The 69858-nt window shown below is 53.8% G+C and overlaps 2 protein-coding genes across 3 annotated transcripts; one reads left to right on the top strand and one right to left on the bottom strand.

Annotated features, from left to right (window-relative positions):
- Nucleotides 1–521: 521 nt before the first annotated feature.
- On the bottom strand, nucleotides 522–23906 carry PEDS1 (plasmanylethanolamine desaturase 1). 2 transcript variants are annotated; one of them, XM_037059886.1, is made up of 6 exons: nucleotides 23672–23906; nucleotides 15678–15797; nucleotides 6863–6954; nucleotides 5542–5686; nucleotides 4016–4168; nucleotides 522–1940 (listed from the first exon to the last, which is right to left on the bottom strand). In XM_037059886.1, the coding sequence occupies exons 1-6, from the start codon at nucleotides 23793–23795 to the stop codon at nucleotides 1819–1821; spliced, it is 756 nt and encodes a 251-aa protein (XP_036915781.1). In that variant the 5' UTR covers nucleotides 23796–23906; the 3' UTR covers nucleotides 522–1818. The 2 variants fall into 2 exon arrangements, with proteins under 2 accessions (XP_036915781.1, XP_036915780.1); XM_037059885.1 differs by having other exon boundaries at nucleotides 3956–4168; nucleotides 23672–23905.
- A 23189-nt stretch (nucleotides 23907–47095) lies between these two features.
- On the top strand, nucleotides 47096–49189 carry CEBPB (CCAAT enhancer binding protein beta). The gene has a single exon (XM_037059889.1). The coding sequence runs from the start codon at nucleotides 47290–47292 to the stop codon at nucleotides 48565–48567; it is 1278 nt and encodes a 425-aa protein (XP_036915784.1). The 5' UTR covers nucleotides 47096–47289; the 3' UTR covers nucleotides 48568–49189.
- Nucleotides 49190–69858: the final 20669 nt, after the last annotated feature.

Genomic DNA, 69858 nt, shown 5'->3' on the forward strand with positions numbered 1-69858 from the left:
TTGTCATCTCTGTCCTCAACAGGCTGCTTCTTCTAATAATTTAGACACTCTCCAGCCCGGACTAGATACTGATTTTGACACCTGTAGCATTCACCACTGAATCCCAGTGCCTGGCACAAAGGAGGTGCCTTCTGATGACTTGTTCAGTGAATAAATGAACAAGACACTCATTTGTCCGAAATGTCCAGTATCTCTCCACTTGCACCAGCCTGTGAGGTTCTATATAACAAGTCTCCACTTTTCCAACCCCACCTTCCCCTTGCTCACTTCAGTCCAATCACACTGTCACTTAAAAACCCCAAGCTTGTTCCTGCCTCAGGTCCTTCACACTTGCTGTCCCCCAGGAGTCCTCTTTCCCCAGTTCTCACCCCAGCTGGCTCCTTCTCCACCTCCAGCTCTCAGCTCAAATGTCACCTCCTCAGGCTCTCCCAGGCCACACTGCCAAAGAGCCCCACTCTGCTTTTCCAGTGTGGTTCCATGCTGCTTGACTTTCTTTACAAATCAACATCTGAATGCCCGTATACATGTATTTATGTTTATTGTCCCTTTCCCCAGGGGTCGTCTCCACTAGGGTAAATCCTTGTTTAGTTTGTTCACTGCTGTGCCCCAGGGTCCAGGTCAGAGCCTGGTACACACTAGTTGCCAATACACATTTGCTGAAGGAATTCACTAATAGGGATCAACCTTCATTACTCAGTCATCATGATCTCTTGCAAAAGGATCATTCCTTACCAAATCACGAGTCCCTCCAAGTGTTTGGAGCAGATATCACCATTCATTAACTGTCTTGGGTGACAAGGCCTCCATCCTGAGCCCGGGGTTGCCCGGGAAGCTGGGAACAGGCTAGGGTGGCACCTCACCCTTCAGACTCCTTCCCCCGCCTTCCCCAGCCAACCAGGAAACACGAGGCTGCGGAGGTGAAGTAGATTCTCGCTGCTTTGTTATAAATATATTATGTACATCCAAAACATGACATTAAAATATTACTCCGTGTTACAGAAAAGATATTAAGGCTTTCTATTATTTACATTAAACAAGCAAGCACCTTTAAAAAAAAACAAACCAAAACGATAAAAGCCCCACTCTTCCTCCTCTGACACGCCCCCGGCCGGAGTGAGCACTGTGTCCCATTACAAGTGATTAAGACCCACCGCAGGGCTGTACCCCGCGAAGTCATCCTTCATTCACTTAGAAACACCCGCTCTGGCTGGAACCATGTGGGCTGGTGGGGGAGGAGGGGTCCAGACTTGGGTAGGGGACTCTGGCCTCTTTTGGCCACCTGCCCTCAGACCCTTGCTGCACTTTGCCATCTGTGAATGGACAGGCCAGGCCGGGGCCGTCCGCCAAGGCCTTTGGGGTCAGAGCTATGGCAGGGCAATGCTCCAGGGACACTTAGTGCCTGGGGGCTCCTAGACCACGGCAGGCAGACAAAGAGGGACAAATAAGACAACTTAGTTACCCCAATGCCAGCCATGCTGAAGGGCTACCCAGTGGGGCTAGGGGAGGGTGCAGTGTAGGGAGTGGGGGTGAGCTTCCCCTCTACCCAAGGGGCTCCTTTTTCTGCAGAGTCAGGCTTGGCAGAGCAGCTCAGGTAGCTAGGGAGGGGCCAAAGAAAGAAAACGGAAAAAAAAAAGGAAATTAAAAATCAGTGGCTCAAGTATTCTGTGTCACAAAGGGTGGGCTGGGGGTGCCCAGGCCCAGCCCAGGAGGCATCCTCTCCACCTGGAGGGGCCAGCACGAGGAAGGCTGGAATTTGGCAGATGGCTTCGGTTTGGGGAGGCTGGGGAAGGTTGGCAACAAGGCGGCAGGCTGGAGGAGTTATTTGATCTTCTGGGCCCATTTCATGTCATCTGCCCGAGGCTTCTCACCCGTCAGGCCCTGGATGAGGTCCTCTAGGCGTCGCCAGAAGCCCATCTTCTCCAGAGGGTAGTTGAGCCAGCCTGCAGTGGAAACAGGGTACCAGGGGGTTGAATGGGGGAGCAGTAGTTGAGGGAATATAGGGAGAGAGCTGCTCCTACCTGGGGCAGAAACTACATGGAGTGGGTCTGCAGAGGGGAGGGGACAAGGAGTGATCAAAGAATCTGGGAGGGGGGCCACCCACCAAGGGGCTCACGGGCTGCTCAGACAAGCCTTCATACCCTCACTCGTTTACTTTCTTACTGAGCATTTACTATGTGCTAGGTATGGTGGCTCTTTCTTATCATTTGGCTCAAATACCACCTCTCCCAGGAAGCCTTCCCTGACTACCACTTGAACTGTACTCCATGCCTGTCATGCCCCCATCTTTTATTTCTTTATAGCCTTTATGATAATGTAACCATTGTCATTAATTCAGCACTTTCCTGTTTTTTTTTATTGGTTTTTCTCCCCAACCCCCAACTAGAATGTCAGCCACGAACAGCAGAACCTCATGTTCTTTCACTGTTGATGCCCAAGTGCCTTGCATGGTGCCTAGCACATAGTAGGTGCTCAGTACACATTGCTCACAATCTTATTTCATATCTGTAGTAGTTTCCCATCCAAACCAGGTAGATACTATCACCAGCTCCCTTTCCACATGAGAAGACTGAGACCTAAAAGGGAGTTTCCCAGTGAGTAGGTGGCCAAACCCAGATGGGCCCCGGACGTGGCCGAGTGGTTAACTGAACTCCTACAGCCTAAAGTCTAGCGCCCACACCCGCCCTCAGAGACCATGACTTTAGGATATGCAAAAAAAAAAAATTTTGTGGCTCTCAGTTCTGCCTTCAGAAAAAAACAAAATGATCCCCCCCAAACAAAACCCCAGTAGCTTATTGAGTACCTACTGTGTGCTAAGCACTTTGACCCTGCCCTGTGCCGTTCACACCCTGCGAAGGTGGAATGTGCAGGAAGTGGCTACAGCCCCACTTTGCGGACGAGAAACGTGAGACCTGGGGGGGCCAGAGTCTTCTACAGGCACACGTGGAGGAGATGACAGCTGAACCTGAGTTGCCCTGACTTGAGAGCAGTTTATGTACTTAACCTTGAAAGACACCCGGCTGGTCCTGGCAAACCTGTGCACCTGACCTCTCCGGCACTGGCCCAGTACCAATGGCATATGTGCCTCCTTACTGTTCCTCAGTCAGACTCCGGGCATCTCTCTGCCTCAGAACATTTGTACCTGGTCTTCCTTTTGCTTGGCTGGATCCTTCCCCACTTATCTGCAAGGTCCCTCCTACACTCACTCCAGCTTTCTGACCTCTGTATGTGAGCAGCCACTCTCTGCCCTTCACTCGGGACTTTATCATCTTCCTTATCGCTCTGCCCCTCAAGCCCTCCACTCCAGCCGCACTGGCCTCCTTGCTGCCCTTCACACAAATGCACACGCCCCTGCCCCAGGGCCTCTGCGCCCACTCACTGTTCCCGCTACCTGCAATGCTCTTCGTTCAGATCTGCGTGACTTTCTCCCTCAGCTCGAATGTCACCTGCTCGGTGAGACCTTCCCGTGACCGCCCCATTGAAAAGGGGAAGCTCCCTATTCCCTTCTCCTACCCCCTGCTTTCTTTTCCTCCATAGCAGTTAGCACTCTCAGATGTAGTACCTACTCATTGTCTGGAATGCTCCCATTAGAATGTAAATGCCTTGAAGGCAGGACTTTTGCTGTTTTGTTCAGTGCTGTGTCCTATGTCCAGAGCAGTGCCTGGCACACAGTAGGTGCTTAATAAATATTTCCTAGGTAGATGGGTGGTTGGAATTATAACTACATGAGGTGGGGAGGGTGGTTTCTGTCTTGTTTACAACTGTGTCCTTAGCACCTAGAAGAGTGCCTGGCACATAGTGGGTCCTCAATTACTATGTTCTGGGAGAACATCCCCACAGGGCAAGGACGGTATGCCCTCCCACTACAGCCTGTGCCCTCCTGACCCAGAGGATGGAGTGACCCCATCCTCACCCTGAGGGGTGGGGTGGCCTATTCCATGCCGCCCTCCAGCCGCACCTGTGGTGATGCAGAAGTAGGTCTCGTGGGGAGAGACGTGGTGGATGCGGTGGTGCTTACGTGGCAGGATGACATGCCAGTCCTGCAGGAGGGTGACCCAGCGTGGCAGCCCAAAGTACGTGTGTGACCACTTGTGGATCTGGTTAGTGAAGGTGCAGAAGATGATCAGGCAGAAGACGAAGCATTCCCAGGGGTACAGCCGCTCCAGGGCTTCTGCAGGGTGGGGAGAGGGCGGGTACCCATAGGGCCCACATACTTGTCACATGGGGTGGGGACTGACCCCCAACTTGGCCTTCACTGCCTGCCTGGGGTAGCTCCCATCCCAGGCTGGTACCCAAGTGCCAGCCTCCCACGTGGCCTCGGGCAGGCTCAGACTCCGCTGATCAGTGGGCAGGTACTTCTGCTCAGAAAGCATAAGCACTGGTTAAGAACACGGGCTCTGGCGTTGCAGCGCTGGGTTCAGATTCCTGCCCTGATGTTTCTTGGCTGTATGAGTTTGGGTCAGCAACAGCATCCTGACATCTTAGCTTCCTCATCAATAAAATGAGAGTAAGTCTTTGTCTAGGTTCCCTAGAAGCACAGCCTGAGACAAGGATTCGGGTGCATGTGGTTTACGGGGGAGTGGGGGAGTGAGGGGAATCCTCTTCTGGAAGACCATGTGAGGGAGTGAGGGAAGCAGGACAGGGGCAGCGCTAAGTAAAGATGGGGTCGGGGAGTCTTGCCTTAGCCCGATCCTGGCGGAGGCGGGGGATGGACTTCAGGAGCGTTAATGACTCCCGAGTGGGTCCCACTCAGAAGTGAGGGGCCTGGTCTTTTGTAAGTGTTTCCTGTAACTGGCTTCGGGCTTATCTCCAGGGGAGAGATGGGACCTGCCCTAGTAGTTCTCAGAAGGGGCAGCTGGGAGCCACCACACCCAGTGGCCAGGGGAGGGCTCCACTTTTTGGGCAGCGGATGTGGGTGGGACACCATGGCTCCTACTACAGCACAGGCACCCATCACAACTACCCACTGGGGGTTGCTCTAAGGACCACTGAGGTGTCCAGTTGTCAGAACAAGACCAGGAAAAGGAAGGCCTCATTCCCCCACTTGACAGATGAGGCGCAGAGAGGCGCAGTGACATGCTTTGGGACACGCTTCCTCTCTAAAATAGGGAGGGCAGACAGCTGAACCCTCAGGGCTGCATGAGCTCTCAGCTTACGCTCTGTCCACTAAACTGGTGCAGCAAAACCAGGGCCGGGCAGGTGGCACAAATGAGCAAGGGGGCTGGGTGCAGGACAGCAGGGAGCGTGGGGACTGGGGAGTGCGCGTCCCGTCTAGAGGCAGCAGCCTCGGCTCCGCTGCAGCCCAGTGAAGAAGCCAAGTGCGAACAAGAACCCAGATGACCAGGTCAAATTGTTTAAGAGAAGCTGGAAACACAGAGCTTTATGTCAAATACCCCAATTTCACATGAAGGTTGCTAAAAATATTTTCATAACCTTGTGAGGGGTGAAACACATACATAAGCCATGGGAGGCTCACAGGGGCCAGGAAGAATGTTTGTCCCCAGTGGCCCCCGGGGGCCCGCCGCCAGCTGGCACGCCGCTCACCGGGGCTCTGGGTGCGGAATGTGTAGGCCATGTTCAACAGTGGCAGCAGTGTCACCAGGCAGTTATCTCCGTTGGTCTCGATGAAGTCATGGCGTGTAATGGCCGTCGGGTCGATGTGGTGCTCCCGGAACGGTCGGATGAAAGCCTGGGTAGGACGGGGGTGATAGGGCACATGGCTCTGGTCACTCAGCCCACGGTGGTCAGCCCCTCCCCACAACAGCCTGCACACACTTAATCCGAGCTCACCTCCTTGGCTTTGAGGTGCTGGAACATTCCATTATGCCACTGATACAGATCCCACCCAGCCTTCAGTGTCTAGGTCAAGCAGCTCTAGCAGAAGATGGGTCGAAATGACCTGGCAGGGACCTTGGGCTGGTCCTGCCCCCCTTTGGGCCTCAGTCTCCCCACCTAGGCTGTGAGGAGTCTTGAAGACAATCTCTGCCCTTCTTTTCCATCCTAAGACAGCTGAGGAGGCCCTCACAGTGACAGGCAGGACCCTTTGCTTCTTCCCAGCATCTAAGTCCTTCCTTCTGGTAACTCCCTCCCCTTTTATTCTGATGGGCTTAACCCCACCATTTCCTAGTTAAGAGTGAGCATGTGACCCCAGCTTGGCCAATCAGAACATTCCTTCCCTCTGGCTACAGTGACTGGCTGAGGAATGGGCATGTGACCCACGCTGGGCCAATGGGAGTGAGCCATAGGATTTTGGCTATAACTCTGGGAAAGGAAGTGCTCCCCCCTTGGGGGTGGCTGCTGAGACAGGAGAATGAAATTCTAGGAAGCTGGAAGCCAGCATGGCTACCTTACCAGGGGAAAAACCTACATGAGAATGAAGCCAAGGGAGAGGAAGACAGAGACAGACACTGAGAGAGACCGAGAAGAACATGGGTTGTCTGTCTGTCCTGCAGGACCCAGCCATGCCTTGATTTTCAGGCTCTATTCCTGAAATTTTCAGTACATGAATCAGGACCTTTGCTTGGTTAAGCCAGTTTGTATTAGACTTTCTATAACTTATAACGAAAAAGGTCTGACTGGTACAAGATCAAGTTCAATGAAAACAACCAAGTGAGCCATAGCACGGCAGGCAAAGGAGAACAAGAAGTGGCCCTAAAGTCAAAGGGTTCTGGTGAGGGAGGGGGACACATATCAAAGCTCTCCAGGAAATCCCAGGGGAGTCCTGTTCTAGTCCTGGAGGAGGGGCACGTTGGGCAGGCTGGAGGGGGGGTTCCCACCTTTCAGATGGGGAAACGGGTTCGGGCATCAGAGAGCCCCACCTCCTTCCAGAGGACACTGGCTGGGCGGGGTCAAGATACGCACGCACCTTCCCCACGATGGGTAGCTCCACGGAACCCCACGTGTCGGCTCCCCAGTGCACCAGGCCGGACAAGAAGTCAGCAAGGAGGGCCCCTGCAACTGTGCACGAGAACAGGGTGAGTGGTAGGCAGGGCAGCGGGGACAAAGAGGAGCATCTCCCCACCTGCCCACCCCAAACCGGGGAGTCACGCGTTCGCTCAGTGGCTTGCTTGCTCACTCACTCATTTGTCACGGGGAAGGCTGTCCCTTCTCTACTTGGGATGCTTTCTTTTCTGTGAATGGAGCCCCAGGCATAATACTCCTGGCCTCCATCTGGATCCGTCCCTTGACTTGCTCTGCCCCAGGGGAGGTACAGGGACTGAAGAGACTAAACTGGGCATGCTCAGATCAGCTCAACATTTCCCTGTTAAGAACTGACTATCCCCTGCTCTGACCCCCAAAAGTCCTTTGTAGGGAAGTCCACTCTGCTACAGCCTTGCCCGTGACAAGGCGGAATTGTCCTTCTGGGGTTTGGTGTTAAGAAAGTACCTTAACTGCAGATAGACACCATGTTCCCCAATCCTACCAAGCTTTGATCAACCATCAATGTGATTATTTGGCATCTAGCAGCCTTTTCCTTGTCTTTGTTCCCCACTGGTTCAGAACTGGAGTGGGGTCCCTTTACCATGTGCTCGAGGGTTCAGTGTGACACAGAGGTTAAGAGCCGGTAGATCTGGACTTAAATTCCAGCTGTCGTTCACCAGCTGTGTGACGCTGGGTATGTTACTTAACCTCTCTGGGCCCAAGATGCCTCTAGATGGATGGGGATGATGATGATTAAAAACACGGCAGCTACCATTTACTGAGCACTTTTAGTGTCAGACGCAAGTGCTTTACATGCCTGAGTTCAATAAGTTCTCATAACCGGTTAGAAGTTGGTCCCCTTTTCATTCTCACTTTACAGAGAAGGACACAGGTTCGGAGAGTAGAAGTCACTAGACGGAGGTGCGCAGATGGCATGCAGACCTGCCTTGGGGTCCAAATTTAACACAGTGGGAGGCCCCATCCCCTTGCACACGTGGGGCAACTGAGACAGAGAGGCGACCACCTTCCAAAGTAACAGCCCGGTGCCATCCCCCTCACACCGCCCTCTCGCCGCACCTCAGCCTCCTGGGTGTGTTCCCTTGCATGTCTCCGGGTCTTCGCATTTGCTTTTCCCTCTGCCTGGAACATTCTAGCCCAAGATGTAACCCAGCTCACTCCTCCACTTCCTTCAGGTCTTTACTCAAAGGCACACCTGATCTAAAACTGGGCGTGCTGTCACCTTCCAGCACTTCCTGTCACCTTGGACTTCAGGGGCTCGGTAAATACTCATTGAACCAGTCGATGTAAACACTAAGTCCAGTGCTTGGTGCACAGTGAGTCCTTAATACTCACTGTAATTGTAACTCAGTCATTCAGTCTGTGGTTCGGAGCCTGTGCTGTGGGCCATGCTCTGGAGCCAGACACACACCAGACGCCGAACTCCCTGTCTCCAGGGCAAAGAGATGTGAGGCGGGAAAAGCTATAAAATGTGGCAGGGAACGAGCACAGATTTCAGGGACAGTAAGTATAGTCCACGGGGTCATGGGACTTCAGGCAAGCTCTTTCCCTACCCCTCCTCAGACTCAGTCTCTCTGTGTGCGCTTGTTGTTCAAGGCCCACCTAGGCCATTTAAAGGTTCCCTGAGTTCTGCTAAGGTCCTCAGCCCCAGGACTGAGCCTCAGCCCTGGGACACTGTGAAGGCTGCAGAAAAGTCCCCAGGGGCCTCCCTGGAGAATGGGGTCATGAGCGAGGGGGCAAGAGAGGACATGCAGGTCACTGTGGACAGGCAGTTCCGATACTTGAGCCCAAGTTAAGGGGCAGCTGAGAATGAAGACCTCCCAGAGGCCCTGGAGCCTCCACCCAGTGGACACCAAACAGGGAACAGGTGGCGGAGGCAGGGGAGATGCCCACCAAGAACCTCTGTGCAGGAGGTTCTTGGTGACAATGACAGGTGGGCAGGTGAGGACAAGCACCACCTCCTGGAATGCGGAAGCTGAAGGATAAGCCCTAGCCTCTGGGCCTGTGTGCCCAGGGCCCCACCCGGGCTGGGCAGCCTTTTCCCCAGTGCCAACGCTGGGAGGGTGGACTCCGGTAAGAGTGCGGAAGGCCAGGCAGCTGGGAGCCAGGGCTGTTGCACTTGCTGTTCCCCCAGTTGGCTCCCCACCCCTCCCTAAGGTTCTCTGAGTGGCTGGCCCCTCCTCAGCCTTCTAGTTCAGGGCCAACATCACCCAACCCCCTGGTGAAAGCCAGCCTCTCCCCTCAGTCAGGTGCTCCTGGTCACATCTCTGTGCTTAATTTCTCTCATGGCACTTGTCACCGCCTGAGATGGTGCCATTTCTCATCTCTACTTCTTGGGTGAGGAAAGGGGCTCTGAGAAGTTGACCCCCCGCCCTGCACCATCCTGTGGAGTAAAAGTGGCAGCGTAGGATGGGCAAAGGCAGGTTTACCCGCCCCTAACACCACACCCTTTCATGCCCTTAAACTGGGCCTCAGCAGGTCCAGGGGCAGAGCTCCTGCGGCACAGTATGGGGTGCTCTATACACCGAACCTCGTGTCTACCGGGAGGGCCGAGAGGAGAGGCGCCGAGAGTTAAGGGGACTCTAGGTCAAGAATCAGGGGCCTCCTCTCTTGCTACCACATGGCTCTGTGACCCTCTGGGCCTCAGCATCTTCACTTGCAGAGAGGCCGGCATGGAGCCTCCAGAAGCCACTCAGCCGCCCCGTCACCGAGGGAGGCCCCACCCCAGCCTCTCCAGCAATGCCTCTAAATGCTCCCTGCACGCAAAGGCGGCCCCCCAGGGGGTGACCTGGTGCCCCTTAACTTTCCTTTTACCCCTGTTCCCTGCAACCGCTGACCTGCTTCTTATCCTAGATTGGCTTTGCCTATTCTAGAACGTCACATAAATGGATTCATGCAGTATGTGCTCTTTTGGGTCTGGCTTCTTTCATTGGCATAATGCCTCTGGAGTCATCCATGTAGCTGATGTAGCAGCTACATCGTTTTTATTGCTGAGCTGTATTCTGAAGTCTGGAGGTACCACGGCAGGTTCATCCATTTTGCTGTCGGGCATCTGGGCTGTTTTCCGGCGGGGCTGTTCTGGCTCACCTTCCGTGAAAGCGCTCATATACTTGCCTGTATGCAGACAGATGCCCTCGTTTCCTTTGTGTAAAGATGTCAGCTTTTTATCTATTTAGTCTTTTCTTAAAGATTTTATTTACTTATTTTTAGAAAGAGGGAATGGGAGAATGAAAGAGAGGGAGAGAAACATTGATGGGTGACAGACACACCGCCTGGCTGCCTCTCACACGCCCCCACCTGGGGACCTGGCCTGCAACCCCAGGCACGTGCCCTGACTAAGAATGGTACAGGTGATTTCTGGGTTCGCAGGCCAGTGCTCAGTCCACTGAGCCACACCTGCCAGGGCTATTTAGGTTTTTTCCTTGACATTTACTGGACACTTCAGGTACCAGGCCCTGTGTCAGCACCTTAAATGTTTTATCTCTTTTAATCCCTGCACTGCACTGAGGCCAGTCCTAAGCCGGTTACACATCTTATCTCCATAACCGCCCTGAGCATTTAATCCTTACAGATGACAGAAACAGCAACAGAAACGACGCAGAGGGTCCCCGACTTACAATGGTTCGACCTATGACTTTTCAACTTTACGATGGCACGGAAGCAACGCACATAATAAGAGTATTTTGTTGGTTTGTTTTTTATATAGTTGACACAAAAATATATTAGTTTCAGTGGTACAACATAGTGACTAGACATTTACATTCCTCATGATGTGATCGCCACAGTAGGTCTAGTAACCATCTATCACCATGCAAATTTTATTACAATGATTTTGACTATTTTCCCTACGCTGTACATCATTACATCCCCATGACTTTTTTCTTTAAATTGGAGGTTTGTACCTCTTACTCCCCTTCACCCTTCTTACCCATTCACCCATCCCTCTCCCCACTGGCAACCATTAATTTGTTCTCTGTATCTAAGAGTGAGTTTCTGTTTTATTTATTTGTTTTTTAGATTTGACACATAAGGAAAATCATGTAGTATTTGGAGAAGATGTAGAGAAAAGGGAGCCCTGTACAACACTGGTGGAGTTGTAAATTGGGCAGGAACTAAGCAAAACTTTTTGGAGGTTCCTCAAAAGATAAAAAATACAACTACAATACAACCCAGAAATTCTACATCTGAGTATCTATCTGAAGAAAATAAAAACAGTAAGTTAAAAGTATATAGTATAAAGTACGCGATGTTTCACAGTGTATTGTAAAATGAGCTCTGTGCATGGGTGTTGCCCAACTGTGGGCTAATGGATCTGTTCTGAGCTCGTTTCAGGACGGCCAGGCTATGCTATGGTGTTCAGCAGGTTAGGCGTATTAAGTGCATTTTTGGCTTCCAATATTTTACCAGGATGAAACCCCATCCTAAATCAAGGAGCACCTGTATTAGAAGAAACGACATTTGTGGTATTGGTTAACACTGGAGCACTTCCTGCCCGCTGGATCCTATGCAGAAGGTGTTAAAAAGTGCACCATTGGGAGTCACAGCTCTCCGCACCTTACATGTGGGCTGTGCGCTCAGTGCCTTCCAGAGAGAGTGCAGGATGGAAGGGGGCGGGGGGGCAACTTTGCAGTGGAGAAAGCTGGCAAACACACTTGAGCCAGGGGGGTCTCACCGGCAGTGTGTGCCCTTGCTAGGATGCGGTGAAAATGACCCTCCCCCTCTCGGCTCTTCCTCTGCAGAATGCGTATCCCAATCTGAGGAGTGCGCCGCACTCCTGCACAGGGGCGTGCAGCGAAATGCCCGTCCTCCTCAGAACTGCCAAGGTCACCGAAAACAAGGAAAACATGAAAACTGTCTCAGCTAAGAGGAGCCTACAGAGGCACGACAACCAAGTGTGGTGGGGAGTCCTGAGTGGGATCCTGGAACGGGAAGAGGACATCGGGTAAAACCACGGGACACACCGCGGACTCCAGTCCATAATAACACATCCATACCGGAACACTAATTGTAGCCGATGCGCGATACTGGTGCAGGACTTAAGATGCTAATAATAGGTGAGCCTGGGGGCAGGGGCGTACGGGAACTGTCTGTACTATCTCCTCATTTTCTGTAAGTCTAACTGTTCCAAAAATAATGTCTGAAAAACCGTATATTACCTCACTTCATGTCTACTGGGATGGGCCCCACCACACCCCGACGGAAGAGGAAATGAGACGCAGGGGGTAAGGACTGGCCAGGGCCACACAGCCGCTGGACAGTCAGGGCTCCGGGCACGTGGCCAGAGACCATCACAAAGTGTTCAGGATGACACCGAACCTTCATGTCTGGGAAATGCAGATTTTAATAGTACTCACTTCATGTGACTAAAATCAAGTTCATAAGGTGGGCTAGCGCGGTCCCCGGGACACAGTGAGTGCTCCCCAAGTGCAGCTGCAGCAAGCAGTTTCAAAGCTACTCCTCTCAGAGCCCCCTCGGCCTCGTCGCCTGGTAGAGGGCCAGCACCCGGCCCTTTCAGGCTGCCCAGCAGGGAGAGGTGTCCCCTTGGGCAGAGGTCAGGAACTACTCTGGGAGAGAACGAGCTCTCCCCTCCTTCGGGGAGGAAAGGGCCCTGGGACCCCCAGGCCCCAGGCTGTTTTCAGACAGACAGCAGGCCTGCTGCCTGAGGCTGCTTTAACAGGGACAGAGGTGGCAGAGGCGGGCACACAGAAGCTTCTTTGTCCTAGCCGGTGGCAGTGGTGGTGGTGGCTGGCAGATAGCTCACCCTGGGGACTGCTTCGGCCGGATTGCCTCCAGGTCTGCAGGACACTGGGGCGGGGTAGGGAATGGGGGGTGACTCACTCCGGGCAGCCCTGACTCACCCGGTGACCCTGAAACAACCCCTGGGCCTCTGGGATGGGGGGCCCCACTTCCTCACAAGTCACCCAGTGGAGACTTCTTCGTCCCTGCCCAACTCTTGGCCTGGGGTGGACACTGAGACAGAGTTGACACTGCTGAGGGCTGGTCTACGGGCTCCTGAGCCAAACCTTGGCTTTCTGCTCAGACCACACAGAGACACCCCACCCGACTAGTCACCAAAACTCCTACTCTCTCTTTCAGGGACCAACTCACACACCCCACACCACCTTTGGAATAAAAACCCTGGCCCGCTCTCTATTCCCTGAAGCACTGGGCACACACCAGCCTCAGGGCCTTTGCACCTGCTGTTCCTGTTGCCTGGACTACCTCTCTCAGAAACGTCTGCCAGGCGCCCTCCCCCACCTCCACACAACTGTCACTTGTACAGAGAAAGCTCCCCTGACCTCTCCCATCTTCCCTGCCTACGCCCTTATCTTGATCACGTGGCACTGTGCCACCTGTCTGAATTTATTAACTGCGGGCCTTTTCACGATTCTGCCTCCCGTGATTCCAGAGGCATTCCAGAGGCGCCGGGACCTCTGGGGAGATAATGCTGGCGGGCAGTGGGGTGGGTGCACAGGCTGGCACTGTGCCCTTGCCTCCCACGGGTTAACACACAAATCGGCGCAGCTACTTAGACTGATTAGGGACTGTGTCAACACTGCTATCAGGGGACTGTCTGCTCTTATCAGCCTGGAGGCAAAGGTACGAGATTCGGAAACTGGCATCAGATGCGCTGGCCTGTCAGGTCTCCTGGGCCCAGGGCTGGAAGCTGCCTGGTCCCAGCCACAGAAGGGACTGGTGACCTGCCTGGGATGTTCGCTGTCCTGGTTCACACAATACATACTTAGGCCCAGAGGCTGCTGACCCTCTGCCCCAGCTGGGCCTGCTGCCTGCTGTTTCCCCCCAGTGATAACTTTGAGAGCTGGGCATGTCTGAAAGAAAATTCGACCCCGGGCTCTGCTGCTGCCTGGGCGGGGGGAGTGGGTGGGGTGGGCCAAGGGGCAAGTGTCGCCTGGCCATTCAGAGGACAGTGATCAGAACGTTTTCACTAGGTGGCCATCAAGAGTTCAAAGTGCCCAGCCTGGGGCCTGGCACACAGTAGGTGCTCCGGAAATACCCACTGACCACCGAGGCAGAAGGCCCTGGCCCTGGTGAGTGGTATGCTGGACCATGACCCCTCGCTACCTCTCTTCGGTCACTGGTCCTCTCAGCAGTTATGCATGTCTGCATTCTGCCCTTGAGCCCTAGGAGGCAGGGACTGTGAGCAGTTTCACTTAAAGATGTGGAAAATGAGGCTCAGAGATGCAATGACACTTGCCCAAGGCCACACAGCCAAGACATGCTGGAGCCGGGACTGAACCCAAATCTGCAGGGGCCTAGGTGTGTGTGCTGTGTGAACCACCCCAGATGAGGCTGTAGGCTCACACTGTCTGCATCACTGCCATTGAATGAGAGGCTGGCAGTGCAGGCCCCTCTCCCCTCTCTCCCCTCTGGGCAGAGGGGGCGCGTCTGGCTCCTACAGGCGGGGCCCAGGCTCCCCAGCACTGGATGGGCTCACCCCCTTCCCCTCCAGCTGGCCTGGCTGGCCCCCTAGCACATGCCCACCCCCACCCCAGATGGCTTATTTGCTGGCCTGAGCACCACTGGCTTAAGCAGCCAGAATGATTTTAATGAGAGTGTAGGAGCTGAATGCTGGAGTGGAGACAGTGAATTAAGAAGTATGTTGTGCTTCTGGCTTGAGACGTGACTCTGAGCCAGGCCCTTCTCCAGGCCTCAGTTCCCTCATCTGAAAAATAATGAGGTAACTGTGGCATCTGCCTCCCAGGTTGTGGATTGGTGAGGACTGACCAGGGAAACTACTCAGAAGGCACTGATAAGTGTGTTTCTTCATTCATTCATTCATTCACTGAATATTTATCATGTACCTACTGTGTGTGAGGCCTTGTGCTTGGGGCTGGGGATGTAGCAGTTAACAGGCAAAAGTCTCTACTCTTAGGAAGCTGACCTTTGATAGAGGAAACACAGAATACACATAAAGAAATATATTGTATAAAAATAGGGTGGGGGATAGTATATGTCAGGGCTGCCATTTTTAGGGATAATTGGGGGCGGGGCAGCTCCCAGGGGAGGTGACCTCTGAGCAGAGAGCTGCGTGAGGTAGTGAGCTACGCAGGTATCTACAGGAAGTGTTCCAGGCACAGGGGAAAGCACGTGCAAAGGCCCTGGGTTAGTGGGTCTGCACAGGCACAGTGAGGAGGCCAGTGGGGCGGGAGCTGGGTGAGCCAGAGAGGAGTGGAGGGAGATGAGGTCCCAGGAGGAGTGGGGACGGAGCTGGGCTGAGGGGTTGGTTCATTCTAAGTGTACAGAGGGGATGGGGGGAGAGGCATGACCTGACTGAGGTTCTAACGGGGTCCCTCTGGCTGTGTATGGAGAATGGAGGTGAAGGTGGAAGTGGGGAGGCCAGGGAGGAGGCTCCTCCGAGAGTCCATCGGGGAGGGATGGTGGCTGGATCGGGGTGGGGCAGTGGAGGGAAAGAGCAACAGCTGGATTCTGGATGCAGTTTGAAAGTGGAGCGGAGAACGTCAGCTGATGCTTTGGATGTGGAACGTGGAAGAGAGCAGCTGAGGATGACACCCAGGTTTCTGGCCCAAGGGACAGGAAGGACACGGATGCCACTGACTGAGAGGCGGCGTTCCCACAGCATGTACTGCACTGGTGCACACACGAGCACGCATATCCACACACGTATACATGCATACAAGTCACCATCAGAGGGGCATGGACTCTAGGTGTGTCCCTGGCCCCTGGGGAAACAGGCAGGGGGCAGAGCCATGGGCACTCACCAACACCCAGCATCACAAGGGGCGTGTGCTCCCAGCGGGCCAGCAGCAGGAGGTGGACCAAGTTGTAGGCCAGGAGGCTGAAGCACAGCACCACGCAGCACCACTCCTGGAAGCGCTTGCCTGTGGGGAGGGAGGGGACAGGTGAGGGTGCAGGGCAGCTTCTAATTCTCAAACGCAGCCAGAAATCAGGGCGTGGGAGTGAAACCTTCTCTTTAAATGTTGCCACGTATTTTTAATAGGCACACGAGCCTGGACAAGCTGAGACTCAGCGCAGCTTTGTTTGAGGTGTCAAACCACTGAAATAACTTGTGCCCCTGGCCTGGGGGACCAGCCAAATGAATGTGGTCCACAGTATCTCTGGAGCTAGCAAAAAGCCAGTGTGTGTATGTGTTAGAATATCCAGGACGTATTGGTAAGTGCAAACGGCAGCCATTTATACCAAAAACAAACAAAAAACCCCACGTGGGTGACACAGAATGTGTGGCAAAGCCCCTAAAAAAACTGTTTGCCCAGGCAGCTGGTCCCAAGGGCATCAAAGACCCTTAATGAAAATAATTTTCTTATCGTCAGTGTTTACATCTACTGAGCAGTTACTGTGTGCCAGGGACCAGCTGGGGTGATGCTATTTTGCAGATGAGAAGTGTGAGGTCGGAGTGGTGCCAGGGAGTAACCCAAGGCCACCCGGCTGGTCAGCTACAGGACAGGACTCTGTGGCCAGAGGGTCTGGCTCCTGAGACCCTGCTCTTACCGGTCCTGCTGTCCTTGGTCCCTCCCTATCACCCTATGGCCTTGGCTACATTCTGGGACAGGAGCACCTTAAACAATAAGGCCAGGCAGGCCCCAGTGAGTGATTAACCACCGAAGGGGCCAGGGCACGTAAAGATGTTACCTCCACCAAAAAAAGAAAGAAAAGAAAGATTTCTCCTGCATCTGTCCTCTCCTCTGTTTAGTGCTTTGTATATGCTGTTTCCTTCACCCCTCTGCACCAGGCTGACTTTGGCACTGTCCCTGAAAAGCTCAACCTGGAACCTCTGCCTCCAGGAAGCCACCCATGATTCCTCTTCTGACCCCCGGGCTCCCCCAACATGGGATCCCTCATGTGGGACTGTCACTGTCTGCATAACGTTCGTCTTCTCCTACCCAAATGCGAATTCAGGAGGCCTAGGACTGTGTCTGGTTTGCTCACCAGGCCCCTAGCACACAGTAAGTGCTCAATAAATGCTTGTGGACTAAAATTCTCAATGATGATCCTAAGGGACAGACTGCCAGGCTTAGTCTCTGGGAGCCACACCCCCAAACACTTGAGAAGGAAACATATTGTTCCTGGTAGGGAAAGAGGCTCAGAGAGGGGGAAGGGGCCTCTCCCCGTCACACAACAGCAAGCTGCGCCCTGAGCCAGGCTCAGAATAGCTGCCTTCTCCTGGCCCCGAGAAAAGACCGAGACTCAAAGTGGGGAAGGGCCAGGACTCTGTGCCTCGGGTCACATTCCCTTGGCCCCTTCTCATATGGATGAGGACACTGAGGCCCAGAAGTAGCAAGGACCTCGACAGGGGTCACAGCAGCAGAAAAGGGCCTAGAACCCCTTGCTTCCTGCTTCTCAGTTGTTTCCTGTGGGCTGTGCACACCCCCACAGCCCCCAGCTGATGTCACCATGATCTGGCTCTGCAGGGCCTCCCCTGACTGGTTCCTCTTTGTGGCCCAGGCCTGGGGCTCAGAAGTAGGAAGCCTGGGGAGGGCAGTCAGCGGGGGTAAGAGACAGGTGATTCCGCAATGCCAGTAACAATGGATGACACCCACTGAGGCCTACCACAGCTGGGGTGCCGGGGTTATCCCACATTGGAGATGCCACAGACCCACAACCTCTGGCATATTTTGCTCTCAGGTGAAAAAAAAATTAACTACACACACACACAGTCACATAAAATTCTGTTCCTTGCTTCCCTTGAGAACATAGGACTCTGGCCACCCTGGGGCCTGAGCAGCGCCGGCTGCTCTCATCAGAAGGGAGCGAGCAAGGGCTCCCAGGTCACCTTAGTTCCCTCCACTACTGGTGGCCTCATATTGGGTGGCTCCTTTGGTGGCAGTCCTGGCCAGGTCCCCACAGTCATCTGAGTTTTTGAGCCTGAAGCACAGTCTCATTCAATTCTCAGTCCTTCCAGGTAGGAACTGTGTGACCCCATTTCCCAGATGAGGAAACTGAGGCTCAGTGAGTAAAAATGAAGAGCTGAGTTAAAAAAAAAATCCTGAACTCACAAACTGCCCCCTGCCATGGAGAATGGAGAGTGTCCCTGAAATCTGAATATACAGGGTCTGCCCAGAAGGTCTCCAGCCATGTAATATGAAAGATAGAGACATTTACTGAACACGATACAAGAAACATTATATGTAGCACAGTGATGCCTCAGTCCCCTTCAAAGCAGGCACCTAGAGACCTCACACAGTTCTCTCAATTGCCATCAGCTGCCCTGTTGTATTTTCCTGAATCTCATTGAAGGTCTGAAATCCCTTCCCTTTCAAAGGTGACTTTAGTTTTGGGAAAAGCCAGAAGTTGCAGGGCACCAAATCTGGGTTATAGGGGGGCTGAGTCACTGGGTGATTTGATGTTTCACAAAAAACTCTGCACAAGATGTGATACATGAGTGGATGTGTTGTCGTGATGAAGCTGCCAATCACCAGTTGCCCACAGCTGCAGACTTCTGAGTCATCCAAATATTTTCCGCAGAGGAATGTTCAAGCTCAATGCAAAATCTGATGCAAATTCTTTGCTCTGCTCGCTATCATTTTGAATGTGACTGCCACACAGTACACGTGCTCACTCAATGGCATCTACCACCCCCACTGACTAGTACAGTGAAGTCGTCATTGTTCACAGATGCACATTCCAGTTCGCTCTCCTTGGCTCCCAGGCTACATCAATGTCATGCAAACCATTCTTGTTATATTAACAATGGCTGGACTTTCTCCAGATGGACCTTGTATTCCCATCTAAACTTTCTTTGGCCCTGGAATCTGGATTCTTTTGCAGACCAAAGGCCTCAACTTTGACCCATAAAATATCTACAATAATGGCCTTCATGAAGTACTTCCTACATGCCAGGTACAATGCCAGGAATAACCTCAGCTGACCTTCACCATGCACCATGGACCTTGGTCCCTTCCTTCAGAGGAAGAAAGACTAGGCCTGGAAAGATGAAGTGATTTGTCCAAAGTCCGAGGAGAGTCACCTAAGTCACATCAGGGACAGTTAGCCCGACAGGGCCTGCATGGTCATGTGATCTAGAAGCTGTCACTTTACAGATTGGTAGACTGGAGCCGGGGAGAAGGGCTTTGCTGGGACACAAGAGCTCGGGCTGCCTCTGGCAGAGAGCTGGGGCCTTGCTTTTCTGAGCCACCCCTGGCCTGGCCAGGGCCCATCATCTGGGCTGATTACAGCAGTGACTACCAGCCTGGGGAGGGGGCCGGATTGTGTGCGGTGGTTGTGGAGGGCTGTGAGGTGCAGGGGAGGTCAGGAGCCAGGCCTCAGCCCTCTCTGCTGTCCTGGGGACAGGCTGCAGCCAGGGGCTTGGCACCAGGCCCAAATCTTCTAATGCGGTCAGACAAGCTCCGGACAACCTGTACTTCTGATGGCCTCTGGCCACTCAGAGACCCTTGGCCTCGGGAGAGTGTGGATAGGATGTAAGGAGAAGGCAAGGAACAGGCAAGGAATCGGGAGACAGAGGTGAGGAACAGAGGCAGAAGAGAGAAGCGGACAGAGGGAGAGGGTAGAGGAAGATTAGTAAAAGAGAAACAGCATGGCCAGAGGGGAGGAGAGAGAAAGAAGTGGAAAAAGAACAGACTGAGGGAGGTGGAGAGAAAGCTGAGCCCAGAGTGTGGCAGGGACCAGGCCTGGCTAGGGAAGGGGCCCACGCCTCTGTCCTCTGGATTTCGTCAGGCCCTTTTGGGGGACTGAACCCAGGTTCAGCTCTGAGGCTCCAGGCCAGGACTTCTGCTCCATGCCCCGATCCCTTCTACCTATCTGCTAACCTGATACTAAGAGCCCCTATGTTCTCCAGGGCAGGGGGCATCGGTACTTAGCCAGGGGTCAGGTGAACAGCTGACTAGAGACCCCTCAGGATCCACCGCTGCTGCTTCCCAGGGCACCTGACTAGCCGACCCATAGGCAGGCCTCAGCAGACACCTGCCTCTCCTGCTGGCTTGCCCAGGAGGTCAGGAGAGGCCTGCCGAGACTGCCAGGCCCGTCGCAAATCCTGGCACCTGGCACAGGGAGACTGTTGCTATGAAACCCAAATCCAGAGTGGGGCAGACAATGGGACCCTCTGGCTCCTGGCACCAGCAGGACTCTTTGTCCGTCCAGACACTTGGGGCCCATGGGATTGGGCTGAGGCTCCCTCCACCCCAGGCCTCACTGATCAGGTGACTCACAGCTCCCAGCAGACACAAAGTCCACTCTCTCTGCTCCGCTGACCTGGAACATTTGACCCCTGCCTGCACGCCCACCTTGGGCTGGCTCACTCCCACAGTGAAGACTGAGAACACGGAACCAAGAGTGCCCTCCACCAGAGTTCTGGTTCTGGCACTGCTAACTGGCTGTGTGATTGTGGGCAGGTCGCTATTCTTTGCTAAGCCTCAGGAAGTGTTGCCAAGGTGGGTGGGGTACTTGTGAAGCGCTGGCCCTTGAGGAAAACCAAATGGATGCAATACCTGGCCTAGCCAACGTCCCCCTGGTAAGGAGAGGTCCAAGCCCAAACCAGGTGGTACAAGTGTAGGAAGAAGATGTTCTTCTCCATGAGCAGGCTACATGGGGTGGGGGGTGGCGGGAGGTCCCAGCTTCCTTTCCTATAAATGGAGTCAAGGCCAAGGTGCTCCTCAGACAACTGTAGTGAGGATGACATGAGAGCATGTGAAGAAAATGCCCAGAACATGACAGGGCTCAATACATTTTCTTCACCTTGTTATTGCTGCCAGCTGTCACAGTGTCAACCCCCCACTGGCCCCAGGAATCTCAAGAATCTAGTCCTGCCCAGACTGGTATGGTTCAGTGGGTTGGGCATTGTCTCACGGAACAAAAGGTCACTGGTTCGATTCCCAGCCAGGGAATCGAACCTTACATGCCAAGGTTGCAGGCCAGATCCTCAGTTAGGGGTGTGCAAGAGGCAACCAATAGATACTTCTCTTGCACACCAGTATTTCTCTTCTTTTTCTCCCTCACTTCCCATCTCTCTAAAATAAATAAACAAAATTTTAAAAGAAAAAGAATCTACTCCTGTAAGTCAGAATCCGTTCCTGTTCTCCCTTCACTCACTCTGCTCCAGCCCTCAAGTTTCCTTGCTATTCTGCAGATACTCCAGGTTCGCCCCTACCTCAGGGCCTTTGCACTTGCTGTATCCCTGGTCTGGACTAATTCTCAAATATCTTCATGCCTCCCTCTCTTCAGGTCTCTGTTCAAATGTCACCTGCTTAGAGAGGCCTTAACTGTCTCTTCTAAAATGTTACCATCCCCAATATTTCATTTCCCCCTTTTCTGTCTATATATTTGTCCTACTGGGCAAGAGGGGTATTTCACCTCCGTATTGGGCTTACTAAAATGCCAGCCCCATTTTTTTCTTGTCTTGTTCACCACTGTGCCACCAGGTCTAGAACAGGGATTAGGACAAAGTTGCTTAATATGTAGTGAGCCTGGCTGCTCATTTTATAGGTCAGGCCCAGAGAGGTCAAGGTATTTCCTCAAGGACACACAGGAAAGGGACAGAGGGAAGTCTATGAAATTTGGAAAAGCTAGTGTGGCCAGTTTCCCTCCCTCCACTCCACACACCTCAGCTCCATGTCGGGAGGTGTTATACCTTGACTGCAGGTTTGGGAGACCAGGAGGCTGTCTGCAGCCTCGGATCCCAGCATGGCTATTCTTCAGAGAGTGAAGGGCCCTTGGGAAGACCAGAACTAGACAAAGACACCATTATGGTGAAATGGGGAGATGGGGTCCCTAGGGGAGGCTCAAAATGCTCAGGTATGATTTGGCTGAAAGTGGGTAGGGCTTACTCGAATGGACAGGGCTGTGCACCAAAGGAGGAGGCCTTTGAATCCTTACCCTCAATTCTCAAGTGCTGAGTCTGGGGACCAGAGAAGTGAGGCAGCTCACTCCAAGATTCACAGGAAACGTCAGACTTTTGGGTTAGCAATAGGGAGCACCTACTGTATGCCAGGCACTGTGTCAAAGTGGATGGTCTCATTTCCTATTCCTAATGACACTAAAGAACAAATAAGATTTACCCTGTACCCATTTTACAGGTGAGGAAACTGAGGCTTAAGAGAGGGGAAATGGCACCCTGGCTGGTGTGGCTCAGTGGATTGAGTGCCAGCCTGGGAACTGAAAGTTTCCTGGTTTGATTCCCAGTCAGGGCACGTGGCTGGGTTGTGGGCTAGGTCTCCAATTGGGCGGGTGAAAGAGGCAACCAATCGATGTTTCCCTTCTCTCTAAAAAATAAATAAAATAAAAGAGAGAGAGAGAGAGAGAGAGTGAGCAAAGGAGAAGGAAAATGGCTTGTTCCAGGTCACACACCTAGGCAGCAGAGTCAGGACGCCAAGCCCAGAAGTTAGTCCATAGGCTGAGTGTTTTGGGAAAAGGCGGAAGAAACCATGACAGCATGGGCCAGGTGCCTAAGTGAGGTCAGAAAAAAATAAGACCCAGAGCATGGAATTACAGGCCCAGAAAGGTCCCCGGTGATTGTCCATGAGAATGCAAATGGCCCCTGTTATGGCAGAGATGATGTTTGCAAAGTCAGGCCGGTCAAGCCAGAGGTGGTGGTGGAGCCACGCCCACCCCAGGCTAAGGCTGCAAACCTTAAGATGTCAGAATGTCCTGACAAGCAAAGCTTGGGGTGATGACCATGGTCAGCAGAGCAGCCTCTGACAACTTCCAGTCACCTGACTCTGGAGTCCTCAAAGGCACTTCCTTAAGGCCTGGGGACACTTGGCCTTCTTGGGGCCAGGCAACGAGATTCCTGGGGCTCAGGAGGAAGTCCGAGAAGGGGTTGGGGGTTGGTGTTTGCTGGAGCATAAATGGTAGGCACAGTGGTAAGAAGCCAGAGGCCTTGGCCTGAGGGCAGAATGGGAGCAAGGGTCTCCAAGTTGTGGTCTGGTCTGGGGAATATGGAGACTTGTACATCCAAGTCCCAATGGAGGGGCTAATATATCCACACGGGTAAGGGGCAAAGGATAGAGTTATGGCTTGTGTTGGGAGGAGTTTAAACTGGAGGATTTGCAATGCCCTCCCACTGGTAATTCCGGAATACTAGGTGAGGGGCTGAGCGGTCCTCACTGCAGGGAGTTGTTGTTGGGTGGGGGTGGGGCGCAGATGAGGAGAGGGATGGAGGGGAGGGATGGAATGGTGGTCTGTAGTTTCAGCCACCGAAACTGTAACTAGGATAGGGGTTTGGGGGAAGGGCATCTGGGACTCTGGGTAGCTGGAGGCCCCTGAATTTGGGTGCTACATTTAGGGGTTGAGGTCACTGTTTCCAGCCCAGGGACCTATGGCGTGTATTCCAAAACTAGGGAACCTGGGACCAGGTGTGACTTTTAGGGGGCCTGGGCGGTGCATGTAGCCGAGGAACTCCCTCCAGCTTGTACTGGGCTCTGGGGTTGGGGGGGTTCCTAAGTCCAAGGGCACTCTTTGCAACCGCGGGTGCCCTGAGGCCAGGATCCAAATCTGGGAGTGTGATGGGAGCTTTTTTGTAGTCCCCGGAACTGATATTGCAGTTCCTCGATGCGGGGAGTCTTGGCATCCAGAAATCCTGGAGGCTAGATATCTGCTCGGGCTTGGAGGGGCGCTGGGATGGGGTCCCCAAACTTGGGGGCACTATTTGCAAACAGAAGCCGAGGCTAGAACTCTATATCGGGGCCTGGGGCTGGGGTTCCAATCTGGGAACCCGGGGTCGCTGTCCGCAGCCCCGGCTGGTGACTGCAGGCCCTGGGGAAGATGGGGGTGGCGAAGGTCCTACCTGGCGAATAAAGCGCGGCCAGCTCGCGGGCCCCGGCGTGCTGCGCGCCCCAGCGCCGGCAATACGTTGCTTCGTCCTCGTCCAGCTCCGGCTGCTGGCCTGGCCAGTCCTCGGTGCCCGCCATGGCCACTGGCCCGGCCCGGCCCGGCAGGTGCGCTCTGCTGGCTGCGGCGGCAGCAGCGGCTGCAGGGCCGCGGGACCGCGGCGCTATCACGCCGCCCAATGACCGCCCGGCGCCGGGGGTGGCGGCGGCGCCGCCGGGGGCCTCGCCCGGTCGCGCGTCACAGCCAATCAGAGCCCGCGCTGGGACAGCGTCGACCAGTCAGCGGCCGTCGAGCCGCAGCCAACCGGGGCGCGCCGGGGGTAGGGCCGCAGCTGGGCGCAGCTGGGCGCGGAAGCGAGGGGCGTTGGCGCGTCCCTGCCCGCCTCGCTCCGCCCTGGCCTGTGCGCGGTGCCCCCTTACGGAAAGACGGGCCGCGGGGCCTCCCACGTCGGTTTCCTTTTAACGTCCTGTGCAATGGGCCTAGGTCTTCCGCCGCCGGAGCAAGAAATGGGCATTTCTTCAGCACGCACCGTCAAGCGCCTACTGTGTGCAAGGAACGCGAGGGCACTGGGCCAGGGAGCCAGCGCTTGGCGGGCACTCGGACTGCGCTCCCTAGTTGGGACCTGTTTCCGCTGGGCCAGCTTACACAGCCCTCCCGCGTGCAGAGGTGCCGAGGCCCGTGCGCACACCTGCCCTGTGCCAGCTCGTGCCGTGACCCCCAGGAGCTTCTGTTCTCCCGAGGGGAAGGCCACTAAACTGATGATGACAGTGACCTTGGGAGTCACTGTACTGTTTGGTGAGCACCGAATATCTGTCAGGCGCCGACCCAGGAACTAGCCGGCAGCACTTCATTTACTCTTACTAACTAGCGATATTGTCTCTTCAGAGGCCCTTTCTGACCACCTCGCTCCAAGGTGCCCCTCCTCCAGTCACTGTGACATCACCTTGTTTTGCCTTCACAATGCTGGCTCAGGGCAGTGAACTTGAAGTTCACATCTCCCCCACCGGATACCTAGCTCCTGGGGTATGAACATGCTTTGTTCACATCTGGACCCCACAGTCTTGGTGAGAGTAGGGCGCATGGTAGGTTCGGTAAACGGTTGCTCAAAGAATTACGGCTCAGTCACGCACTTTTACTCCCTTTGCAGGTGAATGACGGGCAGCAGGGTTTAGCTGACTTCAAAGTGCACAACTGTTCACAGAAATCCACACAGTGTCACCAAATGGGAGCCACTCTTAGAGGACAAGGAAGGACCCAAGAGGTGCCTGAGGGGAGCAGGGGAGGGAGGTAAGACCTGGCCCCCGCCCCGCCCCCTGTGTCTTTTGGAGTCTCCATTCTGTCCTGGTTCCCTGAAGGTTTAAGCCCTGGATTCCTCAGTGGCTAGTCACCCCAGTCACCTCAGGTCTGTTTCCTCTGTGTCCCTGCTGTGGGCATCCCCTGTCCCCAGCCAGGCCCAGGCTCCCTCCCTGTGTCCTTCTCCACCTGACTTCAAGGAAAGAAAAATTCCTTTTGATGGCAGGGACAGGTTGCAGCCCAAGTCCTGGTGAATTCTGGCTCTCCTTGCTGCCATTTGTTGACACATTTGGATTTTCAACCCGGGAGCTTAAGGGCCGCTAGCTCTTAAACTCATGGTGGGGGCTGGATCTCAGATTTCAGGGAAACACCCTCCAAAGTTCTCTGCATGCATCCCAGGCCTCCAAGCAGTCTGGGATGGCTGGTTACCGCTGGTTCTGGTGTCTGGAGCGCTCCCAGTGGCCAGCACCGTGGGCGATGGACTAACAGACGGCCTGAGATCATTCATTTATTCACTCAACACTTGTTTATTAAGTGCAACCCGGCCCACTCACTGTACTTGGGAAAGAGCAGGGGACATGACAGAGTCTCCTGGGAGTGGAGGTCGGGGTCAGGGAAGGCCTTTTGGAGAAAGTGACATTTGAACCAAGACCTAAAGGCAGTGAGGGATCCAGTTGTTCAAATATCTTGTGACAATTATTCCAAGCAAAGGCAACAGCAAGAATAATGCCTCTGAGCAGGAACATGCTTGACCAGCAAGGAGGCCAGTGAGATAGAAGTTAGGTAAGAGGGGAGGGTGGGAGAGGGTAAAGTCCTCTAGGGAGAGGGCGGATAGGGCAGGGCCTTCAAACGGACTAGAGAGCCTTAGGTTTTTACTTAAAGGTATCTGGGCAGTTTCTTTCCTCTGGGGTTTTGAATACAGGAATTACATGATTTATATTTGAAAATGAAATTTTATTTTTAATATATAGGACATTCACATCCTTTGAAAAATCAAAATTATATATATTATTTCCTATAGTATAATGGAATCGTTACCTGTTGCCTGGCTTCTTTTTTTCCTGGCCTGGCTTCTTTTACTTTACGTAATGTCTTCAGGCTTCATCGTGTTGTGGTACTTCTTTCCTTTTTATGGTTGAATAACATTCCATTGTATGGAGAGACCACAGTTTGTTTATACATTCAGTTGATGGACATTTGAGTTGCTTCCACGTTTCGGCTGTTATAAGTACTGCATCTGTGAACAGTCGTGTACAAATTTATCTACTCTCGGGTATATACCTAGGAGTAGAATTGCTAGATCGTGTGGTGACTGTGTTTAGTTTTTGGAGGAACTGCCAAACTGTTCCCGTGGCAGCTGCACCACTCACATCCCCACCAGCAGTTCATGAGGGGTCCGTTGCTCCCTCCCCATCCTCACCCCTGTCTGTCCCCTAGGCATGTTTTTGGCCCCACCGGTGGACCCTTCACTGTGGACCCCTCACTGTGGTTTTGAGTTTGCATTTTCCTAAGGATTGATGAGGTTGAGCATCTTTTCACGTGCTAATTGGCCATTAGTACCTATTTTTGGAGAAGTCCTTTGGCCATTTCAAAATTGAGTTATTTGTATTTGTCTTTATTGTTGAATTGTAAGAGTTCTTTATATATTCTGGACACTAGGTCATTACAGTATATGATCTGCAATTATTTTCTCTCATTCTATTGGATGTCTTTTCACTTTCTTTTTCTTTTTCTTTTCACTTTCTTGACTGCGTCCTTTGATAACTCAAAAACTTTTACTTTTTAATGTTTTTTTTAAAGATTTTATTTATTTATCTTTAGAGGGGAAGGGAAGGAGAGAGGGACAGAAATATCAATGTATGGTTGCCTTTCACGTGTCCCCTGTTGGGAACTGGCCTGCAACCCAGGCATGTGCCCTGACTGGGAATCGAAGCGCCATCCTTTGGTTCACAGGCCCGTGCTCAATCCACTGAGCTACACCAACCAGGGCAAAACAAAAACAAAAACAAAACCAAAAAAACCCCCAAACTTTTACTTTTGATGAAGTCCAATTTGTTGGGGACCGCCCTGCCTGGTTTCAGGAGTTGTAAACCATCTCCCGTGTCTAAGGCTGAGTGAGCGACCTTTGGAATGCGAGCCACTGAGGAGACAAGGCTTGTCTCTGGCAGCAGACGCTGCCCCTGCTTCATCTCCCTGCCCCCAAAGGATGGTCGGATGGTCAGAGACAGGTGAGACCCCTCTGAGGAGGGGCAACCTAGGCCAGACACGAGCACCTGGGAGGCCATCATGGAAGGACTCGGCGGGCCTGTGACAAAGAGGGAGTGATGGACCCTCTGCTCTCAGCTGTCACGACGCCCGAGGCCCCATGTCCTCTGGGAGAAGCGCTTCCTGGATCTAATCCACTTAAGCCTAAAAACCTATGATAGGGAAGGCGGGCTCCCTGGGTAATTAGGCCTGAGAACGAATATGTGAAACCCTGTGAGAATCAAAATTCAAAATTATATGAGACCTGCTTTGTTTAGAATGCTTTAAGTTACATGATAGGGGCCCGGGCAGAAGAAGAGTTTATGTTCCCAAAGTTCTGTAGCCTTTTAGGTGTCTGGCCCTGATTTAGAAGAAGCCCTAATGGTTCTTTGTTTACTATCTACTGTTTACTGCTTGACAATGATTAATAAGCTGTACCTGAACTCCTGTGCAAGAATCCCAATAAAAGCCTGACTAGGCAAGGGTCAGGGCGCTCTCTCCCCGCTGGTGAGAGTTGCCCGGCTGCTGCGGCCACTCTCTGTCCCTTTGAGAGGGCACTGCTTGTCGGTGCACGGGTCACCAATTTATTTTTATTTTTTTCTTTGTGCTTTCTGTGTTGTAGTTCTTCATTCTTGTTTACAACTTCTTCAGATGCTACTGTGTAGCTGGGCCATAATTGATTTAACTGGTTGCCTATTAACAGACACTTGGGTTGCTTCGTATCTGTGGGTGTTATAAACTTTTACACAGTGTCATTTGACATGTGACAGGAGCTCAGTGAGACACACCCTTGGAGTGGGATTGCTGTGACAAAGGTTAAATGCCTTTGTTATTTGGGTAGATATAGACAAACCTGTGATAGGCAGATACCACCCTCGGAATCATAGGCTCATTCCTACTCCCACCAGCTGCGTGGAGACCTGGCCTTGCCCGCCGAGTGAGGCTAGGAGAGGAAGATCAGAAGTTCCGGCCTTCAGGAAACTAAGCGCATTTCAAGTGCTCATTCATCACAGGTGTCTGGTGGATAATGAGTTGGACGACCCAGCTAGAGAACATTACCACCGTTGCAGAAAGTCCCGTGGGGCACTTGTGGTAAAGGATTGGACAGTGACCCTGACTCGGTATTTGAACAGGGTTCCTCTGGCCGTGTGTGTGGAGTGGACTTGGGGACCGTGCTGAGGCTGGGAGGCCAGGGAGGAGAAGAGGATGGAGGCTCAGACCAGGGAGACTGTGGCCGTGGGGGGAAGTGGTGGGTTCCGGACGTGTTTCGAAGGTGGAGCAGCCAGGATTTGCTGGTGGATGAGTTGTGGGAGCGGGGGCAAGCGAAGTGGGAGGAGCCCAGCCTTTGGAGCGCAGAGGCTCACAGCTGTGCTTCTGAGCCTGCATTTATCCATTTTCCTTCTGCCTCGCAGGTTTACTGCGAGGTTCACAGCGAGCATAGCGGGAGATAGAGTACCTGGCAGACAGGGGACACTGCAGAGGTGTCTGTTACCTCCCCCACTGTTACGCTGGACTGGGAAGATCCACTCCTTCACCTGAAGTTCAGGGCCTTGCAGATCGGGCCCTGTGCACTCCCGTTTCCTCTCCTGGTATCTCCTCCTGTCGGGAGTGCAGGGCCTTTGCATGCACTGTACCTGATCCCTGGTTCAGGCTCTCCCCAGACAGCCATGCGGCTTGCCTCTTCTCCTCCTTCAGTTTCTCTTCTCCAGCTCCTTCAAGCTCTGAGAGTCAGGCTGCAAAGCTGCCTGAGATGGACACCCCCAGGGTGTCACAGTGTTGAGGGGCGGGGCCTTCCAGGACTTGCAGTTACAGCAGATTGCCCCATTCATTTCAATGCCACATCTTTACTGAGACCTGCGTGGGCCAGTGTAAAATACTGGCAGTACAGCAGTGAACAAGGCAGACGAGGCTCCTGCACTCACAGTTGCCACGGGGACAGGCAATAAATAGGAAAAAGGTAATTGAATGTCAGGTGATGTGGCAAGCGATGTGGAAATGAAGCAGAGTACAGAGGTGGCTGGAGAACGATAGGGAGGACTTCATCAGTTGGAGGAAAATGGAGGGAGCAATCGGCACAGGGGATGAGAGCGGAAATGCATGGTCAACAGTAATGACCATTTATTGAGCACTTTGCTGTGCCCAGTTATACTATGACCTCGATGAATCTTCACGTCCCTCCCAAAAACAGTTTCGTAAAACAGCATTGACTTACTCCTTCTCACAACCGTGCGCATTGGCTGGTGGTTTCTCTTCTGGTGTCACTTGGGCTCCTTCGTGCAGCTTCATGCAGCGTCCGGCTTAGGCCTGAAGGCCCAAGGCGGCCTTGTTCATCCGGCAGTGGTGGGGTGCTGGTTGTTGGCTGGGGTGTCTCAATTCTGTCTTCAGCCTCTCTTATTCCACAAGGACTGACTTCTTACCCTGGTGTTCTCGGGGCAGCATCCAAGAATCCTGGTCTCCGAAGCCTCATAAAGTCACTTCCTCACATTTTATTGATCAAAGCAATTCAAAGACCAGCCCGGAGCCCTCTCGGTCCCTTGCATCCCGTTCCTGTTCCTGGGCCAATCACTGGCAGGGTGATCAGAGCACCCTTAGACCCATCGGGGCCTCGCTGGGACCTGGGGTTGAGGTCACTTCCCTGTGGCATGAGGTCACTTCCCTGTGGCATGTGGGCTGGCTGGGGGAGTGGTGGACGTGGGAACGAAACTGGGGGCAGAGGCAGGGTCATCGCTAACCACTGTTAATATTGGGTGACATTTCTCTCTTGGTATTTTACAGACCCAGACAAACGCAAAAGGTCTTCCTGCCTGCAACGCTGACACTGAGAACCCTTTTCTGGGAGACTCTTGGGCCCACGGCCTGAGTGGGGCCTGGCTCCTGGGCACAGTCATGCGTGGTTTTTCTCTTTAATGGGAGCAGGGGGGAATGACCCGTTAAAACCCTGTTTTATAAACTAGAATAAAATATAGGTGATATTTTCAAAAACCTTTAAAATAATCTCTAGAATAATTTCAAGTTTACAGAAAAGTTGCAGGAATCGTACGGTAAACCTCCATATCTCCTTCCCACAGCTTCCCCAATTGCCAGCATTTCGATACACTTGGTTCGTTATTCTTCCTCTGTGTAACTTTCCTGAACCACGTAAGAGTCAGCTGTAGATACAATGTCCTTTTACTCGGAAAATTTCAGTGCACACCCCCGGGGAGGGGGACATTCTCTCACATGACCATGGTATAGTTTCACTATCAGAACGTTCAATGTTGATACCATGGTATCGCATCCTTTCTACTGTTTACGTTTAAATACCTCTAATTGTTTTGATAATGACACGAAACCCTTATTCTTAAACGAATGGCCACCAAGGGCACTGTACCTCTTCCAAGGAGATAAAACATGCGCCTGGCCAAAGCGGAGAAGGTCTGTAATATTCACCAGTCTGCTGGAAGAATCTGTGCTTGGAAGTCCTCCCAGGTGGCGGGGCATGACTGTTGTCAGTGTTTGGAGACTTGTGGTTGTCACTCTGGGGTAGAGACATGCAGCTGGCATCCTGTGGGTAGAGGCCAGGGATACTGCTACACACCCTGCTATGCACAAGACAGCCCCTAGCCCCAGAGAATTCTCTGACCCAAAATGTCGACAGTGCTGAGGGTTCAGAAGCTCCGATCTATAAGAAACTTGGGGAGAGACCCCCTCAAGACCCCCTCTCCTGCTGCATTTGGAGCATCCTGTGGGCTTAGAAGTCATCCCTGTACTTCTGTTTCTTCCCAGCTACCCTGGGAAACCCTGTTCCTATAGGCCTAGGGAGGCCCAGCCAAGTCTGTTAATGATCGTCTTAAACTGGAACCAAACTCCATGCCCCGTTGGAGGAGACTGATACAGTAAAACAGTGTAGTCCTGCGGTGCTCATGGCTCTTGCCTTGGCGCTATCTGCTCTTCTGTAAAATGGGGCCCGGGAGCTGAGTTTGGAAGGGTGCCAGTTCTCTGGGGCCCGCTGCTCCTCTGTGACTTATGGTCATGACTGCTCCCGACTCATGCATGACGGGCACATTGAAGTTATGTGCTGACATGTTTCCTGGCTTTTATTGACAGGAGGCTGCCCTGGGATGTGTCCCCGTTGGAATGCAGGGCAGGGCCTGGCCTCTGCTGAGTCACCTGCAGCTCAGGGTCTGGCTCATCTTAAAAGAGCTCAGCTGCTCTTTCTTTAGCACCAACTGTCCAGGAGGCTCAGTGCTGAGCCTACTGAGTGTAACCCTCCCAACTCCCTCGTGGGATGAGCACACCCACTCTCCTGTCTCCAGTCTATAAATGGGGAGAAACTGAGGCTTCGGGAAAGAGAGAAAGAACCAGGATCCAACCCTGAGGTTGGTCACGTTCCAAAGTCCACACTATTTCCAGTCTGCTGTGCCTTCTCCCTCACCTGGAAGGTGCTCAGAGAATGTATGAGTGGCGGAGGATGGACAACATATTCACTGGTAAAAGAACCCTGAGTTTTAGCAGAAGACAGGGTAGCTATGTTAGTAATGACTCACTGTTTGCAGCCTGCCTTTCAGTAGTATAGGACATTTGGCTAACTCCAGCCAATAGAATGAAAATGGAAATGGCAGGAAAGAGTCGGGTTTGTGCCCTTAAAGGGGCCAACTTCTTCTTTATCTCAACTTCCCACTGGCAGGATTGTAGATATGATGGCAGTGCTCCAGCAGCCACTTTGGAGCATGAGCAGGAAACTGCTGGTTGGAGATGAAAGAGCTATAAGATAGGAAGAGTCCGGGTACCTGACACCATAAAGCCACCATCCAAATAAAAAGCCTGGACAGCTTTTATTCAGATGTTGTGACACAGAAAAATGAACTGTTTTCTTGTCTAGGAGACCTTTGTTATTTGAGCCTTTCCTACAGCATTGAGCCTGCATTTCATCAATGCATTTATTAATTGATTGAATTGGGTGATTAAGTAACAGAGACAGCAGTCCTACCCACGCCCACACACATATAAAAATGTCTAAAGACCAAATTCAAGCTGAGGGTGGAGGCATAGTCCAAGCACAGAAGAAAAATTCATGGATGGAGGTAGCCATTTCCAAACCTGGCCTTTCTGTGAGCTTGCTGTGTTTCCGTGGGCAATACATGGGCTCTGTCCAGGCCTCACGCTCCCTGGGTTTGATCCAGGCTTAGCAAGTTCATGGACTCCATGCAGTTTAAAGATGTTCAATGCCCTTTACAATTCTATTTCTAGGACTCCATTCCTGGAGAAATTGCCACCTCGTAGCCCATAAACACAGGTGCAAGGATGTAGCTTATGGAGCAAAAACTTGGAAATATCCATAGAGACGATTTAAATAAATGATGGCACATTCATGATTTGGAGCATTAAACTGCTGACTGTGGCCATGAGGAATTCTCTGCTGATGCTTGCTGGCACCAAAGGTTACTGTAGCCCAGCGGCCAGGCAGCGGGAACTTCCAGAACAAGAGAGGCTCTGGGGAGCTGTGCGGGTAGTTTGCGAAGCCACAGAACAGGAGGGGGAGACATGGAGGCCAGGCCAAGGCCAGGAGGTTGGCCTGGGTCTGAGTTCCAGCTTCACCGCTTCCTGGCTGGGTGAGCGAACACGGAGTGCGGGCCTTCCCTGAGCTTCAGTTTCCTTTTCCATAAAATAAGGATCCTAGGGCCCATCTTACAGATGTCTGGTGAGGGCTCAAGGAGTGACGATTTATTGGATTAGTTATTGAACCAACACTGGTACCAGTGATGACAGTGATTGACTGGGAATTTCGTTTAGGTACTAAGGTACCTAGGACCTGGGTCCTGCCTTCATGCAGCTTGCAATCTAGTGGGGGGATGACAATAAAGAAGTAAACATGCATATAAGAAAATTTGAGCCCTGGCTGGTGTGGCTCAGCTGGTTGGAGCATCATCCCGTAGACTGAAAAGGTTGTGGGTTCGATTCCTGGTCAGGGCACATACCCAGGTTGTGTGTTCAAACCCCAGTAGGGAGTGTGTATGGGAAGACAATAAAGTCTGTTTCTCTCTCTCTTTCTTTCTAAAAGCAATGAAAATTTGTCCTTGGCCGAGGATTAAAAAAAAAGAACAGGAGATTTCAGGTGTTGTTGACACTGCAACATTGCATGTTGCAGAGCGCACATGCAATGGCAGTGGGAGAATCCGGCTCATCCTAAGTGCGCAGTAAGTGGTGGATCACAGTCTTAGCTGGCAAAGGGATTAAAGGGGAGATTGGGATCTGTTTCCCAGGCTCCGGTGTGGTCCTGGAGAGTAAGAGAAGATTCCTGGGGCCTGGTGGGTGGAGAAGCAGCTACTCCCTGAGCAGACCCAGCTCTGGGAGGTCTCGGGCAAGTCACCGCCTAGGCCTCCGTTCCCTCATTTGGGAAACGGTGATAATGCCCGCCTTGTGGGGGCGGGCGTGTCATGGGCTGTGTCCCCCCACAATTCATGTGCCGAAGCCCCAGCTCCCAGCCCCTCGGAACGAAGCTGTATTTGGAAACAGGGTCTTTAGCGAGGTGATTAGGTTAGAATGAGGTCATTGGCGTACGCCCTTATTTGATGTGATGGTGATCTTTTGAGAGGAGATTTGGACACATAGACGTGTCCAGAGGGAAGACCATGTGAAGAGGGAGAGAAGACAGCCACCTGCCAGCCAAGGACAGAGGCCTTGGAAGGAAGCCCTGCTGATCTCTGACTTGCAGCCTCTAGAACTGAGAAAATGCCGCGCATTTCTGTGGGTTAAGCCACACAGCCTGCGGTACTTTGTTATGGCCGCCTGAGCAACCAGTGCAGGGTGATGGATGCAGGGCGATGGATGCGGACAGGCGCACAGGAGGCCCCCGATGGAGCCTGGTGTCCGTGGCCTGGCCACATGGAGCTGCTTAGCTGAGCCTGGGCCGGGCTCATCCATCCTCAGCAAGACTCAGAGTCGGTCAGGAGTCTTGAGATGACTGAGGCGACTCTGTCGTGGGGTCCACGCTGTACCCCGGGATTGGCCCAGACTTGGGATCCAGCTCACTTACTTTCCGCCCCCCCCTCTGGTCCACTGCTCAGTCAATCCACAGACTTCACTGCTGCCGCTGTGGCTCTTCTGTGAGTTGTGGTGTGGCTGGTGTACCAGCTGGGGTCCAGCCTGGAGAATGAAGGCCGCTCTGGAAATTTCGGCCAGAAAGAATGGCGTACAGGGGATTGTGTATGCAGGTGCTGGGAGAGCTAGAACCCTAGTGGGGGCTTCCTGGCGGGAGCTGGAACCAGGAAGAGGGGGCCTGTTGGGCAGGGACTGGTCCTCTTTGCTCTCAGACCCATTTCCGGCCCTTTCCCTGTTCTGCTCTGAATTATGGAGGAGCTGACCCCTGCAGGCTGCGTTTCCCAGGCTCCAGGTCAGCTGACTTCCCAGTGGCCAATGGGAGGCCAGAAGTGGGGGAGGGGGAGACCACAGTGATTCTCCCTTTCTTCTTCCCTAAGGACTGTACTCAGTCACTCACATCAGTGACTGAGTCTCCTCCACAGCCCCAGCTCCCGCAGGACGGTGCACTGTGCTTCTTGCTTGGCTGGGCGACCCAGGCTATGGTAACATGACCTCCTCTCTCAGTACCCCCAGCGTAGAGGTGGCGATGGCTTTCTGTCGCTGCCTGTCTCTGAGCTTCTTTGTAGTCTCTTGCTTGGCGTCTGGGTGCCCCCATCATCTCTGTGACTGCTTCCCTGTTGGAAAGTCTCTCTGTTTAAATGCTCGCTGGTTTCCAGGTTAAACAGTGATTGACAGGAGGAAAGACTATGAGAGAGAACTGGCAAGTGCCCAGCACAGCAGGCCCCTCCTGCCACCTCCCCTTTCTCACAGACAAAACCCCAGCAGCCTGCAGATTCGGGGAGGCAGCTGGGTGCTGGGGGACCAGGAGGTGGCCCTTGAGTCAGACAGGCCTCGTTTTTGTTCTCTCGCTGTCACTTGTCAGCTCTGCAAATGCTGTCAAATCACTTCCCCTGCCCGGCCTCAATTCCCTTCCCTGTCAGGGGGGCCTAAGGGTCATACCCTTCGATTCAGTCCTGTTCTGAGGATTTGATGAGATGTGGCAGGGAAAGAACTTAGCCACAACCTTTAAAAAGAACAGGAAAAAGGAGACACCCCCATCAGCAGCTAAAAGGTAGACACCATTAAAATAAGCGGGGTGCTCGTGTGGTGAGGCAGAGTAGGGGTCCAGAGCAGCCTGTGGGCACATGAGGAGTGAAGGCCACCCGGCAGCGCCCCTGGGGGAGGGGGAATGTTCAGAAGATGGTGCCGGGAAACCAGCTCCAAATAAACTGGATCTTCACCTCAGGCTGCGAACCGGGGCGGACTCTGGGTGGAGAAAGACTTAAAGTGCAAGCCTGCAACGTTAGTCGGAGTTGTGCACACACAATGGAATACTATTCAGCCACGAAGAGGAAAAACTCTGACACATGCCACGATGTGGATGGATCTTGAACACATTATGGTGAATGAAACAAGCCAGTCACGGAAGGACACATGAGGCGTGGCTGAGTTACACGAGTTATGTAAAGCAGTCAAATGCAGAGGGACAGAAAGTAGGGTGAAGGTTTCCGGGGCCTGGGATGGCGGTGGCAGGAGGCAGAGATGGGGGTCAGTAGCGACACTAGCGACAGGAAATACAAGTGGAAAAAGCCAGGACAGAAAACCTTTACACCGAGGGGACTGATCAGTAAAAATTAAAAAGCTGGACCGCACCCAGGTGTGGGTTTCAAAATCTCCATTCCCCACTGAAATGAATCTGGGCAGAGCTAAGGAAAGGAAAAAAATTGAGCCTGGGAACATCTTGTCCCTGAAAATAAGGACATGCTCAACGAATAATGGAGCTGTGGTCACATTAAATAAGGGACATGGGTCCAGCTGAAGGGGGCTCACACTGGCCAAGCCCGGGTCAGTTTGAGCACCAAGGTAAATGATGATGGCAATGGATTTAGAGCCCATGGAATAACATGAAATCATGAGTCCACGCTGATGTAAACAAACAGGTACACGGCAGTACAGTTTTAAGATACGTCTAGAAATGATCTGACACTTTTCTTCGGAGGCAGAATCTAATTCGCTCCTGACTGGGGCCAGACTCAGAGATTCGATTCTAATGGACAGGTTGTGGCAGATGTGATGTTGTGCCGGAAAAGTAGGTCCTCAAAGGCACGTGCGTCTTTCTTGCCCTCTCTGGTTCCTTGCTCTGGGGTAAGACATGTCACGAGGACACGTGAGCAGCCCTGAGCTGTCCAGTACAGCAGCCACCAGCCACCCATGGCAGTCGGGCACCTGCCGTGTGCCTGGTCCAGATTGGAATGTGCTGTGTTAAGGAGAGACTGAGTTTCAAAGACAGCATGAAAAAAAATAGATGTCAACTATCCCCATACTTTTTCAAGTTGAGAACATGTAGAAATGAGAAGGTCTTAGGTGTTGGGTTAAATAAAATATACTACAAAAATGTCTCACCTGTGGCTTTTTCAGCTGTGCCTACCCCCAAACTGACCATTAAACATAAATATGTGGCTCACGTTAGTTTTCCAGGACCATGGTGCTCTGGACCCAGCTGAGCTTCCACATCATTCGCCCCACCCTGCGCCTCCCTCCCTGCCCTCCCCCCACCCCCACCCCCTGGACTGCACCTTCTGAGCGACTTGGCAGCCAGAACCGTCCAGCCAGACCACTCCTGAGTTCCTGACCCACAAAAACAGTGAGGGAATGAATGAGTATTATTTTAAGCCTCTAAGTTTTGGGGTCATTTATTGGGTTGGCCAATATGTCCTTTTTGACCAACCCAATGTTACACAGCGATAAGACTGATTGAGGCAAGTGTGTAAATGTATATTAAAATCAGTGGGTGAAAAGTGAGAGGAATAACATGATGTTTAAGTAGTTTAAGAATATCTCCCCACGAGATATTTACTCACTGCAAAGAGGAAGACAGTAACTGAACAGTGGTGATGCCTGGCACGCGTCACCTTGACCAGGTGACCTATACTAGCCTCACCACATACAGGGACATGCGGTGCTCAGGGGCCTCCTGGTGGGAACCATCAGGGAGGACACACAACCACTCGGGTGACCCCTGACAAGGGGGCAGAGCTGGGTCGAGCGCGAGGAAGCTTCAGGCTGGCCCACTGGAGGGACCTTCTACAAAGCAGCCGGTTTGAATTGTTCGAAAATGTCAAGGCCATGAATGAGGAAGAAAGGCTTGAGGGACTGCTCCCCACTCAAGCAGAACAAGGTGATGGAGGCAGTTAACGCAGAGCATGTGCAGACCCCAGTCCACCTCACCCCTGACCCTGTCTTCATGAATGAGAAGTCGACACTCGTTTCTCTCTGTAGACACTTACACTCAGTGAAATGCACAGATCTAAGGCGGACTTTACGTTCTTTTCGACAAATGCGTGTACCTGTGTTAGACAAACCCTTTCTGAGATACTGACCGTGAAGTGGGTTGAAGTGGGTCCCTCAGAAAGATACATCCCAGTCCTAACCCTTGGTACCTGCGAACACAGCCTTACTTGGAAACAGGGTCTCGTGAATATAACCAAGTTAGGATGAGGTTAGGCCGGATTAGGGTGGGCCATACCTCCAGTGACTGGTGTCTTTAGGAGAGAAGGGAGAAGGAGATCTGAGCACAAACAATCGGAGCGGTGGGGGAGGGGACAGGGCCGTGCAGACGTAGGGGCAGGGGCTGGAGTGATGTACCTACAAGCCAGGGAGATGCCAAGGGCTGCCGGAAGCCACCAGTATCTGTAAGAGACAAGGAGGAATTCTTCCCAAGAGACTCCAGAGGGGACGTGGCCCTGATCCCAGATTCTTGGCCTCCAGAACTGCAAGAGAGTAGATGTGTGCTGTTTTAAGCCACCTGGCATGTGGCACTGTGTTACGGAAGCCAGGGGGAAGTGGCACAGAACATTAACCACAACCCCCCAAAGGCAGCTCGGGCCCCTGCCCAGTCAGCCCCGCCCCTGCCCCCAGCCCAGCGTGTTTTCCGTCATGGACTAATTCTGCTTGTCCTACAGCTTTCTGCAAGTGGACACGTGGCCCGAATTCCTTTGTGGCTGGTGCCTTTCACTTGGTACGAGGTTGTGGGGTCATCCAGATTGCTTCTTGCCTTTATCAGTGGTTGGCATGCCTATAATGGAAGTCAGTTTGCTGGATTTGAAGTTAAGGGGAGCAGTGGACAAGGAGGATGGGAAATTTCTCTTCAAAGCTGGGCTTGGAGTAGTACCGTGCCCTGGGGTCTCTGATCTCTCAGGCCCATCACCTACCTGTGCTTTCTCAGCTCAGGTAGCAGCTGGGGAGGTTGGAGGCTGGGCTCCATCGCCACCTGGTGGCCATTCTAGGCAACGCAATCACACGTGCCCACACTGGGCCCAGCTAGATGGGGTCAGGCAAGTGTTTATCTTGGATTGCATTCTCGAATCACTGACCACCTACTGGCACCTGCCTAAGTCCGGGGGTGGGTGTGGGTGGGGTGTGGGGGGTGTGTGTGTGTACGAGATGACCCAGGTGGGGCTGACCTCCAGGGGCTCCGAGAAGCGGCGGGTTACGCAAAACCAACTCTAGTAGGGGTGGAAGAAGGGCCTCGAGGCACGGAGTGCAGAGGGCAGAGGAAGCAGAGAGTAATTCGACTTAGACATTCAGCGGAAGTTTTTCTGGCTATTTCTCAGCTGGAGTGACAGGGAAGGGTGTTAGAGGCAGAGGGAACAGCATGAATGAAGGTGTGGAGGCAGGACCACGCAATGCACGGCTTTCTGAACTCCACCGAATAATGTCATACAAATCCATGGCGAACATTTTAAGGTGAGAAGAGGATGTAGGTCTTCCTCCTGCCTCAGGCCCTCAGCGCTTCTCCTGTGGTAGACACACTGTAGGGGCTCCCAGTGAAGCAGCCGCCTGGTGTGTGTCCCCTGGTCAGTCCCCTGCCCTTGCTCCTGAGCTGACTGATGGATGTGATGAAGTGGTGGTGCGCCAGGTCCGTGCTTAAGCTTGAAGAAGGCCTAGCAGGGGTGTCCAACCTTTTGGCGTCTCTGGGCCACACTGGAGGAAGAAGAGCTGTCCCGGGACACCTATTAAATACACAAGCACGAACAAAAACTGATGAGTAAAAAAAATTTTTAAGTAAATTTACAATTTTGGGTTGGGCCACATTCACAGCCATCCTGGGCTGCATGCGGCCAGAAGGCCACAGGTCGGACGCTCCTGACCTACAGCTTTCATCTCTGCTCTGGGCACGCCGACCGCTACGTGAGAAGTATGGCGACTGCTGGGGAGGCCACGTGGAAAGTCCTGTGTAGATGCCACATGAAGTGGCGACCTATGCAGAGGTCACTTGGAGAGGCCACACGGGGAGGGAGAAACTCTATAATGGAGAACCGAGGAACTGAGGATGAAGTGGGGCCACCCTTGCTGGGGTGCCACACTTGGGGGTGCAGTCACTTTGGGGGTTCCAGCCAGCGGCCAGCGGAGACAAACTCTGCTGTTCTTCTGTGCCTTGTCCACATTCCTGACCCACAGGATGGTGGCTGTTTCCAGCCACCAAGTTTTGGGGCGCATTACTGCCCAATATTCAGAGCGTCCTGGGCCCTGCCCTGCTGCTGTTGCCTGGTTCTTACGCGCCTCCCCCCCCCCTCCCCCGCAGTGGGACATGATGTCCTCCAACTAACCCACGAGTAAATTGCCGAACCTCCCCTCATATATGTGGCGGTTTGCACACCACACATCTCGTCCAGCACTTAAAAAAAAAAAAAACAAAAAAAAACCCCACTTAACAATAGATCTGCCCTGGCTGGTGTAGCTCAGTGGATTGAGTGTGGGCCTGTGAACCAAAAGGTCGCTGGTTCAATTCCCAGTCAGGAGACATCCTGGGTTGTGGGCCAGGTCCCCAGTAGGGGGCGCATGAGAGGCAACCACACATTGATGTTTCTCTCCTCTTTCTCCCTCCTTTTCCCTCTCTCTAAAAATAAATAAACACAAGCTTTTAAAAAATAGATCTTGGAGATGAGTCTAGATGTGTGCTGCTCAGTACAATCGTCATTACCCACAGGCTACTTAAATGTAATTAAAATCAAACAAAATAAAAAATCCAGCTCCTCCTTCACACCGGGCACCTCTCAGGTGCTCAGTGGCCGAGGAACTACTTTGATGTGGTTCCATCCTCCCAGAAAGTTCTGTGGGACGGGACCCTCTCCTGCAGAGCTGCCTCGGTCATTACAGTAGAGCTGCGAAGTATTTTCTGGCAGCTACAGTTTCTGCTGTTGCCATGGCCCCCGCCCTCCACCCACTTGTCTCGGGGCAGGTGGGAGTGTCAGTTCCGGTTTTGGTAGCCGCAGTCCAGTTCCCCGAGACTGGACGTCTGTACCGCTCTGCACAGCCACCACCGGTGTGCGAGAGCGCCCGCCTGCTCCCCACACCTTCACCGACACTGTTGTTCACATTGAACACCATTAGCTAATGGTGAAGGTTTTCCAGACAAATGTGACTACCGGGACACTTCTGCCACTGTCTCTTTCGTGTCACGATGCCACAGGGCATCTTGCCATATCGACATAGGAAGGCCTACCTTGTGTTTTTAAACAATTTGTGGTACAACTCACATAACATGAATTTCACTCTCTGAACTATTTTTTTTAAAGGTTTTATTTATTTATTTATTTTTAGAGGGGAAGGAGAGAGGGAGAGAAACATCAATGTATGGTCGCCTTTTGTGCATCCCCTGCTGGTAGTTGGCCTGCAAGGAACCGGTTTGCAACCCAGGCATGTGCCCTGACTGGGAATCGAACCGCGATTGTCTGGTTCGCAGGCCCGCGCTCAATCCACTGAGCTACGCCAGCCAGGGCTTCTGAACTATTTTTAAGTGGACAGTTCGGTGGCCTTAGGTACGCCCGCTTTGCTGGGCAACCATCACCACCGTCCACCGCTAAGAACTCTGTCATGTCCCCAAATCGACCCCCTGCGCTCATCAAACACTGACCCCCGCTCCTGCCCTCTCCCAGACCCTGGCCACCGCCCTTCTACTTCCTGTCTGTGGGTCTGACTCCCCCTGGCACCTCATATGAGTGGAACCCTACAGCATTTGTTCTTTTGTGGCTGACTTATTTCACAATTTCAAGGTTCATCCATGCTGCAGCATATATCATTCTTAAAAAAAAAAAAAGAGACAGAAGACTGCCCTGACTTGTGTGGCTCAGCCCGCAAAGGAAAGGTCGCTGGTTTGATTCCCCATCAGGGTACAACCCATTTCTTGGGTTGCAGGTTCAATCCCCAGGAAGTAACCAATCAATGTTTCTCTCTCACATAGATGTTTCTCTTCCTCTTTCTCCCTCCCTTCCCCATCTTAAAAAAAAGATCGAATAATATTTTATGGTAGGCGTAGTCCACACTTTGTTTATCTTTCATACATCAGTGGACACTTGGGTCGCATTCACCTTTTGGCCGTTGTGAACACAGGTGTGCAAATATCGGTTCCAGCTCCTGCTTTCGGTTCTTTTGTGTAGACGCCTAGGAGTGGAATTGCCGGATCATGGGGCGGCTCTGTTTGGAATATTTTCATATTTTGAAACATGAATAGCTGTCGTGTCTCCTGTGGTGGCTGCCCCGTTTCACAGTCCCACCCACAGTGCACGAAGGCCCAACTTCTCGGCGGGTCACCGGCCCATTCTGCTCCATGACAGTCACCTTAGAGGGTGAGAGGGGGTCCTCTCATTGTGGGGTTGATTTGCATCTCCTAATGATTAGGGATGTTGAGCATCTTTTCATGTAGCTCTTTTTTTTTTTTTTTGGCTATTCCTAGATCTTTGGAGAAATGTCTGCCCTAAGTCCTCTGCCCATTTTAAGTTGGATTGTCTATTGCCAAGTCGCAGTGTTTTTTAATACAAGCTGGGTATTGACTTCTGATCAGACACGTGATTTACAAATACTTTCTGTCCTTCTGCAGGCTGCCTTCCTTTCCACTCTGCCGGTTTTGTCCTGTGCTGCACAGGGGGGTGTAATTTCGATGTAGTCCAGCTCATCTACTTTTTTTTTCTTTTCGTGTCACATATCTTTTCCCTTTCCACGGCTCTGGAGTGGCCTGTTGTATGGCTGCTTTACAGTCGGACCTATCAGCAAATCCCGAATGCTCTCCTTTCAGAATAGATTCGGATTTGACCCCTTCTCCCCGCCCCCGTGGCTCCCAGCCATCGCTGGCCTCCACAGGGCAGTTACCTCCTCTCAGGGCTCCGCGACTCTACCCTTGTCTCCAGGGCAGTCCACCCTCCGTGTGCAGCCAGAGGGATTCTGTTAAAACCCAAGGCAGAGCCCGTCCTTCCTCTGCTCAGAACTCCTCGTGGCTCCCGCTCACCCAGAGCGAGAGCACGCACCTTTGCAAAGGCCCACAAAGCCCTGTGTGATGCGGCCCCCGCTATGTCTATGAGATAGTTTCCTGCTTCTCTCCCTGTACTCCGCCCACAGCAACTACCTGGGCCAGGCATGTTCCTGCCTCAGGACCTTTGCACTTGCTACCCCCCCTCCGGCACACCCTCCCCACAGCTCCCTCATCACACCCTCATCACATTCATGTTTTTACTCAAACGTCACCTCCCCTGAACTAGAATTAAAGTCAAATCTCCCAGCACTCCTCACCCCCTCCCCTTTCCTCATCTACCTTATTTATCATTTGTCTTCCCCAAGGGGATTGTCAACTTTGTGGGAACAGGAAACAAGGCAGCAAAAAGTACTTGCTGCATGACTAAGTGGAAGCAAGCGCCTTTCGACTGCCTGTTGGGCATTTTTATTTCTCCCAATGGCCTGCTCATGTCCTGTGAGCATCTGTCATGTCCACAGTGCTGACCTCTGGATCCCAAAGCAAGGCACCCAGTAGCTCCTCCTTCAAAAGGATTCCTGTCACTCCTGCATTCCCAGCACTAGCCACGTGGTGGCAGCATATGCTCATGCAAGTTTTGCTAGCCAGCCCTGAGCGTTTCCCAGGATCTGCAAATTCTAAACCCTAGGACCTTGGGTTTGGCAGTCTCCCGGGATTTAATCTTAGGCCCATTAGGCGAGGTGGGTGTAGGGGCAGGGAGGAGGGAGTGAGGTCTCAAAGAGGACGCGTGGTGTGGAAAACCTCAGACATTGGAATTGGGGTTCTGGCTTTTAAGACCAGCTCTCTTACCAGTTCACCATGATCTTGGAGGACGTCTTACTTAACCCTCTGTGGGCCCGTTTTGCCTGTTTTGTGAGGTTTTTGTGACTTTGGTGGGGCTAGGGGGAGGTCTGATGCACTCCCACGTGCCAGCTGGGGGAACGTGGCTCAGAACTCCCAAGAGAGAGGGGGACACCATGAACTTTGTAGATCATGGACTGAGGTCTAGGGGGGCTACAGCGGGAGGCTACAGACGGAGGACACAGTCTGACCCCTGTCACCCGTCCAGATCAAAGCCACCAGAGACCATCTCCATGGGTCATCTCTGATGGGTCTCCTTTCTGCCTATTTTTCTACCGGCTGCCTGATTTCTCGGCCCCTCTGCAAACACCTTTATTGCTCTGTCAGAGCTGCAACAGTGGGATTTCCTTTGGGCAAGTCACTTCGGTTTTCTCCTGGAATAGAGCTCCGGAGAAGGAGCCCTGAAAGCAGTTTCTGGGCGGAGGAGGGCGTGCGCCTGGGGAGGAGACCGCCCGCTCCCTCCACAGCCCCTGCCTGGCTCCTGCCCACTGGGTCCTCCCTCCTGCTGGGCAGTAGTCAAGGGAGCCCAGCTCACGGGCTTTTGGCTATAAAAAGAGAAGCTGAAAATTTGAATTTCGATGTAAAGTCTCCTGACTTTTAAATGTTGGCAATACATTCGTTGAAAAAGAAACAAAACAAAGTGAAATACGGTGTGGTCGAACTGAATGTGTCTTCGGGGTGGATGTGGCCGCTGGCGGCCAGTGTGAGACCCTTTCCGTCCCGGTTTCCACAAATGCCTGTGCAGGACGTAACTGGGAGAGAGTGCTGGGGTGCTGCCACGTGGACCCTGGGTCCTCACTGCCTACAAGGCCCCTGGCGTGTGCCCCGGGGCCTCTGGGTCACAGTGGTCTGGCAGCCGTAGGCCCCTCCCCAGGATAGGCAGGGTGTTAATGTTGAGGCAGCAGGCAGGGCCCATTGAACAATGAGCCTTGTGAAAACAAGGGCTTACGTCACCTGGGCAGGCACGCAGCCTCCCCGCAGGACACCTGGGATGGCACCTAGGTGGCAACTGCACGGATTTCCCTTTCAGGCCAGAATGGGGAGTCCTGGGCAGGGAAGGGAGGAAAGCAAAAGCTCAGTGTTTGTGGGGTGCAGTTCTATCCCAGAGTTCAGAAGGGCAAGACCTGGTGGGAGCTGGTCTCCAGGGTCTGCGGTGCTTCTTGACTAAGGGTTGTGACTCCACACCAACCTTCTGTTTTTCCTGGGGTTCGCGTCGCCAGGCCTGTTATGATTTGCCACAGACCCAGAGGGGAAGGTCAGGCTGGGAAGACTTCAGCCCTTCCCGCTCCTTTGGTGGGACCGTGAGCAGCCACACACTTAGCTCTGCTGGGCCTCATCTTCTTCACTGTAAAGTGGAGATAAGAATAGGACCTGATTCCTATAAATAATCAGGAGGATTAAGTGAATTAATACGTGCAGAGCTTAAAACGGGGGCTCAGAGATGGTGGAAGATAGGCTTGAGGATGCGATGAAAATCTTCCAATGAGCTTTGATGCCCCCCCAGGTCTTCCCAGAACCCTGAGAGTTGGGGGTGCTGAGGCTCTGAGGGGAGCCATCCAGCCCAGCTAAGGCTCTGAGGGGCCTCACCGCCTTCATCCACTGGGTACCCTCCGTGTGCCGGACACTTTTGTAGGCACTGAGGGAATGGCAGTGAAGGAAACAGCCCCGAGGGGCTGACCTGGGGAGGGGACAGCAGGGACAGAGAGCAAGATGAGTAGGTCTGCAGGAATTTTGACAGTAATGAGAAAGGTGAGGGCAACAGGGCAGGGGGATGTGACAGCAGTGACTGAGGGCAGGGGACTTTCATGGGGAGGTCTGGGAGGGCTTCTCTGAGGAGGCAGCCTTTGAGCTGAGCCTGGGGCAGGGCTGGGGAAACAGTGTTCTTGGTCTAGAGGGCAACAGCAAATGCATTCACTCACTGGCAAATCTCAGGCTTGTCCAGCCCAGAAGTCCCGTATTTGGGGGACAGGCCTCGTGCAGTGGGCAGCCTGGGGAGAGACTGAGGTCGACAAGACAGCAAGGCAACCAGGATGCTGGTGGCTGGAGATAAGGGCTGGGGGAGGGGCAGGGAGCGGGGAGTTCACCAGCAGGTGGAGCAGGGAGGGCCTCCTGGGTGGGCCTCAAGCTCAGTCCTGAGTGTCCTACATGCATCCTGGAAGGCCCGGCTGGGTGGCCCGGGGGCTTTGGATCCCTCCCTGGCACTGGGAAGGCCCAGAAAGCCAGCAGGCTGGGCCAGTGTTTCAACCCGTCCCTCCCTGCGCTCCACCCCCCTAAAGGGTGCTTGGAGATGTCATTTCTCCCGCTCTCTGCTCTCTTCTCTGCTCTCCAGGGCAGAGGTCACCCCAGCTCAGCAGATAATGCTGAAGGTTGAGCAATGCCTGCTTGTCCGTCAGGACCAGGGCTGGGGTCAGTAGGCCGGGGGTCAGCCCCAGGCAGGCTGGGAGCTCTTGCCTGGGCCTGAGTGACGGAGGGGTGGGCTGGAGGAGCTGCCCAAATGGCCTAGCAATGGGACTGGAGAGGGCAAGGGGCTGCTTGAGCCCACTTAGCAGGGAGGGCCTCAGACACCCTTTCAACTCCAGGGTGGCCATGGGTTTTGGCAACTGTGAACCAGGGGCAGCGTGAGAAAGTGAGCCCTGGGCCCAGGCCCACCAGCAGGGCGTGGTGGAGCCTTGGTAAACAGGAGGAAGTTCCTCCTCTCTCTGCCCGGCCCCAGGGGGGCCTGGCCCGACCCCCTCCCCACTAGCCTCAGAAACAGGTTTTGTGACCTCGGGTTGGCAAACAGATATTAGGGTGCCCAGGTAAGGACTCTTCTTTCCAGACTAAGGGGGGGACATACAGCCACGTGATTTTGGGTGTGGTAGGTCCCCTCCAGACCTCTTTGTACCCTCTGGGACAGGCTATTCTTTCCGATGTGCTTCCCAGAGTGGACTTAAAACTAAGCCTTATGTTTGGGCGTCTGTGGTGGAGACAGTAATACAACTCATAACAAGGTGGACACCTTCATGGAAACTCAGAGAAGTGAAGTGACTTCCCCAAGGTCACACAGTGCAGCAGAACCAAGCACCCTGCCCGCTTCCCAGGGGCCCAGGTCAGGGTCGGGCAGGGCTGGAGAAGACCCAGGTGTGGTCTAAGGGGAAGTGGTCTAAGGGGGGCGGGCAAATGTGGTGGATAGGGCTAGGGAAGGGTCGGGGCCGACCCCCACAGAGGCCCAGAGGAGCGCTCCCCTGACCTGCCCCCTCCTACCCCTGCGCCTCCGTATTGGAGGTGGATTTAAGAGAGGAGTCGCCACAGATGTGGAATCCCCTCCTTCCAAGAGCTGGGGACCCGGGCACATTTAGGGGCGGGGCCCCGTCCGGGGAGGGCGGTGGAGATAGTAACTTCTGCCGCAGACTGAGCTCGACTCGGAGTTGCTGTCTCCAGGATGCCGCTTGGGGAGCATCCTCTCTGTGGGGCGTCGGGTCTGGGCGCCACGGATCCTGAAGCCACAGCCTCCTCCAGCAGGGGGCGGGCCGTCGCCGTCTGGGGGAAGGCGACCGCTTTGCCCCCTCCCCGGATTCCCTCCTTCTTTCAGTACATCCTCCAAGCCCAGAGGGGCGGTTCGGGGGCGGGGTCGCACCTCCCCTTCTCGCTCCCAATCCCGGGGCAGCTGGGTGGGAGTCGACAGGGGGCGTTAGGCCGCCCCCCGGGGCCAGGCCCCCCGGGGCCAGGGGACCCCCCGAGGGTGAGCTCCTGGTTTTCCGTCAGGCGGCCTACCTCTCGGGGGTCTCAGGCAGCCACAGTGTGGCCACGTCCCGGCGGCAGCGGGAGGGGCCCAGGCGTGACGCACCGTTGCCATGCGCCGCCTTATAAATAACCGAGCTCAGGAGAAACTTCAGCGAGTCAGAGCCGCGCACGGGACCGGGAAAGGGACCTACCCGAGGGTCCAGCCGCCAGCCCACGTACTAGTAGCGGCCACTTCGGCGGCAGCAGTGGCAGCAGAAGAAGCGACACAGCGCAACTGTTTGCAGCGAGGAGGCCGCGCCACCTGCGGGCCGGCCGGAGCGGACAGCCCCAAGCCCTCTCCCCGGGCACCCGCGTTCATGCAACGCCTGGTGGCCTGGGACCCAGCATGTCTCCCCCTGCCACCGCCACCTGCCTTTAAATCCATGGAAGTGGCCAACTTCTACTACGAGGCGGACTGCTTGGCTGCTCCGTACGGTGGCAAGGCGCCCCCCGCGGCCAGATCCGTGCCGCGCCCCTCCGCCGGCGAGCTGGGTAGCATCGGCGACCACGAGCGCGCCATAGACTTCAGTCCGTACCTGGAGCCGCTGGGCGCGCCGCAGGCCCCGGCGCCTGCTACGGCCGCCGCCACGGACACCTTCGAGGCGGCTCCGCCCGCGCCCGCCTCCGCGCCCGCCTCCTCCGGGCAGCACCACGACTTCCTCTCCGACCTCTTCTCCGACGACTACGCGGGCAAGAACTGCAAGAAGGCAGCCGAGTACGGCTACGTGAACCTGGGGCGCCTGGGGGCTGTCAAGAACGCTTTGCATCCCAGCTGCTTTGCGCCCCTGCACCCGCCGCCGCCGCCGCCGCCGCAGCCCGCCGAGCTCAAGGCGGAGCCGGGCTTCGAGCCCGCGGACTGCAAGCGGAAGGAGGAGGCCGGGGCTCCGGGCGGCGGCGGCGCAGGCATGGCGGCTGGCTTCCCGTATGCGCTGCGAGCCTACCTCGGCTACCAGGCGGTGCCGAGCGGCAGCAGCGGGAGCCTGTCCACCTCCTCGTCTTCCAGCCCGCCCGGCACGCCGAGCCCAGCCGACGCCAAGGCTCCCCCAGCTGCCTGCTATGCGGGGGCGGCGCCGGCGCCCTCGCAGGTCAAGAGCAAGGCCAAGAAGACCGTGGACAAGCACAGCGACGAGTACAAGATTCGGCGCGAGCGCAACAACATCGCGGTGCGCAAGAGCCGTGACAAAGCCAAGATGCGCAATCTGGAGACGCAGCACAAGGTCCTGGAGCTCACGGCCGAGAACGAGCGGCTTCAGAAGAAGGTGGAGCAGCTATCTCGCGAGCTCAGCACCCTGCGGAACTTGTTCAAGCAGCTGCCCGAGCCCTTGCTCGCTCCCTCCGGCCACTGCTAGCGCGGCCCCCGCGCGCGTCCCCCTGTCGGTCGGCCTCCGCGCTGCCGGGCGCGGGGTGGCCGCGAGACTCCGGGAAGCGCCCGCGCTCCCGCTCCCGCCCCCGCCTGTGGTGGCGTCGGCAAAACTTTGGCACTGGGGCACTTGGCAGCGCGGGGAGCTCGTTGGTAATTTTAATATTTTATTATATATATCTATATTTTTGTCCAAACCAACCGCACATGCAGATGGGGCGCCCGCCCGTGGTATTTAAAGAAGAAATGTGTATGTGTACAGATGAATGATAAACTCTCTGGCTCTCCCTCTGCCCCATCTGCAGGCGCCGGCGGGCGGGCCGGTTTCGAAGTTGATGCAATCGGCTCAAACATGGCTGAACGCGTGTGTACACGGGACTGACGCAACCCACGTGTAACTGTCAGCCGGGCCCTGAGTAATCGCTTAAAGATGTTCCACCGGGTTGTTGATGCTGTTTTTGTTGTTGCTGTTTTTTTTGTCTTTTTTTTTGTATTATAAAAAATAATCTATTTCTATGAGAAAAGAGACGTCTGTATATTTGGGAATCTTTTCCGTTCAAGCATTAAGAACACTTTTAATAAACTTTTTTTTTGAGAATGTTTAAAAAGCCTTTTGGGGGCAGTAGTTGACTTTTGATTTTTTTTCTTTATTTTGGATTTCCATAATTTTATTTGGCTTTTCTGGGGGGGGGTTGTTATGCGTGGGGGCTGCTAATTTTTTTTGGCTGTTGCTGTTGGGTGGGGGCGTTGTAGTTAGCCTTTCTCCTCTGCGGCTCCCTGCGAGGGACTCTGCTCGGAGGTGGGAGTACCGGCCCTGAGTGGGAGAAGGAGCAGGGGTGTGCTGGGTCACCCTTTCGAGATGACCCAGGGCCCCTGGGTGCTGGGAGGAGTGACTGGGGACCCCGCCTGGGGAGGGGGTCCAGGGTCTCTAGTAGGCCCTGAGCGCCTGGAAGGGTCTGCACAGTGTTTAGGGCCTGCAGTTGCTGGAGGAGGGGGTACAGGTCTTGGTCCTGTTGAGCCCAAGTTGGGGCAGGTTCTTTTGGTAAGTGTAGTGGGCTGGGCTGTTTAAAAAAGACTTTGTGTTTATATAGATTTTTAAGAGAGGAGCCTGGGTGTGTGGGAGAGCTTGTGTTTGTGTGTTCCTGGCCAGTTTGGGTGTCCCTGGCCAGCGGGAGGGGAGAAGCCCGGCCAGATGGAGGGAGGTTGGGGGAAGGGTTTCTGCACTTCCACTCCCTTTTCTGGGGATGAGAGATTTAGCACTTGCCCTCTTTGCCTAGATGTGGACACGAAGGCCCAGCCTCGCCTGCTTGTTCACGGTGGCCAAGCCTAGGTTTGAACCTGGGGCCCCTGTTCCTGAGTCCCCGGGACAGAAACTGCTCCTGGCAAGGCTTCTGTATCCCTGCCCCCTGATAGCCTCCCACCCCTTTCCACTGTACCCACACCCCCGTTCCAGCCCTGGACCGCATTCCTGAGAGTTGAGGATGTAGACGGAGGGTTAGTGGATACATGTACGGCATCCCGCGGTGCCTGGCACGCAGGAGGTGTTATATAAGCCTTTGCTCTTGTTATTATTTTTCACTGGGAGACTCTTGGCATTTGGCACCCGGTCTGCAGTGCAGTGTGAGTGTGGCAAAGGCTTGCCAGGGGCCAGGCGTCCGTGTTAGCCCTGGACTGGCCCCATCTCATTTAAACTTCACAACCTTTGCAGAGGTGGGTACTGTTATGAGGCCTGCTTTTAGAGCAGGGTTTTTTGGTTTTTTTTGACTGTCAGATTCCTATGGGCAAGGGACTGGTTCAGGGGTCCCTCTGCCTTAGGAATTCAGCAGTGGCACATGAAATGGGGGTGGTGGTTCATAGATTATTTTGCCAAGGGCCTGGGGCAGCTTGGGATTTGGGGAGCAGCTGCTGATTCTGTGGGTTGAGAACGCAGAGTGCTTTTCTCCTCCCTTTCCCTGTGGGAGCCTGGGATGTGGGGGACGGACACACTCTTTCTCCACCATCATGGAGCCGAGGATCAAGGCACTCTCCACCTCCCTAAGGCTAGTGTCTCCTGGCCTCTTCTTCTTGGCACAAGGACTATGTAACCTCACTTCAGATCTGCTCCCCCCGCCCCCCACATGTGGCCCTGAACAGGTCTCCCCATTCTGGCCTGCCCTGTGACCCTGGAGCTTCCAAGTCGGTCCAGGACCAACCACGACACATCTGCTCAACTACCACTACGATTCACCAGCTGAAGTTCAAAGGCCAGGGCCATGGGCCTAGGGAAAGGGGTGGGGGGAGGGTCGCAGTTTAGGGACGAATCTCTCCAATCCCAGCTCTCCCCCTGTGTCACACTGAGCATTGGCTGGCGGCCGCTGCCCACCCACTTTGCAGACAGAACAGCGGAGGCGAGGGGTGAGCAGCCTGGTCAGGTGGCGACACCCAGGTTCTGCTTTCCTCAGTACTGTCTCACAGGTGGCCTGGAGCGAGGCCCTTCACACGCTCACCTGCAGCTGTAACCCACATGTCACCCCGCAGGAGGCGGTAGACCCATTTTACAAAAGTAAACCAAGGCCCACCCGAGTCGGGCTGGTGCTCAGGGTGGAGCCGGGGTGGAGCTAGTGACAAGATCTCAGGCCTCTGGAGAAAGTTTAGGATGGAGAATCTGGCTTATAATCCCAGCCTCCCCCCATCCCCACCACCCTGCCCTACATCCTGAGGCCTACCTGGAGGGCTCCCTGCCTGGCCCCAAGTTCGGGCTCCCCAAGCGCCACAGTTCAGTGACCTGCACATGGTGTCACAGTTCAGAAGCAACAGAAAGGAGATCTAACACCAGTGCTCAGGCCAATGGCTCTGCTGGTGGCCTGGGTGGCCCAGTGTGGGAGTGTGGCGGACAGAGCTGTGCCCGAGGACTCGAGACCTGTCATAGATTGGCAGGTACCCACCCTCTGGCACACTAACTGGGCTGGGAGGGAGAAAGGCTTGCAGGGAGGAGAGACCACTTCATTCAAAAGCCAGGAACCAAGAAAGAGTAGGTTGCAGTGAAGCAGGAGGGGGGAGCCCAGGAGGCCGGGGACGTGCGAGTTCAGTGCTTACTGTGTGGGAAGCACCCCTCCGAGGCCTGGCTGGATCCTTCCAGCTGCCTGGGAGGGCTGTCGTATTAACCACAGACCCATTTAGTGGGACTGACCACTGAGCCAGGCTGGGAACCCCGCCAGTGTTTGCTCAGGACAGGATACTTGACAAGACACATTCACGCCTCATAGCCTTGTGCAATTGCTCCATGGCTTGGTGATCCTACCAAGAAGAGAAAGAGGTGTGAGAAATGAAAGCTGGAGACCCTGCTGGGTGCCAGGCCCTGTGCCCAGCGTGTGTTGGTCCATTTAATCAGTCCCTTGGAGGACTCAGCTTTGCTACTGGCATTTTCCTGCCAAGCAAGCAGGCTCAGAGAGGGGAAGTGACCTGTCCAAGGCTGCACAGCTAAGAATGATAGAAGTCGGAGTAGGAAAGAAAAGGTGGATTTTAGATGGAGTTTAGACTCCACATAAACACCTAAAGAATGTTTCCTCTCCTGAAGTCCTGCCCTGGCCCCCTGGGACTGTTTTGTCCTTGTCTCTGAGACATTTGTCCAGTTATTTTTTTCTTTATTCGTTCAACAAGCATTTATGTAGCACTTGCTGTGGGCAAGACCTATGCTGGGTGCTGGGGACCTGTGATGAGCAAGATGGAAGTGACAACTAATAGGGAGAGGCAGACGCTAAGTATCCAGTGACAGGAACAAGCTAATGAGAGGTGGGGACCAGGGCTCTGAAGGGAGGAAAGTGGGACAGGGCGGGGTGGGGGGTCCAGGAAGGCCACTCCTAGGACAGCGTCCGAGCAGGTGCCGCCTGAGGGGAGGCGTGAAGGGGAAGAGCCTCGGTCTATGGAGAGCTCCCCTCTCACCAGGTGTTGCTGTGCCCATGTCCTCACGGTGGCCCGGTGACGTGGGCGCTGTGCTTCAGTCTCCTTCCTCGGTTGGGGCAGTGGAGTCTCAGAGAGGCGAGGTCACTGGCCCGCCAGCTGCTGAGTGACCGATGTGCGGTTTGAATTCACGCTTCACGTTCAAACCCCAGAGGCCTTGGCCTACTGCCTCCCCCATAGCCCTGAACCTCTCCTTTGCTCTGGTTTTCTGCCCTTGCCCCCATTTTAGTCCATCCCCCCCCCCCCGGCTGAGCCCTTAGGTGACATGTGATGGAGTCTCGGTGGCCCCAGCTGGCCACCAGCTGCCCATCTGCCCCTCACTGGGGGTTTTCAACCTTGCATTGACCTCGCAGGGCAGTGAGGGAGGCTAGGGTGGGTTGGGGAATGGGGGTGGGCTTTCTGAGGCTCCAGGTCGTTAGGGTTTGAGCCCCTCCTGGGTGTTCTCCGAAGCCAAGCGGTAGCAGTCCCATTTTAAAGAGCGGGGACCTGGGGCTTTGAGGAGGAATGTCACTCGCCCACAAAGCAGAAAGGTTGGGATTTGCACCCAGGTCTGTCTCAGCTCAGGCTGAGCCACTCTCCTGTCTGCCAGTTGCTCACTGCCTTGTGGGGGAACAGGTGGGCAAGCCGTGATTTTAACACCATTTGAGGGGTAGGATGGTGGGGGGAACTCCGGGCTCTGCTCTTTGCTTGCTGGGCGACCTTGAACAAGGTGCTTGGCAAGTTTGGGCTGGGGCTTCCTCACCCGTGAACAGAGAGCAGTGCCAGCTTCCATGTGTGTGTTCAGCCAGGACCACAGGGGTCCTCCTGTGGCCCTCCACGGGCCTCGTGCCCCTGGAGCTGACTTCTGGTGGGAAGACGGACAGCAGACAACTAGTGAACTGGCACGTTAATTGTAGGTCGTGATGAAGGCCCTGGGGGAAGTGGTAGAGGGTGACTGAAAAGGGTGTTTCAGAGAGCATTCTAGGCAGAAGGAGCGGCAGGTGCAAAGGCCCTGAGACAGGACAGAGCTCAGCATGGCCAGAGCAGGGCAGCCAGGGCTGGAGTGAGGAGAGGATAGAGGGGTGGCAGGGTCCTCCCCGTGGGGGCCACAGGGGCCACGGGGGCCAGAGTGAGGCTGAGAGGTGTCGTTTTGAGGGGTTCATGCCGAGTCTGACACCCAGCAACAGGTTTGTTAATGCAACAAAGCAGGCCATGTGGCCTCCGGAGGAGGCCAAGTGCAGTGGGCGAAGGGCACAGGGAGGCCCCTGCTTGGGTCCAGGAGACCTTGTGGGTGAGGAGCCTCTGACCCAGGGCCTGGAGCCACTTGGAGCTGTTCACCAGGCAGGAATGAGGGCAAGGGCCTGCCAGGAGGCGGGCACAGGCTGGGAGCCAAGAGAGGGAGAGTTCTTTGGGAAGCCTTGACTGCAGGGGAGAGGGCACTGAGGAGGGGGAGAGGGCACCGAGGAGGGGGAGAGGTGAGGCTGAAGAGTCAGGCAGGGCCAGGACTCCCTGCAGCCTCTGGGGCAGGAGTGTTAGGGGGCTGGGGTCACGCAGGGGGCTGGGATTTCCCATGTAGTGCATGATTTCGGGGGCTGTGGAGAATGCAGTCTCTAAAAAGGACACAAACAGCACCCGTGATTCTGCTACCCAGAAACAAACCCTGCTAACTCCTGCTGTGTGGCCTTGGGCAAGTCACTTCACCTCTCCGTGCCTCAATTTCCTTCTTTATAAAATGGAGCACCAGTACCTGCCCCTACGGTGGTTGTGAGGGCTAAATGAGTTAGTTAATCTGTGTAGCATGTTTAGCGGAGTACCAGCACTCAGTATTTGCTGTCATCACTCTTAGTAACATCGTTACCATTTTGGTGGGCCAAGAGCCTAGAGGCTACAATTTGGCTGCCTGCGTTCTAGTTCTGATTTGGGACAAGTGACTATATGGCACTGTGCCTCAGTTTCCCCATCTGTGACAAGAAGAGAATGAAATTTCTCCCAGAATTTTGTAAAGATTTGACAGTTTAACTCATGCAGGGTGATTGTAGAGAGAGCACTCTATGTGTGGCGGTTGTTTCTTCCTTCCAGAATTTGCGTGCTGTGCGTATCTTTCCTTCGTTGTAGCTAATGTTGCCTATTCGATATTCATATCTACTTTATTCTTTCCTAGACCCCTGTATTACTGGAGCAAGTACCCTAGGGTAAGACTACATTTCCCAGCTTCTCTTGCAGCTAGGAATGACCAAAGAGATATAAATAGAAGTTGTAGGTGAGGTGTGCAGGAGAGTTCTTTAAAAGGGGCTGACTCAGCTATGAGAGACAACCCTTTTGCCTCCCTCCTCTGCAACCTCCTTTTCCCCCATTACTTTTTTCTATTTCCTGCCTGGAACTCAGATGTGATGGCCAGAGCTCCAAGGGCCATCTTGAACCACGAGGCAAACGTTGAAGCAGGAAGCCCCAAAGTGAAACTGGTGACATCAGAAGATAAAAGGCCCTTGGGTTCTTGGTGGTGGCAGAAGAGCCAGCCACACAGGTCCTTGTCTGCCTTGTTCTGACATTGTTTACCTGATAGAAAAATAAATCTCTGCTTATTGAGGTCTCTGCCACTTTGATTTCCCGTTCCTGTCAGTAAAACCTATTTCTGATACATTTGCCAAAACAGAATCCATCTAGATGAGCTCTTTTGTGACCTGCATCTCTTAGCGATGCCCCAGTGCTTCCTTGCCTGAGAATGCCCGCTGCTACTATTGCACGTAAGAGCAGAACAAAGGGTTTGCTCTTTGCTTAGGAAGACTAATTTGCCTCAGATGTGGTGGAGGGATTTCTTTGAATCCATTTTAATTGCAGAAGTAATGCACGAAGACATCATGCCATGAACATTTTCCGCCTGTGCTCAGGTGTCTCCCCGGAGACTCTGAAATGTCAGTGTGCCTGGGAACGGGCACGAACCAGGCCCCAGAGTGGTCGGAATCGCTTCTGCCGACTCCAGCGAGCTAGAACCCTGCTCCTCACCCTTCAGATGTGACCAACCAAGGAGGCCCTCAGCTTGGGGACAGAGAGGGTCAGCCCCAACTGCAGCGCCCAGAGTGCGTTGATGGCTGTGCTGGGACCAGGTACCCCACCTCCCCGAATAATCCCTCTGCCCCAGGCTGCTGCAGCAGCCACCTGCTCCACTGGACCCCTTGCCAGCCTGCCTGGGGCCAGCCCAGCTGGGAGCTCTGCGGGGTGAGTCTGCAGGCCAGGGAACTGGGCAGGAGAGCTTTTATTTTTGTAGCTGTCACTAGATCCCTGCCTCATAGGCCCCAGCCCTGGAGCCGTTGTGGGGGGACAGAGGTGCCTAGGGAGAGGAAGGCTCTTCAGAGGAATGGGTGGGTGGTGGGGGTTCAGCCGGCTGTGGAGGAGGAAGGACAGGACCACGGTCGGTCTACCTGGGCTACCCTACCTAAGTCAGGCCTTTGTCTTCTCATGCTAAATGTGGCTGTCATCCAATTCTCCTTGCTGACCCTCTTAGGTGAAGGATGTGTGAATAACGGGGACCCCTTCATTGCTTTGCTCTTGAAACTTAGGTGCAGGGCATTTAGCTAATCCCGCTTGCCTGTTCTTAGGACACGATTGCCATCAGTCCTTTCGAGGCTTGTGGTACCTTTTGTTTTATTCCTCCTTCGTCCCGCTCCCCACCCATTCTCACGGCCCCACGTGGTGGATATCAGTTCTTCTCTGTGCGCTTCCTCGCAGTGTTCCATGTCTTGTCCTCTCAGTGAAATAGACACACGCAGGAAGTGCACACGACATAGGTACACAGCCCGGGGAATTTTCCCTGCCAGGAAGCACACTCGTGACCTGAAACCGGATCAAGAAACAGGCTCTTCCAGCACCGCAGAAGCCCTCATGCCCTTCAAGGCATCACCCCCAGCCGAGGGTGACCTGCTCCTGAATTCTAACCACGAACATTAATTTTGTTTATTTCTCTACTTTCCATAAGTGGAACCACACACCATGTACTCTTTTGTATCTGACTTCTTTTACTCAATATTGTAACTGTATCATTCCTCTGAGTTGCTGAGTGGACCTATCAGGATTTGTTCCTTTCTTGTTACCAAATAGAATCCCATTGCTTGGAGAGACACGGTGCAGGGGTGGGCAAAAGTAGGGTTACAGTTGTGAGTGGGTGAAAGCACAGAATTTACTCTTGTATTATTATGTGTGAATTATTGTATTATTTTCCATGCAAATAAGTATAAACCTACTTTTGCCCACCCTGTGTATTTCCCCATTTTATTGCTGAGAGACATTTGGGTTGTTCCCAGCTTTAGCTCTTTAGCATTGGGCTGTGATGAACATTCTAGAATACATGTCTTTTGGTGAACATATGTACATAAGTATTTCAGTTGGCCATATATCCAGGAGTGCCGTGCTGACTCATAGAAAATGCTATGAGTGTGTGTATTAATTCCTGTTCATGGTATTTAACCCCAGATCTTATACTATTTCTTAGTTTTTTCAGTTAAAAAATTGTTTTTGTCTTAGTCAGTTTGATCTGCTCTAACACAATACCGTAGTCTGGGTGGATTATATAAACAACAGAAATTTATCTCTCACCATTCCGGATTCTGAGAAGTCCACGATCGACTTGCCGGCAGGTCTGCTGTCTTGTGAGGACCTGCTTCCTGACTCAGGGACGCTGTGTCCTTACCTGGCAGGAGGGGCTCAGGAGCTCCGAGGGGTCTCGGGTCCAAGGGTACTAACCCCAATCACACGGGCTCCACCCTCCTGAGACCCACCTTCAAAGACCCACCTTCAAAGACCCACCTTCAAAGACCATCCCACCGGATTGTTTCAAAAGACGGATTTTGGTGGACAAAAGCATTCAGTCTGCAGTGTTTTTTACTTTCGAATAGAGCTAAAATTTTTAGAAAAGTTACAAAACAGTACAAAGAATATTTTTTTCTTGAATTATTTGAGACTACATTGCTGACCTGTTGCTTTATCACCTCCTAATACTTTGATATGCAGTTTCTTTAAACAGAGACATTTTCCATATAACCACAATATATAACTCTCAAAATTCAGAAGTGAGCATGACACGTTACTGTGATCTCATACATTGCCAGTTGTCCGAGAATGTCCAGTGAAAGGACCTAGTGCAGAATCACATCACACTTAGTTGTCGTGTCTCTTTTAGTTTCCTTTCTTCTCTTTTTCCCATTGTTTGGATGACCCTCCCCCCCACCCCCAGTTTTACTGAGATATAATTGACCTATAATGTTGTATAAGTTGAAAGTGTACACCACAATGATTTGCTCTATGTACACATTGTTAAATGATTACCACAGTAAGTTTAGTGAACACCCATGACCTTGCATAGTTACAATTGTTTCCCTTGTGGTGAGAGGGATATTCCCGCTGATACTTGATTGCAGTGATACCCGCCAGACCCCACCTCCGTGAAGTCCCTCTTTTCCCCTCTGTAGCAGCACGTATTTGAGGGGAGGCCCTTTGAAAGTTGTAACTATCCTGTCCCTCGTCAGTTTTCCAGTGGTTTGTTTATTTTTATCGGTATGGACTCGTGGTTTTCTACTTCATTCAACAGGCTTTAGTACAATGTTAGTCTTGTTAATTATTTATATGCTCACGTTTTCCACATGTGACCCCTGAGAGCCCCTTGCAGCTGGCTTCTGTGCCCTCCTGAGATGTCACCGTCGGGCACTTCCTCGTGTTTCTGGCATAGGTGCTTCAGGCTCAGCTGGTGCTTTTTTGGCCCCCGCCCTGGCGTCAGCCATCCTGCGAGGGGCCCTGGATCCTTTTCGTGGAGAGTGGGATTTAGAAACCAAGGTGGCAGCACCGAGGGAGCTCATTGCCGCTGGGGGGTCACTCGCAAACCCTCTCAGTGGACAGAACTGGGGGCTGTGTGTGTGCGTATACGTAGATACACACTTACATCTGTGTCCCTTCTGTGTCTAATGACAGTCTGTCTACGGATCGTCTATGTAGGAAACTTGAAGTGTACACTGATACCTCCAGTTTCACCACAGCACACACAGTTTATCCCAGTTACCTCTTTCTGTATCTGGAACTCTCCCTTCTGAGGAGAGAACTGGCTTCTGTTATTGTTGATGGATTTGCTTATTTGGCCAGTCCCCCATACGTAACCGGTCTCTGCACCTTCCCTCGCCTGCTCCCTCCCCATCTGGAGGCCCCCCAGTTCTGCTCCGGACCCCACATCATGACACCTTTCCTGTAGACGATCTCCATCCAGTCAACTCCCCCATGACCTCTATGCAACTTTTTTTCAAAAAAATTTTTTTAACTTAATTTGAATACATAATAGATGCTCCTTGTTCAAAATTCAAAATGTATGAGTAGTTTTGTAGTGAAAACTTGGTCGGTCCCTCACTCCTGCCTTCACACTCCCAGTTCCCTTTCACAAAGATCACCCAGCAGTTCACACACACACACACACACGTGTGATATTTCTCCACGTCACACATCTAAGCACTGTTCACACTGGCTATATTTGCTTTTTTCATTCAATAACGTATTTTGGAGGTTGCTTATATCAGTAGTGTAAGAGCTGCTTCATTCTTTGCAACGATCACCTAGTATTCCATTGCACTGTGTACGGTAATTCTTTAACCAGTCCCCTTTTGGTAGGCATTTGGGTTTTTCCAAACTTTCTTTACGCTCCCACAATGCTACAATGGGCAACCATATCAAATCGGTCATGTTTTGCACAGGCAGCATGCCTTCCTGGAAGACTGGGCCTTCGAGATGTCTCCACGTTGCTCTGTGTCCCTCTAATCCATTGTTTTCTTTTTTTACTGAGAAGCACAGTGTTCCTCTCAGTGTCCCTGTGGCGTTTCAACGGACTCTTCCCCTGGTGATGGATACTGATGTTGTCTCCAAGTCCCCAGAGCCACAAACACGGCTACGATGATGATCAGCAAGTGTGTTTCTGCCGCATCGAGGTTGTCTGGGTACTCAGATGGCGTTTGGGACGCGCATGATTGACAGAGAAACTGAGGTGGACGTCCCACGGTCCTCTGCCAATGTCGGACAGTTCTTCCTCGATGCCTTCTCTCTCTGCACTATCCCCCTCTCAAGCTCGAGAGTCAGATAGGTTTGAGTGCACATGCCAGCTTTGTCCTGTAGACGTTTGACCCAGAATGAGTGGCTCCCCTCTTCTGAGCCTCAGCTTTCTTCCCTGACTGCTGTGCAGCGTGGGGCCTGGTGGAAAGCACGTTCTTGATAAACACAAGGAAGGTCCCATTATATTAGGGTCCCAGGCCTTCATGGCTTAAGTCTCTACCTCCAGCTTAGGTCTGGGGATACAGTGCCCCTAAGGCAGTGAGAGAGAAAGGGGCAGACCTGGAGAGGGACAGGGAGCCAGGGAACTGGGGTTGCGGTTGTTATTTCACAAGAAGGGTTGTAACCAGACTTCTGACTCAGTAATATTTGAAAGAAAAGTGGTAATCTGTATGGGGATTGATATTCATTCATTCAGTCATTCACTCATGTTCTTCTTAACAGCCTGTGGCTTTGGGCAAGTGACTTACCATTTCTGTGCCTCAGTTTTTTCATCTGCAAAATGGGGATGGCAACCCCAGTACCTATATCATAGGGTGTAGTGAGAGTCAGTGAGATGACACATGCCTAGCACTTAGAATGGTGCCTGACACATAGCGAATGCTCAGTAAATACTGATTACTACCACAATTCATTTCTCCAACATGTTGTTTATGGAGAATCTGCCACATGTCAGGGTTAACTGTCTGTCTGCCTGCAAGAAGAACCACCGAGAACCTCAGATGCTATACAGTCAGAGCCAGAAATGACAGGCTCTTGGGGTGTAACTGCCCCCACCTAGTATTCTGGCTGCCAAGGGTGGTTTGAGATCCCTGTCCATTTCCAGACCAGGGCTCTTGACGCCCCTGTGACCTTCTCCCCCCAGCTCTTCAGCTCAAACCCTCTCCAACAGCACTGATTTAAACCCTCGTGGACTCTGAAACAAACCATACAAAACCCTGTTTGTGCAGTGGGGACCCCCTTCTGAAGCCCTAGACACTGCTGAGGGGTCCGAATGTCCTTTTCTTTTTGGCCAGTCGGGCCCTGGAAGGAAGTGGGCTCCGTGAGTTGGCCAGGGACTCACCTGTTGCCCTCTGTCCTTACCTGAGTGTGGACTAAGGCTTCTCGACCTCAGCGCTATTGGCATTGGGGACAGGATCATTCTTTGCTCTGGGACACTGTCCTGTGCATTGCAGCAGCCCCAGCCTCCACCCACTAGATGCCAGTGGCACCCACCTGCCCTAGTCATGACAACCCCAAGAGTCCCCAGGCATTGCCAAGTGTCCCCTCAGTTGAAAACCCTGGTGTGGAGGGTGCAGCCGTCTGACTGAGCCCCATGGGCTGAATGGCTTGGTGGGCAGTGCCAGGGAAGCCCCTCTGCTCTCTCACGGCCTCAGGCACCCACCACTCAATTAGGGCATCAGCATGAGCCAGCCTCGCCGGCTCTCCAGTCCAATCCGATGGACTTCTAGTTCCCATGCATTCCTTCCGTCCTGCTTGCAAGTACTAAGAGGCAGGGCCAGGGTTGGGGCCCAGGAGACAGGTGTGGGTGGGGACAGCCCTGTGTTTGTTCTTCCACTTCATGCCATGCCCTCCCTCCAAATGCAGAAGAGATAATAATTACAAAAGCAGGCTTTGGGCTGCGTCTTGTTCAATCCCTGGACCAGCTCCACGAGGCGGGAGGTTTTATTATCCCCATTTTGCAGCAATGGACAAGTCATAATTGTGTGCCACCCGACAGGACGCACGAGAAGAGCGCAGCATCGCTTCTGTTATAGCCCTGCAAAGATGCGTGACCTGGACCTGACCACGGGGAAGAACATCAGGCAGATCCCTAATGAGGGATGTATGACAAAAGAGCTGGCCTGTCACTCTCAAAAGTGTCAAGGACAAGAAAGTCCAGGAGAGACTGGGGAGCTCCTGAAAGAACCTAAATACAGCTGACGGAAGAAGATAGGTTGACTATGGACCGGAATACAATCAATAAGACCCTTGTGGGTCCCCTGGAATGCTGAGAATGGTGCGTGGATTTCATAGTGACGCTTATCGATGACAAGCGTCCTGCCTCTGATGACAGTACTCCGAGTGTGTGACAGGGGTCAGGAGGGCCCTGCTGTAGGGATCAGGGATCAAAGGACACCATGTCTACAACCGACTCTCAAATAATCCCAAATGAGAGAGACTATAAATAGAGGGGGAATGATGAAGTAGGACAAGGTGCAAACTGTCTGTGCGAAGGATATCCCAGAGTCCCCTTGTAAGGCACCCAAGATGAATGAGAAGACGTGTCCGCAAAAAGGGCCTGTGAGCACGTTTGCAGCGGTTTTATTTATAATCTCCAAACTGGAAACAACCCAGATGTCTTTCAGCAAGTGAGACCTACACACTGCAATCCATCTATAAACAGAACACTGTTCGGCAATAACGTGGAGGCAGCTACTGATCCACACCAGGGTGCACCTTCACGCTCAGGGGAGGGAGCCAGACTCAGAAGACCAGTGCGAGGCCCCTGGTGCGAACTTCGGGGACAGATCAGATGCGTCTAGGAGCCACCATGCTGGTTCCCTTCGTGGGTAGAGGAGTTCTGGCCTGAGAGGGGGTCGGGGGAGCCTCCTGGCTTCCACAAAGGTTCTGTGTCGTGACCTGGGTGGTGGTCATGTGGATTTGCACATGTGTAAACGTTCACTGAGACAAAGGTTGGTGGAGGCAACCTTTGAATTCCCTTTCCGTACTTTACTGTGCAAATGTTAAGCTCAAAATCAAAGTCAAAGAGAATGAACTTAAAGGTACACATCAAACAGAAGAGAACAAGGTGGGCAGGGAGTGGGGTTGGGGAGAAGAACTAAATAAAACCAGAGAGGAGCCTTGCATGGGTAATGAGGACACCGTGTCATGAATCTAGTCGGATAACTCAGGCCTTTGCCCCTGAGGTTCAGAAGGAAAAAGGCAGGAGGACCCAGGAGCTCAGAGAGAGGGATCGCCTTGCCTGAGGCCATCCCGCTGGTGGGTGGCGGAGGCAGGATTTGAATGTGGGTCTGGGTGATCCCAGGGCGTGCTCCTTACCCAGTACTCTGGCTTGGACTCGCTGTGCTAGACAGCCCTGTTCAGCTCCCAGGGGCTCCCCCGGGCCTGGCAGGGGATGGCGAAACCGTGGCGGGGCAGAGATCGGCCCAGCTCAGAGCTGGCGGTTCCAATCGGGAGGGGAGGCACTGGGACAGAGGGCAGCCCGAAGGCAGCCCCGGTACGCGCATGCGCTCCCTGGCCTGGGGCAGCCCTGCCCACCTTGCCTGCCTCCAGCCGGCCTTTGCCTTCCTCCCCAGGCCAGTGTGTGGGCCCTGGAGCCCCACAGGTTCGGATGCAAATCCCAGCTGGGCACCTAACGTGACCTGGGGCAAGTGGCTCCCCTCTCTGTGCCACAGTTCCCACTTCCAGCCGTGAGAACATCTACCTAATAGCATCGATGAGCAGAGGCGAGGAGTTAAATGTACACAGACTGACACAATGCCTGCCCTGGCTGGGTACTCAGGAATGGTAGCTGCGGCTGTTGTTATTATTGCTGCCCGTGGGACTGGGGGGGCTCTGGGTGTCCCCAGGCCCTGCAAACACCAGCACGTTAACACTGGCCGGGAATGGAAAGTTTCAGAGGAAGGTGCTCTCGGACTGTCTGAAGGTTACTGGGAAAACTCTTAACTTTCCACTCTGGGTTTTCAGAAAGTTCTTGGTAAGTGGAGGCGAGCCTGGGCGGACTGCCTGGACAGCTGCATGCTCTGCGAAGGCCTGGGCCTGGTTTAATGCTCTGCTGGTTCGCACTGAAATTCGTAAGTGGTTTCAGGAGGGGCAGCTGGTCCTGGGCAGTCCTGTGGCATCTGGCAAAGTCACCAGGCACTTGCCCCGGAGTTGTCTCTTTGGATGTTCAGGAACATTCTTTGAGTGTAGGTGTCCCCATCACCGACCTTGCTGACCTGAGTTTCCTCATCTGGGAAGTGGGAAGCAGTGCTCGGTGCAAGGCCACAGGGGGACGAGAGAGGAACCTAGGTTTTCTGGTTTCTCAATTCCACTGGCAGGTGAGCTAAGGTGAAATGGGAAAGTACTTGGTGGGCCCTAGTGGAGCACATAGTAGGTGCTCAATAGTTACAACTTGCTCTCTGATTCCTTGGCTGGCCTGTCTTTTTGCCAATTAAATTTTGATATAAATCAATGCTAGCAATACACACATCCATTCTCTTAAACCACGAAACTGTTTCTGATCAGACTGAAGCTGACCTTGGAGGACTTGACCCTGGGGCCAGCCCCTCGTCACTCTCCCAGGGTGGCTTTATGATTCTGGGCCGTGACCTTCCAGACCTTTCTGTGTGTGTTACTTTCATCTGCGTGCCAATGTGTCTTTTTCCTTCCTTTCTTTTTCCCCCCTGTTACACTTTTTAAAACGTAAACGCTTATGGAAGTATAACCTGACGCCAGAAGAGGGGACCTGTTTCCACCAACCCCAACTGGCCCAGCGCCCACCCCATGACGTGTCCTTTTGTGGCTTCACCCTGCCCCCCATTTCCTGGCCCATCGCTCTCCTTGCTTCTGAGTCCCTGTCTGTAAGGAGTATCTGTGATGCTCCACCACAGCCACGTGCGTGGTGCCCAGTGAATAAGTGGCTGGCGATCAGACTAACGGAAGTGAAAGGAACAGATGACAAAACCCAGCTCTGGGCAGCTGAGAGCTCTGTGGAGGGGGTTTCAGTCCCTTGGAGTTTCTCATGGAACCTGTGACCACGGGGACCATGTGGTACCAACAGTAAGCGAGCTTGCTGGGGAAGAGTAACGGTGATGTGGATGTCACGGGGCCCTTGGAAGGAGTCCATGGGAGGGCACTGCCCCTCGGGCCTCCTGTATTTTCCCGAGGTCCGCCTACCTGGCAGTGGCTGCTTGAGGCCCAGGACCCAGGGCCTCTGTGCTCTGCTCTCTGCCCTGTCTTTGTCGCCCTGCCCTCTGCTGTGTCTGTGACCGTGACCCTGCACCTGGCAGATAGAAGATACTCAAAGATGTGCTCCAGGAATGACTTCACTGAGCACCTACCACGTGCCAGGCACCGGGCTGTGCCCCAGAACACAGCGGAAAACAAGACAGCCCCAACCCGGTATTCATGAAGCCAGCTTCCTCATGTGGGAGATTCAGCCGGCCCGAGGGGAAGCACTGGCCCAAGGAGAAGGGTAAAGAAGAGCAGGGAGAGAGGGAGCGCCGTGCATGTATGTGCTGTGTGGCGCCACGTTTAACCACAGAGGTCGGGGAAGGGCTCAGAGAGAGGTGATGTCTTAGCAAAGACCTGCCAGGGGCAAGGGAGAGAGCCACGGGGACATCTGGGGACAGAGGGAACAGCAAGGGCAAAGGCCCTGAGGTGAGGTCGTGCTGCCTATGCCAGAGGGGCCGGAGGGTGGTATGTGTGTGGTCCTGGGTGGGTGGGGCTTTCAGCGTAGGAGGTTTGTGACTTGACTTCTTCCCCCCAGGGTCAGGGAGTGGAAGGACAGAGCACAATGAAAGGACTGGTGGAAACGGCTGAGCCCAGCTTCTGGTCCACACTAGGCACTCAATAGGCAGCACTGTGTTGCTGCAGGGAGTGTGTGGAGGCTTTGGATGGAGTGACTTGCCAAGTTTTAGTGGAGGTCCTGGTGGGACCCGTCTACCCCAGCCTCCCCCCTTCAGTCATTCCTGAAGTCAAACCCCTGGAGGGTTTGGCGTCCCCATGAGCTGGGGGCAGGGAGGGAAGACCCTCCTACAGTGAAGCAGCATCGGCAGGTGAGTGGGAGGAGGCAGCCAGGCCAGGGCAGGCAGGGAGCTGGGAGCTGGAGCGGGGCCAGGGAGACTGTGTTCCGACCAGGAGGGCAGGCTGGGGCCCGTTCTCCTGGGGAGAGGGGCAGGAGGCAGGTCAGTCCCAGTGGAGCTTCCCAGCTTCGCTGCGATTCTCCTGGGTGGGCTTCCCACCTGTCCTTTCTCTCTGATCGTCCCCGGTCCCTCCCACTTGCTCTTCCTCCTTCCACCATTTGCCCGTACTGTCCCATCCTCCACCAATGCCTTTCTTTCCCTTCTCGCCAGGTTCATGCCTACTCATCGCTTGATTCTCAGAGGAGACAGTCTTCCGAGGAGGCCTCCCCTGACCCCTGCTTGTTCCCCTCCATTCCTGTGCGTGGCACTCTCTGCCAGGACCCCCGTTTGGGGGTCTACATGTGTGTGATTGTTTGTCTATGGTTAGTCCCTCCCATAGGTGCTAAGCTGCTGAGGTGGGAACAGGTCTGTCGTGTTGATGCTGTGTTCCCAGCACTTGAAATGACATCTGGCACATAGTAGGTGCTCTGAATCCTGGAGGGAGGCTGGAAGAGGGAGGGGTCAGATGAACAGTTGTGTCTCTAAACACAGAGAAGGATGGCTAGGGGTCGGCTTCCTAGTGGCTACCAAGCGAATCCTGAGAGGAACTTGGATTGGGCTGGTCTGTGCCACTGCCCAGCCCTGAGCGGTGAACAGGTGAAGGAGAGAAGGTTGGGTGGGCCAGTGATCGGGCGAGACAGATGGATGAGTGATGGCCAGCTGACAGGAGACTGGGCCAGGGTGGGGTGGAATGCAAGAGAAAACTCCTGGCCCCAGAGTTAGGAGTCCTGAGTTCAAGTTCAGCCTTGCAGCATATTAATGCCAAGGCCTGTGGAGTCTGGGGCTTGTCCGATCACCTCTCTGCCTCTATCTCCCCATCTATTGGGTTTTCAGCTTCATTATTTCTTCTATTTCACTGCACTGAACCCTTTTCATGCCCCCCACCAATTTTTTCAGAACCTCATTGCATGAATGGAAGGACAGGACCTGCTGAGTTGGGGGGCAGGGTATCCCCCAGGAGCCCTGTGAGCTGGGGACACAACTTGAACACGCAGCTGGATAGTCCATGATTTTGCCCCGATGAGTCCCTCCTCTCTGGGGTGTTTGCTAAAAGTGCAGATTCGGGGTTCCTTTGCCTAAGCTTTCCCCTCGGGTTCTTTGGAACAGGCTCAGAAACCTGCATTTTTAACAAGTTCCTCCCTAGGGATCCAAGCTCAGCCCTGGGGACTCACTGTCCCTTCCAGGACAACTGGGTCCTTTGGATCAGCAGCCATCGGAACACATGAGCTGGTGTGCTTGGGGGCTGGGGGCGCTGTGACATTCTCTGTGTACGTATATGAAGGTGGGAAAAACTTGGATGCCCTGCGGTGGGGTAGGTTGAGTGCCTTGGGCTCACCCACTCCCTGGAGGGCCAGCAGGTGTTAGAAATAAGGAAGAAGGTTCTGACAAGGCGAGATCTCCAAGATATGGTTCAGCAGAAAAGGCAGGTGCAGGACAGCGCCCAGGGTTTCACCACGTGTGTTAAAACATCCCTGAAAGGAGAAGAATGTGGACATGCATGGACAGTGCTGGAAGGACACACAGGAAACTGGGACCGTGGTGGCCTCTGGGGAAGGGAACTGGGAGCAGGAGGGAGACCCTTGGTTATGTCTGCATCACTTCCTGAGTCTTGGGTTTGAATTTTGATGCTAATTAGCCCTGTGACCTTAAGCCCTCTCTGGCCTTAGTTTCCCCATGTGTAAATGGGGCCATGAAGTTTCCAGCTTGGACGTGTGGAGGGCACAGGCAACTTGATCCTGCTTTGGCTTCTGTTTCTCGGAATGCTCCTGGTCAGGCCTCACCTGCTAGCAGCCGCCTTTGGTCCAGGGATGGCGGGTCCCTGGGCGGGGGCAGCCCAGTTCAGAGCGTGGCCGAGCTGGAAAAACCCGCAGAGTTGGAGCGGTTTGTGCAGGTAGCATCTTCATTCCTCGGTGTGGAGGCTGCTAGGGATGCTCATCCCGACTCCGAGCCCCAGGGGGGCTGGGACCAGAAGAACATTCCCCCTTCCTCCCCTGCCCCTCACTTCAGGCTGGAGGCCTGAGGAAGGGGAGAATGACTGGGCATTGAGCTGAAGGGGTTGAGGGACAAGGAGAGAGGGAGGGGTGGAGAGAGAGAGAGAGAGAGAGGAAGGAGAAACAGAGACACGCAAACACACAGAGATAGCCAGATTCAGGCCTAGGGAGGCAAAGAACCAGAGCAAGGAGGAAGGAGACAGTGGAGCTCACTCCCAGGGCAGGTGGGGGCTGGGCTTGCTCTGGCCAGGTGCCTGGGGCTGGCCAAGGTACAGCAGGGCTGGGGAGGGAGGGCGTGGGACTAGGGTGGAAGGTGCTGGAGGCATCCCTAGAAGGGCGTTTTCCATACCGCTGGGTGGCAGCTGCAGGTGTGAGCAGTCCTAGGAACCAACTCGGGGCCCCTTACTTCTTGTCCCTCCAGTTCTCCCTTGGGACCTTGCACCTAGAGGCTGCCTCCCCAGGGGCCCCTCTCAGAGCAGAGCTGGGAAGGCCTGAGGAGAAACCGGGCTAATTAGTGCTCAGAACTGAGATAATCACTGCCTGGAATGTTCCCTAGGAGGTCCAGGTGAGGGAGGGCAACCGGGGCCCATAGGATACCTGGGATTGGCCCAGTCTGCTGGCTCCTTCAGCTCTGCATATTGGAAGGGGAAGCCGTGGGAGGCCTGGACCCTTAGGTCTTAGAAACTACAGTTCCTCAGGCCCCTACAGACAGGCCATCCTGTGCAGCTGATCCACTGGACTCCAGTCTGATTGTGTTGACCCCCCAACCCCTGCCTAGAGCCTTCCATGGCTCCCCATAGTCCATAAGCTAAAACCTGAGCTCCTCATCTTGGTCTAGGAATGCCTGCTGATCTGTTCTTGCTCCTGCTTTTGTCACCCTGGCCCTCCCTTTCCACCCTCTGACCCTAAAATGTTCTATACTCAGGCCACCCCAGGACCTTTGCACATGCTGTACCCCCTCCTAGTATGCTCTTCCTCCATCTCCTCCCAGAGCTCTCCTCTCTGCAGCCTGCAGGACGCAGCTCACTGGAGGCCTTTGGGTACCTACTCCTACAGTCCCCTGCACCTCTGCTTCCCAGAACTTGGCACTCTCCATTCCTGCAATGGGATTCCATATTGGATGTGTGCTTCCTTCATGCAAGGGTCAGCTCCTTGGTGACAGGCACGAACATCTGCTCGGTCATCATGGGGTCCCATAGGGCCTGACACACAGCAGGTGCCCCATGAGTGGCCAGTGACCATCAGGAAGCAGCCTGGACATTTTTTGCCGTGTGCATTCCTCCTGGCAAGGGGCCCGCTGGTCTCTGGGTCTCCATCCACCATCCCCACCCCTCTCCCAATCCCTGCACCAGAAGACCCTGCTTCTGTGTCTTCTTCTGAGACTCCACAGGGCAGTCCTGGCTGTGATGTTGTAATGAATCACTGGCCAGCATCTGGTCTTGATTATCTCCTTGTCCTCACAGGGGTTAGGACCACAGGCCACAGTATCAGAGGAGCCAGGTGTTTCTCTGGGCCTCTCGCCTCTGGCCACAGATAACAGCTAACAGCACCCCCAACCCCCACCTCACAGGCACCTGCAGCAGGGACATGCTGGGTGGCCTCGGCAAGTCCCCACCTGTCTCTGGGTGGCTGGGTCTCACTGGGTGGGTCCCTACCTCATAGAAGAGAGAGGGGAACTGGGTGGAAATGGGGTCTGTGGCTGGGACACCTTAAACATGGTAATGGCTCTGGCCTTTCGAGGTGAGAGAAGCTGGTTACACATGCTGGGATTCCCACGTGTCTCCATCCAGGGGTCGGGGCGTCCAGGATCACTGACCTGCCCCAAGGCACCTCAGATGCCTGAGGTTTACAGGTGGTTTGGGGCGCACTGAGGTGGGGCAGGAAGTCTTGGCAAGTGAGGGTGTGAGCCACGTCTAGGGAATTGATCACATCATGCCTCAGTTTCCTCATTATGAAGCAGGGATAGTAAGGGTTTCTACTTGACAGCAACGCGCTTAAATGAGATGCCCTCGGTTAGGTGTTTGGAACAGGGCCTGATCCTGGGAAGTGATCAATAACTACCATCAGAACTACCTCCGAAAATCTCGCCTCACCTTTCTTTGTGCTTCCTACTCTCGCCGTTCAGGCTGGGGCGACACACCTGAACGACTACAATAGCCTCCAAATGGCCTCCTTCTCCCAGTTTCAGTTTATTCTCCACATGCTGCCTGATGGAGCCTGAAAAAATGTCAACCGAATCACCATCCTCCTTCGCTCGACAGTCTCCCATGACTTCCGCTGCCCTTAGACTAAAGAAGAATGTCCTAATCAGGACCTGCCTGTGCTGCACGATGGCCGACCCCTCCCTCATAATCTCCTGCCACTCTTTCATTCCCTCTGCTACAGCCATCTTGGTCTCCTCTCCGTGAA

Source organism: Sturnira hondurensis, unplaced genomic scaffold (genome assembly GCF_014824575.4).
Source record: "Sturnira hondurensis isolate 20B ecotype Veracruz unplaced genomic scaffold, ASM1482457v3 Scaffold0011378, whole genome shotgun sequence".
Taxonomy (NCBI): domain Eukaryota; kingdom Metazoa; phylum Chordata; class Mammalia; order Chiroptera; family Phyllostomidae; genus Sturnira; species Sturnira hondurensis.

Coding starts and splice junctions, on each gene's coding strand:
- PEDS1 (XM_037059885.1), bottom strand. CDS start 23,795: ATGGCGGGCACCGAGGACTGGCCAGGCCAGCAGCCGGAGCTGGACGAG. Junction 15,798..23,671: donor GGCCGCGCTTTATTCGCCAG/GTAGGACCTTCG, acceptor CCCTCCCCACAG/GCAAGCGCTTCCAGGAGTGG. Junction 4,169..5,541: donor ATTCCGCACCCAGAGCCCCG/GTGAGCGGCGTG, acceptor CCCACCCTGCAG/AAGCCCTGGAGCGGCTGTAC.
- CEBPB (XM_037059889.1), top strand. CDS start 47,290: ATGCGCCGCCTTATAAATAACCGAGCTCAGGAGAAACTTCAGCGAGTC.